The 70,481-nt window shown below is 38.5% G+C and overlaps 6 protein-coding genes across 10 annotated transcripts in view; 5 read left to right on the top strand and 1 right to left on the bottom strand.

The window, feature by feature from the left end:
- nbeal2 (neurobeachin-like 2) overlaps positions 1-13,375 on the top strand; it is a 53,168-nt gene extending 39,793 nt beyond the window's left edge. Inside the window, 22 exon segments of the mRNA XM_087812061.1 lie at positions 104-228; positions 1,263-1,380; positions 1,447-1,604; positions 1,676-1,809; positions 1,938-2,061; positions 2,064-2,212; positions 3,351-3,475; positions 4,435-4,575; positions 4,653-4,783; positions 4,845-4,954; positions 5,602-5,719; positions 6,396-6,493; positions 6,557-6,670; positions 6,729-6,815; positions 6,874-6,983; positions 8,222-8,394; positions 8,457-8,551; positions 10,129-10,245; positions 11,267-11,428; positions 11,493-11,641; positions 12,404-12,539; positions 12,610-13,375. Of these exon segments, the coding sequence (XP_087668187.1) occupies positions 104-228; positions 1,263-1,380; positions 1,447-1,604; positions 1,676-1,809; positions 1,938-2,061; positions 2,064-2,212; positions 3,351-3,475; positions 4,435-4,575; positions 4,653-4,783; positions 4,845-4,954; positions 5,602-5,719; positions 6,396-6,493; positions 6,557-6,670; positions 6,729-6,815; positions 6,874-6,983; positions 8,222-8,394; positions 8,457-8,551; positions 10,129-10,245; positions 11,267-11,428; positions 11,493-11,641; positions 12,404-12,539; positions 12,610-12,708 (2,773 nt within the window). The 3' untranslated portion in view covers positions 12,709-13,375.
- A 7,282-nt stretch (positions 13,376-20,657) lies between these two features.
- On the top strand, positions 20,658-32,525 carry nradd (neurotrophin receptor associated death domain). Its single transcript, XM_087812520.1, has 6 exons — positions 20,658-20,913; positions 28,234-28,366; positions 28,460-28,813; positions 30,566-30,773; positions 30,869-31,011; positions 32,077-32,525. Exons 1-6 carry the CDS (start codon positions 20,878-20,880, stop codon positions 32,388-32,390), a joined length of 1,188 nt encoding a protein of 395 aa, XP_087668646.1. The 5' UTR covers positions 20,658-20,877; the 3' UTR covers positions 32,391-32,525.
- A 3,676-nt stretch (positions 32,526-36,201) lies between these two features.
- Positions 36,202-49,439, bottom strand: setd2 (SET domain containing 2, histone lysine methyltransferase). The gene is made up of 22 exons (XM_087778813.1): positions 49,164-49,439; positions 47,959-48,079; positions 43,976-47,566; positions 43,771-43,902; positions 43,553-43,681; positions 43,245-43,368; positions 43,093-43,170; positions 42,912-43,009; positions 42,716-42,848; positions 42,511-42,645; positions 42,318-42,446; positions 41,222-42,256; positions 41,111-41,159; positions 40,717-41,050; positions 40,371-40,629; positions 39,931-40,278; positions 39,448-39,573; positions 38,958-39,094; positions 38,779-38,890; positions 37,509-37,583; positions 37,342-37,443; positions 36,202-37,275 (listed from the first exon to the last, which is right to left on the bottom strand). Exons 3-22 carry the CDS (start codon positions 47,506-47,508, stop codon positions 37,114-37,116), a joined length of 7,230 nt encoding a protein of 2,409 aa, XP_087634939.1. The 5' UTR covers positions 47,509-47,566; positions 47,959-48,079; positions 49,164-49,439; the 3' UTR covers positions 36,202-37,113.
- On the top strand, positions 37,324-57,823 carry gra (granulito). Of its 4 annotated transcripts, none has more exons than XM_087778820.1 (6): positions 37,324-37,407; positions 54,944-55,123; positions 56,046-56,094; positions 56,221-56,324; positions 56,408-56,467; positions 57,449-57,823. In XM_087778820.1, exons 2-5 carry the CDS (start codon positions 54,947-54,949, stop codon positions 56,432-56,434), a joined length of 357 nt encoding a protein of 118 aa, XP_087634946.1. In that variant the 5' UTR covers positions 37,324-37,407; positions 54,944-54,946; the 3' UTR covers positions 56,435-56,467; positions 57,449-57,823. The 4 variants fall into 4 exon arrangements, with proteins under 4 accessions (XP_087634946.1, XP_087634943.1, XP_087634945.1 ...); XM_087778817.1 differs by having other exon boundaries at positions 56,221-56,327; XM_087778819.1 differs by having other exon boundaries at positions 56,221-56,331.
- rbm12bb (RNA binding motif protein 12Bb) lies at positions 49,006-53,587 on the top strand. Of its 2 annotated transcripts, none has more exons than XM_087778815.1 (2): positions 49,006-49,155; positions 51,693-53,587. In XM_087778815.1, exon 2 carries the CDS (start codon positions 51,715-51,717, stop codon positions 53,560-53,562), a length of 1,848 nt encoding a protein of 615 aa, XP_087634941.1. In that variant the 5' UTR covers positions 49,006-49,155; positions 51,693-51,714; the 3' UTR covers positions 53,563-53,587. The 2 variants fall into 2 exon arrangements, with proteins under 2 accessions (XP_087634941.1, XP_087634940.1); XM_087778814.1 differs by lacking the exon at positions 49,006-49,155 and adding an exon at positions 49,936-50,357.
- A 5,799-nt stretch (positions 57,824-63,622) lies between the features above and the next one.
- upp1 (uridine phosphorylase 1) lies at positions 63,623-69,793 on the top strand. The gene is made up of 8 exons (XM_087778812.1): positions 63,623-63,680; positions 64,240-64,275; positions 66,350-66,458; positions 66,528-66,686; positions 66,754-66,868; positions 68,948-69,157; positions 69,223-69,369; positions 69,439-69,793. The coding sequence occupies exons 2-8, from the start codon at positions 64,244-64,246 to the stop codon at positions 69,579-69,581; spliced, it is 915 nt and encodes a 304-aa protein (XP_087634938.1). The 5' UTR covers positions 63,623-63,680; positions 64,240-64,243; the 3' UTR covers positions 69,582-69,793.
- The last annotated feature ends 688 nt before the right edge of the window (positions 69,794-70,481 follow it).

Raw genomic sequence — 70,481 nt, 5'->3', positions numbered from 1 at the left:
TTTGACCCAAAATAACTCATCGTTTGACTGATTCGTGGCACATTTTTTCTTCTGTCAGTACTAATCTAATTGATAAAAATGTGTTTCTTTTTTTCCCCAACAGAATCCAGCCCGTTGCAAAATGGACGCTCTCCAGCGCAGAAACATATTCAAAGATGCGACTCAAACTGGTGCCAAACTACCTCTACGACCCTCACACCGAGGCCAGCGCCCAGCGGGACAACATGGGTCTGTTGGCTTTATTAACACTTAAAAACAACAACACTTTTTCTATTAAAAAAGATTGAAGAAATGAAAAAAGGATAAACCCTGTAGACGCATAGAAAATAATTTGTGAAATCCCTAAAATCTGTCTAAAGCAAACTATATTTTTAAAATGAAAATTATTGAGAAAATGCCCCCAAAATGTCTTTCTAGAAATTGATAAAGAATTTAAAAGTATATTTTTTTAATTGTTGACTTTTAGATTCAATATAAAAAACATATAATAGTGCCGACATTATTTTTTGGTATTTATAATTCAACACATTTTCTAAATTCTCTATTTTTTAATTTGAAATTGTAATTGACAAAAAAAAATGCTGCAACACGACCGTTAACGTTAGACAAAGAAATGTGTGGAAATGCTTAAAACAAATAATGTAACATTAAAAAATCAAGATAAAAAGAAACCAATAAAAAAACTGTTTATAGAAATAGGTTAAAAAACTGGGTTGAAAAAAAACCCAAAGTTTAGTTTCAAATAAAAACTGTTTTTTCAATTAAAAAGACTGAAAAATAATACAATTTGAACATCTAGAAATGTATTTAAATTCAGTAAAACCAAAGTTCAGACAATGGCAACCAAAATAAACGTGTAAATGTTGATTATCTGATTTATTTATTTTTTAGAAATCTAGAAAATCTGGGGGGGGGGGGGTACAACATTTAAAAAATGCAGCAAAACCAAAGTCTTGACATGTGAAAACAAATAAATGTGCAGAAATTTAGACATTTTGGAAATCCCTAAAATCTGGATTTTTTTATTTTTTAATCAAAAAGATTTTAACGATCCTCCAAAATAACGCTTCTAGAAATTGATCAAATTGTCGAACCACAGTTGAATCTCGAGGGGAAGAATTGAAGACAAATACATGTGTAGAAATGTCAAAAATATTGGGGAGAAAAACTAAACCTTTTTAATTAAAATGATCGTCAGACCATCATCTCTGTTGTCGTCCGATCACAGATCGTCTGTTATTGACGGTACTGTTCTTTTGCAGGAGCCGACAGTCCACGCAGCTCGGACCCGACGCCCTTCGCCGTAGCCAAGGAGGCGAAAGTGAGCGACATGGAGGACGATCAGCTCGGTGAAGAGGATCTTGTCCACTTGGACAAGAAGTAAGTGGAGTCGTGAGAGCGACTAAGAGACGAACTCCACCGGCTAAACATCATCTTCCGCCTCAGGGTGGAAGGAGACGACGAGAACCAGAAGGAAAAGCTGGTTCTGTCCGAAGACTGCGAGCTCATCACCATCGTGGATGTGGTTCCCGGTCGTCTGGAGGTCACCACGCATCACCTCTACTTCTACGACGGCAGCAGCGAGAAGGAGGAAACAGAAGAAGGTATTTTTTACACATTTTTTTGTGTAGTTATATCAACAATTAGATGTTGAAAATTCATTTTGTTTTTGTAGGAATCGGGTTTGACTTCAAGAGGCCGTTGTCGCAGCTCAGAGAAGTCCACCTGAGACGCTACAACCTGCGAAGATCAGCCCTGGAGTTCTTCTTCATCGACCAGGCGCACTACTTTATCAACTTCAGGAAGAAGGTGAACTTTGATCTTCCTAATTAAAGAGAATATATAGTTATAAATAAAGATATAAAAGAGGATTTTAAGTAAAGAATAGGTCTGAAAGTTGTTATCGTTCCAATCGTGGTCTTCCTTGTCTTCTTCAGGTCCGAAACAAAGTCTACTCCAGGATCCTGGGTCTGCGACCTCCAAACCTTTTCTACTTCGGCTCGCGGTCGCCTCAAGAGCTGCTGAAGGCGTCCGGCCTCACACAGGTCTTTCACTCGTTCCGTCCTTTGAATCCACACATGATTGTGATTCTGATCCAGCCTCTCGTGCTCCTCAGAAATGGGTCTCCAGAGAAATCTCCAACTTTGAATATTTGATGCAACTGAACACCATCTCTGGACGAACTTACAACGACCTGTCGCAGTATCCAGTGGTGAGACGCCTTGTTTTTATTGGTTGGATTTGTTTTTATTGAATCATTTCTCTTTAGAAAGTTGATTTTTTTTTTAAATTATTGGATTCAACGTTTTTCATATTTCCAAAATGTTAAACATACATTTAATTCCAATAATTAAAAAAAAATGTTTTTTTGCCTTTAAAATTCAATATAAAAATGTATAATAGCTCCAACTTTCATTCTTTTTTGTAAAGCATAGTGTTTGATATTCATATTCCAATAATTCAAAAATACAAACACATCTAGATTCAATATTCTTTTAATTAAATGTAAAAATGTTGGTAATTAGATATGTAAAACTAAAATAATTGAAAAAGAATGATATGTTTAATTAAATTAATTTAAATTTAACCAAATTCAACCTTTCAAGCTACAAATTACTGAATTTACTTATTAAATAAAAAACAAATTCAACTTTACAATAAGTACAATATTGAATTTTATTATTCACAAATAATTCATAGACTTGAATATTTTCAAAGCTTTTTTAACACAAAGAATGTGATGTTCTAATGTCAATAATTTAAAAAAAAAATGTTATAAATTTAATGTTTCTTAATTAGTAGACTTTTAATTTCAATACAAAAATGTTGGTAATTGGAATTAGTTTATCAGTCATTCATTCATTGACAACCGCTTTATCCCGGGGTCGGGGTTGCGGGGAGACTGGTGCCTATCCCAGAGTTGTAGGGCGAGAGGCAGGGGACACCCTGGACAGGACGCCAGTCTGTACACAAGTATATCAACTTTAAAAAAAAAATCTAATTGAATTAATAATAATTAAATCAAAACCAAATCCAAACTTTCAAAATATATTTTTATATACAAACTATTAAATTAAATTATTAACAAATAATTAAATGCTTAAAAAAAACATTTCGATAAAAAAAATCCTAATTTTCAACATTTAAAAAATGTTAGATTCAACTATTAAATAATTCTAATTTTACTAAAGCATTTCCATACATCATCGTTGATCACTACATTTTATTTATTGCTTGTGTAATCTCTGGGTCAAGGTGACCCAGTGGCCCGAAAACAAATGTTTGTGGTATCCCTTGTGTTGCTTCTGGGTCACGGGTTAACTAAAAAAATACATTTTGTTTCTCTCCAGTTTCCGTGGATCTTGTGCGACTACACGTCCTCTCATCTGGATCTGGAGGATCCCTTGGTTTTCAGGGACTTATCCAAACCTGTCAGTGTCGTGAACCCTCGACACGCTGAGACCGTCAAAGAGAAGTGAGTTTGAAACGAGGAGTTTAAAAGACTTTATCTTCTTAAGCATATTTTTTAACACTTAACCATGACCACAGCGGGTTTTTAAACTCCTTTAAAGAGGAACAATTTGACTGAACATGAACTAGAGGCCAGATCTGAACAGTAACATCAAGAGTTACTTCAAGTTCAAAGTGTGTAACAAACACTTTTTCTTAGATAACTTTGTCTTTACATAGAAACTAGCTTTGACTCTTAATAGCTTTACTTTGTGGTGTTTTCATTTGTCTGATAGGATCTTTATTATGGGGGCTAAGAGTCAAATAGATCCTGCTCAAGGGCCGCACATGTACATGGATGAATGACTGATTCTCTATTGATCCCACAGAGAAAAATGTACCTTAATATCGTCCATTTTTAGAGAGTATAGCAACGAGAAATACACATACCATTATGTCCAAGACCACAAGAAAATTTTCTTCAAATAAACTATATAAACTATATATACAAATAAAATAAAGCAAATATTAAGTAAAATAAGATAAACAATATTAACAGAAAAGCTACAATAAAGTAAAAGAGGAGGTACTAAAGGAAAGGAGAAAAACAAACAATAAACTTTCGGCCACTAGATGGCAGCAGTCATTACGTCCTCGTAGCTAAATGAAATCCTGCGAGATCCCGGTGATGACTAAGGACGAGAGGATACAGTGACTCCAGCAGCTTTTAAAGCTGATGTTTGGACATATTTTAGTTTGAAAACAAATGAAAGCAGTTACGACTTCATCAAGAGTCATGTGGTCTGTAAATACTAGAACACCAGAGTCAAGTACTCGACAATACTATATATTGTTACTGTAGTATCGCAATATATCTTATCCTTGCACCTGTATCGTGATTCGCCAGATTCTTGACAATACTTAGTTTCCACATCAAAACTTCTTTCTCTTACGAAAGGTCGAACTAAAACATTTCTTCTTCAGGTACGAAAGCTTCGAGGACCCGACAGGAACCATCGACAAGTTCCACCACGGCACACACTACTCTAACGCAGCAGGCGTCATGCACTACATGATCCGCATGGAGCCGTTCACCACGCTGCACATCCAGCTGCAGAGCGGCAGGTACGGGGAGGAATCCGGAACTTCTCTCCGCTTGTCCCGGGGAACCTTCTCAAAATGTTTACATCTCTCTCTTCCAGGTTCGACTGTGCAGACAGACAGTTCCACTCGGTGGCAGCAGCCTGGCAGGCTCGCATGGAGAGTCCAGCCGATGTCAAAGAGCTCATCCCCGAGTTCTTCTATTTCCCAGAATTCCTGCAGAACATGAACGGTACCGGCTCTGTTTGAAGCAGATGTTGTGATGGATCAGCTTCATGTGGCTCTCCCTGCAGGCTTTGATCTGGGGCGTCTTCAGATCTCTCAGGACTCGGTCGATGATGTCCTGTTGCCGAGGTGGGCCAAGTCCAGAGAAGACTTCATCAGACAACACAGGAAAGCTCTGGTGAGAAAAGTACACGGTTCTTTTGATAAATATTTAAATGAGAGGCTTTAATAATGTGTTTTTTTCATATGAGTTGAAATCAATACATGTCAAAACTTCAGTTCAATCAAAACATAGTTGATTCATTTGAAAGAATATTTTCCATTTTTAAAAAAAAGGAAAAGTCGCTTCAATCCCATAAAATAAGTGAATAAAAAAAAGTTTTTTTTCAATTTAAAAAAAAAAAATATATATATATATATATTTAAATAAAAACAAAACCTTTCTCTCAAATTCGATTGATTGAAGCAACTTTTTCAGGATTTAATCATAAGGCACAAACATTCTAACCACAATATTGACGAAAACACAAAAATGATGACTTAAAAATATTTGTTTTTATTATTTTTTATGGTGTTTTTTCATTATTGAACCAACCCTTTAGTTGTATCTTTTTTTATTTAAATTTTATTATTCTTAAATTAAAATACAAACTTTTATTAACTTGTACTAAAGCAAAATATATTTTTATTCAAAATACCTTTTTTTTGAATGACAATTTTTTTCCATATATATTTATTATTCAATCAAAAAAAAAAACTAACTAATTCACCTCCAAACATTTGCGCCTGAGTAAACCAGAGGTCAACGTACGACCTTCTCCACAGGAATGTGATCACGTGTCAAACCACCTGCACGAGTGGATCGACCTCATCTTCGGCTACAAGCAGAGAGGAGAGGAGGCGGTGAAGGCGCTCAACGTCTTCTACTACTGCACGTATGAGGGTGAGTGACTTCATGGTATTGAATTAACTTTTTATCAATTATTTTGTGATATATTTTTATATTTTTCATGCTATTATCAAAATAAAGATAGACTTTATTAATCCCTTTGGAGATCTAATTTGTGAAATTCGGTTTCCAGTTTACAGCAGACGATAGTTTCATATAAACAAAAACAGATTGCAAATAAAAGAACAAATAGCAATGGATGACAAAGAATATAAAGAAAAAGACAAATATAAAGAACATAGATCAAACGAAATACACAAAGAAAAGGTTACAAAGATTAACATAGATTCCGCTCCTGCCCCCAAATTCTTATAAAGTCTAAACGTATTATATTGTAAATTAAACAGTATATTTTAAAAGAAATTGTAAAAATAACGAACACTTCAGATGTTTTTTTCTTTTAAATTTATTTTTTCTTTTCTGTTTTCTATGCTTGCTTGAATATATGAGTCAGTTTTAATTTTTAATTTAATTTATATCTATATAAACTAGTATAAACACCACCATTATTGTTTTGATTGTTTCAGCGCTTTGTGACCCTGGTCTGGAAAAGCGTTATATAAATACAAATTACTTACTTACTAACAAACCTGTGCAAAATTGACCAAAAACGTGCTCCGATATTGATAATAAAAACTATATTTCTGCTCTGTGTTCAAACCTTCTTCAGGTGCTGTGGATCTGGACGCTGTGGCCGATGAGAACGAACGTAAAGCCCTTGAAGGCATCATCAGCAACTTTGGACAGACCCCGTGTCAGCTCCTGAAGGTTTGTCGGAGCAGAAACCTCGACACGAGACTGAAGATTTGACACTCGTGCTTCTGTGAACAGGAGCCTCATCCTCCTCGGATGTCGGCCGAGAGCGTCGCCCGCCGTCAGTCTCGCCTGGACAACCTGCCGGCCAACATCTTCGAGAGACTGGATCAGCTGCGACCGTTCGTGGAGGTAAGATCCGGACCCGAGCGAAGACCGGAGCGACACTGACGACGACACTTTTCGACAGGTGATCAGCGACGGTCATCCGCTGGTGCAGGCGGTCGTGCCCAAGAACCAGAACCACTCCTTCATCATCCAGGAGTCGGACTCTCTGGTACGAGCCGAGTTTGAAAGTCATTTGTTTGGAAAAACACTAACTCTGAGGTTCAAAGGTGAGCGTGAGCGCCAACGGTCTGATCGGCACTCACAGCTGGCTGCCCTACGACAAGAACATCGCCAACTACTTCACCTTCACCAAGGACCCCACCTTGAGTCACCCCAAGTGAGTCCGCATTCATTTCCTCGTTTACTTGATTTGTGGTAAATCTGGTGGGAAAATACTAACGATCAACTCTTAGTTTTCATTTATTTACAATTTAATTTTGTTCATTTATTACCTAATTTTAAATTGATATTTCTTATTTATTGACTTTCTCTTTATTTCTCTTTATTACATTTCTTACAATCATTTAATCATATATATATATATATATATATATATATATATATATATTTATATTCTTTCAATGTATTTCTTTAATTTAACTTAAAAATGATCGGTTCAAAATAATATATAGATGATTTCTTTTTATTATATTTTTTCTTTCCTTTAGTTTTTTTCAAATGCATGGCATTTATTTCATGTTATTTTGATAATTATTATAATATATTTTTTAATTATATTGACAAAAAGATACTGTTATGTTCTCTTAAACCTAACTTATAAACAAAATGTGTTGAATCTCTACGTCTGTTTAATTTGATTTAATATAATATTTCGGGTTAAATTTCCCAGAAAATGTGCAATTATTACCCCTTGATAAATTGATAAGATTGTTTTATTTAGTTTATCTTTAATAATATTTTTATGTCATCTGAACCTGACAAACCAAAAGATGTTTTTTTTCAATTTATTTCCATAATTTAACTCTAAAATAATGGGTTAAAAAGAATATATCTGATTTAATTTTATCTGTTGTCTATCAATGACATGTGTACTTTTATTTGTACTTATATTAAATGTATTGTATTGTAAAATATCTCTAGCCTATTATTTGAAATATTTTTTTTTTAATGAATATGACAGATTCTATTAGATTATATTCACTTTATTCAACTGAGCCTAAGACGTTGCAGTAAAAGTGTCTCTTGAGTTTATGTCGTTGGTTTGATAGTGTTTTGAGTCGAGTCCAGAGCTGCAAGTTAAAAAGAAATATGTCGACGTTTTATTTTGACTCGCGGATCATCAATCAGCGCTTCATATGGTCGGGGAAATGTTCTTCCTCCTTTCTTCTTTCTTCTTGCTTTTTATGGTGATGAGAGCTGATGTACAATCTGATGAGGACTTTTGTAGATCTTATTTCAAACTGAGTATGGATCTCATAAACCTCTGAGGGGCCGACACGGGCCTTTTGAACTCGGTAATTTGCAGATGTTGTGACAGTTTAACGTCGTGATTATAAATCTGCTTCACGGTCACGACCAGTAACTCGCCGCCTTTGATCTCACCCCCCCCTGTAGAACGCAGCGGTTCCTGAGCGGGCCGTTCTCCCCGGGCCTGGACATCAGCGCTCAGGTCCTGGTCGTGTCCAACGACGGACGGCTGCTGTTCAGCGGCGGACACTGGGACTCCAGTCTGCGCGTGACTCAGCTGAGCCGAGGGAAGCTGGTGGGACGGATCTGCAGACACATCGGTGAGGAGAACTTCTCGCGCGAACGAATCCACATCAACGTCTTAACGAAATGTTCCCTGAAGACGTCGTCACCTGCCTGGCGCTGGATTTGTGCGGAATCTACCTCATCTCTGGCTCTAGAGACACGTCCTGCATCGTGTGGCAGGTTTTACAGCAGGTAATATGGAGTATTTTTTCTTTATCTTTGTGTTGTATCAGGGTCAAAGTGACCCAGAGGCCTGAAAACAAATGTGTTTCTGGGTCAAGTTGAACGACCTCCACCACTGCATATGTATTTATGGAAGCCAGGGAGGTTTGACCCAGAGACAACACAAGGGATACCTCAAACACTTTTGTTTTCAGGCTCCAGGTCACTCTGACCCAGAGACAACACAAGGGATACCTCAAACACATTTGTTTTCAGGCTCCAGGTCACTCTGACCCAGAGACAACACAAGGGATACCTCAAACACATTTGTTTTCAGGCTCCTGGTCACTCTGACCCAGAGACAACACAAGGGATACCTCAAACACATTTGTTTTCAGGCTCCAGGTCACTCTGACCCAGAGACAACACAAGGGATACCTCAAACACATTTGTTTTCAGGCTCCAGGTCACTCTGACCCAGAGACAACACAAGGGATACCTCAAACACTTTTGTTTTCAGGCTCCAGGTCACTCTGACCCAGAGACAACACAAGGGATACCTCAAACACATTTGTTTTCAGGCTTCAGGTCACTCTGACCCAGAGACAACACAAGGGATACCTCAAACACATTTGTTTTCAGGCTTCAGGTCACTCTGACCCAGAGACAACACAAGGGATACCTCAAACACTTTTGTTTTCAGGCTCCAGGTCACTCTGACCCAGAGACAATACAAGGGATACCTCAAACACATTTGTTTTCAGGCTCCAGGTCACTCTGACCCAGAGACAACACAAGGGATACCTCAAACACATTTGTTTTCAGGCTCCAGGTCACTCTGACCCAGAGAGAACACAAGGGATACCTCAAACACATTTGTTTTCAGGCTCCAGGTCACTCTGACCCAGAGACAACACAAGGGATACCTCAAACACTTTTGTTTTCAGGCTCCAGGTCACTCTGACCCAGAGACAATACAAGGGATACCTCAAACACATTTGTTTTCAGGCTCCAGGTCACTCTGACCCAGAGACAATACAAGGGATACCTCAAACACATTTGTTTTCAGGCTCCAGGTCACTCTGACCCAGAGACAACACAAGGGATACCTCAAACACATTTGTTTTTGGGCCTTGGGTTCACCTTGACCCACAAACGACACAAGGGATACCACAAACACGTTTGTTTTAGGGCCTATTTTGAATATTTTCATGAAGATATTTTTACACATAGAGTTCGATATTGTATTTCCAGTAATTAAAATTAAAAATTAAAATTTCAAACACCTAGAAAAAAATATATTATTTTTGTATCTATAATAACCCTTGTGTTGCCTCTGGGTCAAAGTGACCCGAAAAACAAACGTATATGTGGAGGAAACCCAAGAGTAAAAATATAAATATTCAATCATTAGAAAAAAACATTTAAATACAAATTTCAATGATTTCAATGTTAAGTTCAACTGATATATATGCCTCCAACACACACACACACACACACACACACACACACACACACACACACACACACACACACACACACACACACACACACACACACACACACACTCTCTAGATCCACCGTCACTGACGCTCTTCTGCCACCAGGGCGGCTTCTCCAGCAACCTCTCCCCTCGACCGGTGCAGGTTCTGTGTGGACACGACCAGGAGGTCACGTGTGTCGCCATCAGCACCGAGCTGGACATGGCCGTCTCCGGGTCAAAGGTCAGACACGCCGAAATATGAACACAACTTTAGGATATAGGATGTAGAAAAGCACACAGATGGTCCCACAATGCACTGCTGCTTCACTTCATAATGTTTTAGGTTCTTATTGACTTTTAGTGTTTTTGACAAGAAACTTAAAATACAAAAGTATTTGTAAAAGTCTTATTATTATGATGTTTAATTAAAAAAACGATTTAATGGACCATAAAAAAATGTATGAAGCAAAAAATACGTTTAAAAAAATGTTATTTGTAATTTTTATTTGCTAGAAATATCGAGTTGACTTAATTTAACACACGGGGGCGCTGTTCAGTTTTATTTACTTAATTTTATAATTCATATATATGTTAAATATTTTTTATTTAAAGTACTTTTTGTTTAAGTTAAAGAGTAACAAACATGATTTAACACACATGTGACCTACTTTATTTTTAGGGTTCCATTTAATAATGAACTATTTAAAAAGGTTATTAATATTAATGTTTATTAAGATGTTTCATCGACTTCCTGTTTACATATAAACAAAGTGTCTGACTTCCTGTTTCCACATAAACAAAGTGTCTGACTTCCTGTTTCCACATAAACAAAGTGTCTGACTTCCTGTTTCCACATAAACAAAGTGTCTGACTTCCTGTTTACATATAAACAAAGTGTCTGACTTCCTGTTTCCACATAAACAAAGTGTCTGACTTCCTGTTTACATATAAACAAAGTGTCTGACTTCCTGTTTCCACATAAACAAAGTGTCTGACTTCCTGTTTACATATAAACAAAGTGTCTGACTTCCTGTTTCCACATAAACAAAGTGTCTGACTTCCTGTTCCCACATAAACAAAGTGTCTGACTTCCTGTTTACATATAAACAAAGTGTCTGACTTCCTGTTTCCACATAAACAAAGTGTCTGACTTCCTGTTTACATATAAACAAAGTGTCTGACTTCCTGTTTCCACATAAACAAAGTGTCTGACTTCCTGTTTCCACATAAACAAAGTGTCTGACTTCCTGTTTCCTCGTCAGGACGGCACCGTGATCGTCCACACGGTCCGACGAGGCTTGTTCCTGCGGACTCTGCGTCCGCCCTGCGAGGGCTGCGTCCCGGCTCAGATCTCGGCGCTGCAGGTCGGCCTCGAGGGCCACGTGGTGGTCCAGACCTCCCTGGAGGAAGCGACCCACGGACGGGTGCGTGTTTTTCACCGACAGACTCGACGAGACATACGTCCTCACTCTCCGCTCGTCCTCACAGGCCAGAGACTCCGTCCACGTTTACTCCGTCAACGGCTGCTTGTTGTCGTCCTTCTCCGGCGAGGACCAGGTCACGGCTCTGCACCTGGTCTCTCAGTACGTGCTGCTGGGCACCAGGCAGGGGAACCTTCACATCCTGCACCTGTGCAGGTGAACTAAACACTTCATATCTTCATTTCAATGATTCCTTTGAGAAATAATCTGAGAAAACACAAATGATCCAGTAATGATAATGTCGAAGCCATTTAAATGTACTTGATTTATAGAGAGATTTTACTTCTTTATTTCTAAATGTACATTTATTTATCATAAGTATACAATGTTTATACTAATATACATCATTATTCATCAAAGTTATCCCATAAAAAACTAGAATAAAGAAAAAAATATCTAAATTATATGACTTGATTTTAAATGTAAAATTGTGTGTGAAATGTATATTATTTATGTATATATTATTTATGTATGTATATTATTTATGTAAACATGAGTAAACAGGCAAAAAACCTTCAATTATTGTCTTTAATTCCTATACAGATTGTATTCAAAATGTAATGATAACTGAATTATATTCTTAATAAAACACCTAATTTAATTGTTGTTCATAACTATGTTAAAATATATATTAAACAATATTACCTGATACTTAACCATCACTGCATGATTACTTCATAAAGTAACTTTAGATGTGATTATTGTGAAATAGTTGAAGTTGGTACAATATATACGATTATACACTTTTATTTATCAAAGCTATACCATTTTAAAAATCCTAAAATGAAGAAACAAGATGAAAAGAATCAGATTTGTTGTTTATTATCAGGTTTTATTTACATATTCATCACAATATAAATCAATTTGATTTTAAACTTCTTTCAATTTTTTTAACGCTTGAATTTACGTCCGTCACAGTCTGGAGGCTGCAGTTCCCGCGCTGGCCCTGAAGGTGGCGGTGAGGAGCGTGTTCGTCACCAAAGAGCTGAGCCACGTCCTGGTGGGTCTGGAGGACGGGAAGCTGATCGTGATGGGCGCCGGGAAGCCCAAGGAGGTGAGAGAACCTCTCTCTCTGGCGACGATAATCCGACCCTCGATAACCACGCGTTCTGGTCCCGACCCAGGTGCAGACCGGACCGTTCTCCCGCCGCCTGTGGCGCTCCACGCGCCGCATCTCTCAGGTGTCGGCGGGAGAAACCGAATACGTTCCGACGCCGGACTGAAGGAACGCCGGATCCGACCATCTCTCCGAGAGAACAACACTGAGCACTTTCTTTAGATCCTGAGAGGATTCCCTTGTTGTCGTGCTTCTCCTCGTGCACTGTCCAGCATCAGCATCATTCCAAAGAGTGGCCTTTGACCCCCGACTGTGACTCCGCCTCCATCTTCTCTGGCTACCTTTTTTGTTTTTGGCACCTTTTCTTTTTTTTTTAAACTCCTGGAAACTTGAAAAAACTACAGATGTCGCCAGAGATTCTTTTTTTTTTTAACTGCAATACCAGAGAGTAACACGAGGGGGCGATGATTTTTTTCTGGGGCTGATTTTAACGCTGAAACATCTGGAAGGATTTGACTCAAACACTCCTTCACTGTAACTGTTACACTTAGAGCTTCAGCGCTTGAACGTTCAGCCCGAGGCTCGCAGGCTGTTTCAGCGCCTTTTGTAAATCATTCTCCGTGTTTTAATCAAGTGTTTGGAAGAAGTGCCTTGTGTGGAAGAAAAAGGTGTAAAAAAAACAAATGTGTTTATGTCGTTTTTTTATTTATATAAATGTATCATCTTTATAGTTCAGTGGTGAACGGATTTATTTCCATTTATATTGGATTAAATTATTTTAATATTTAGAAGGTTTTTTTGCTTTTTTTGATTATTTTTCTGTAAGAAATAAATATATCTATATCTATATAAAGTTTTTTTTTTAGAATAACTTCATTAGAAACTGTTCAAAACGGATGCATTTTCATACAGTTTGATATTATTATTAAAAATAAATAAATCAAATATTTTCTGTCATTTAATTTCAATGATGTCTATTTTATTACAGCAAACTGTTTTATATTGAATTAAAATGAACATTTCATTTATAATCATATTTTTTTAATTATAAAATAATTAGTCAAAATGAAAATGTAATATCTACGTGTACATATTTATTTATATTACTTTATTTACACTTTTAATATGCAAATTATTTAATTAAATGATACTATAAAAATACATTTAACTCGAAATAATAGAATCCAATTAAACGGAAAAAATAAATGTGAAATGTATTCATTAATTATAAAAAAAATGTAATACTAAAATAATTAGTCAAAATGAAAATGTAAGCTCTATGTGTACATATTTATTTATATTATTTGATTTAAACTTTTAATAAACTAATTATTTAATTAAATGATATGATCAAAATACATTTAACTCGAAATAATAGAATCCAATTAATTGGAAAAAATAAATGTGAAATGTATTCATTAATTATACATTTTTTTAATTATAAAATAATTTGTCAAAATGAAAATGTAAGCTCTATGTGTACATATTTATTTATATTATTTGATTTAAACTTTTAATATACTAATTATTTAATTAAATGATATGATAAAAATACATTTAACTCGAAATAATATAATCTAATTAATCGAAAAAAAATAAATGTGAAATGTATTCATTAATTATAATTTTTTTTAATACTAAAATAATTTGTCAAAATGAAAATGTAATCTCTACGTGTACATATTTATTTATATTACTTTATTTACACTTTTAATATGCAAATTATTTAATTAAATGATACTATAAAAATACATTTAACTCGAAATAATAGAATCGAATTAATCGCAAAAATAAATGTGAAATGTATTAATTAATTATTTAAATGTTTAAAAAAACATTAATTAAAAAAATTATAAAAATTCCACCATTTACACATCCAGACCCATTGAACAAAAATAAATAAACCGGAAAATATATAATATAAATAAATTAGCTGTGAGATTTTATGACCCTTTTTTAATCAGATATAAAAGCACTTCAATATAAAAGGTTAATAAATAATCTTAAATATCTAGAGACTAGTCATGAATAACAGAAATTAATCCAAAGTAGAGCAGTTTCTTCATGACCTTTGACCTCCTGAGGGCCACAAAAAAATGTAGTCAAAGGGCCACACATCAGTTCCAGTGGTGACTCAGTGTTATTGGACCCGGGTCAGTTCGGTACCAGACTGTTTATGTGGCGCTGCAAACATCTGAGGACGTGATGAGTGTGAAACACGCGAGTCTCTGCGAAGGAATTCACTTCCTGCCGGCTGCTGCTTCATGTGGTCGCGTCCCGGTCGCGGCTGCCTTGCAACGACCGGGACAAAGAGCCGCTTCTGAGGAGGATGTTTGGACCCGACGGACCAGAAACCAGATCCGAGTAAAACTTCTCCTTCGTGGAAACAAGAGTCTCACGAAAAAAAATGATTCGAATCACATGACGATGACGAGGCCGAGGTTCGAGTCCATGTTTCACGGACGTCGAGATGTGGATTTGGCTCGATGGGTTCGTCATTAAACAGATGATCTCATGAGGTTTGGATCAGAGAAGGAAGTGAAGGATCAGCAGAGGAGACGCATCACGTCCTGGCAGACCAGCCGTTATTACATGTTTATGTTTATTACTGTGTAACGACACGTAGTCAAATATTATGATGGTCAAGAAGCTCAAATAAAAATACTTTTATATCTTATAATGATTCAAATGAGTTCATATTTAGGAAAATAATTATAAATAATAATAAAATAAAATATATAATACAGAAATAAATCCATCAAAAACACTTGTGTTATTCAACTATTACATTTTCAAAATGTTATGTTTTCTTTTTTAAATACATTTTATGTGTTCTTTAAATTGTATTTTTGGTTACGAGGGTAGAAATTGTGTTGGTTATTATTATTTATATTTGAAATGTGTGTTAAATCTAGATGATTGATTACAGTAAAGTTGTCATTTCCTTACAGTTACGAGGGTCAAAATTTTGTTTTCTTTCAAATTTATTTTTGGTTACGAGGGTAGAAATCGTTTGGTTTCTTTTAATTTATTTTTAATTACGAGGGTCAACATTTTATGTGTTCTTTAAAATGTATTTTTGGTTACGAGAGTAGAAATGATGTGATTTTAATTTTTTATATAATTTTTTGGTTTTGTGTGTAGAAATATTGTATGTATAAAGGTTTTTGTAAGGTTGGAATTATTAGGTATTTAAAAAAAAATACATTTTTGGTTACGAAGGTAAAAAAAAAAGGAATCAAAGAAAATGGTTTATTTATCTTTAAGGTCAGAAAAAAAAAGAGTGAGAGTTTAAATGCAGAGAAGTGGATGAACTCAGTCGAGTCCTTATACGTCCAGGTCCAGTAATCCTGGGTCTCTGTGGTTCTGAAGCATGAGCTGTGAATCCTGAGTGAACCAGAGAAGAAAAACCTGATCCTGCTCCTGATCCTGCTCCTGATCCTGCTCCTGATCCTGGTCCTGATCCTGCTCCAGATCCTGATCCTGATCCTGCTCCAGCTCCTCCACTGTAATCCTGCGTCTGTGATGTTAACCCCAACACGGTTGAAAAGGTCAGGGGGGGCTTGAGCGGCGAGACTTTGATCTGCGGGTATAGACCCGACATCCTGTCGGCCTCATAAACACCTACAGGCTACAATTCACTCGTATAAAAGTGACCCCGGACCCCCCCCCGGACCCCCGGTCACACACAAGCCACTCAATGCTGAATAAGGGAAGTGTGTGTGTGTGGGGGGGTGGGGGGGTTATGATGTGGTTTCACTGACAATAGAGGGAGGGGTCGACACCTCACTCCCGTCTCACCCCCACCACTGCCGCGGACCCGAGGCCGGGCTCCTGGGCCGGACCTGGATTGTGATCAAGTTGTTCCTGGTCAAGAAGTCAACAAGCCTCAAACGAGACTGTGTCAACGAGCCCCCCCTATACCCCCTTCAGAGCCCCCCCCCCTTTTACTGCACTTCCTCTGGTGCATCGTTGACGTGTCAATCAAGATCCAGTCGTCATGTGATCTTGACGTGAACTTATTAACCCTTTAAATCCAGCGACATCATCAAAGTGCTATAGTGTCGTGTTCCTGCCGGATTACTTTCTACTGCTGCTTATTATTCAGAGACGTTTGACATGAAAACACTGAAAATATAAACGTTTTCTGTCAATCTTTGTGTCATTTATAAGTATTTGCTAAAACATGAATTATTAGTACAATTCTTGAGGTAAATACTATTCAGATAAAAATGTTTACATTAAATATTTAAAGTTATGATGGAAAAATGGTAAATACATTATTTATTTATTTTTTGTTGTTGTTGTTTTTTTTACTGGTGAAAACAAGTATGTGTTCTTTCAAATACAATTTTGGTAACAAGGTAGAAGTTTTGTTTAATGTTTTCTTAAATACATATTTGGTTGTGAGGGTAAGTAATGTGTGTTTTTTTGTGTATTTTTTACACATTTTAAGTAAAATTTATTTTTAACTGTTTGTTTTTGCAACTAGGGTAGAAATCTTGTGGAGTTTTTATCAAATACATTTTTGCTCAGGTGATATGTGATATTTTTTAAATACATTTTAGACAACGAGAAAATTAAAATTCGGTGCTAAATCTTTTAAATAATGTAGCGGAAAATATAGAAACATAATAACGTTGTTTTTTTTAATAAAATAAACAAATGCAAAGGAAAAAATACTTTTAAAGACTTAATTTAAACTTAAAAAATTGAAGAAATAACAAAAACATGGATAAAAATAGTTGTATATCTAGATAAAATAATACATTAATATCATGACAACATGATTCTCTGCTGACATTGACATGTGAGGGACACCCTGGACAGCTGGTCTCTTGTATTTAATATACTGAACAAGTTCTTGCACAGGATTCCAGTTCGTTTGCAGTTGTTGATCCTTCACTGACATGAATGGTTTCCACTCGTGGTTGTTTCGACGCAGATTAAACTACAATCGTCTCCATGATCCAAACACACTCTGTTCTTCTTCCACCTTCTCTTCAAATCAATCAGAGACTTTTCTTCCTGAACATGGAGACGATGGTGCAGTGATGGACGTCTGGGCGGCTTCCCTGAGACCGCTGCCTCCTTGACCCTCTTTCAAAATAAAAGCATGTGATTGAGAAATATTGAATATTATTGTGATTGAATTTAGAACGTTTTTAATTGATTTATTTAAGATTATTCTTCGCACATTTGGGAGGTTAAGGTTCACAGTTCACAGAAAAAGAAACATTTTATTAAGACATTTAATGCAAATGTATATAAATAATAATAACTAAAAGAATAATACATAAAAAAAATGATTAAAGAAAGCTATAGTTAATAATAATGATTATGATGAAAATAAGGTTAAACTTATAAATAAATTAATGATAGATAAATCAACAGCAATAAGCATCAGTGCACAAACTACAATGTATTTTTATTTTATTTTATTAAACAGCCTTCGAATCTTTACTACATTCATTTTGTGAAATATATATCATAAATGTAGTTATTCTCTTAATTTTTAAATACTTAAAATAAGCATTTAAATGAAACAGTTTAATAAGAATATTTTTTAAAATTGATGAATTAATTTATACCAAAAGTTTTTCTTTGTTATTCATTAAATTGTATTAAATATTATAACGTTTTTAGTAATAATTAATACATTAAATGTAATGTATGTAACAAGATAATGATTAAAAAGAGAAGATAAGAAAATCATGATTTTATTTATATATATATATATATATTTAATGATTAATAATACATGTAGTAATTAAAAGGATATTATCTGCTGGTATTTATTACACTGTAACTATCATGTCGGAGGACGTTTCCACAAGAGCCAGAGCGTCTGAGTCGAGTGTCTCTGCAGCTTTGAAGTGCGACGTCTATTGTCTCCACGAGATCTTCTCCATTTGTCTTCCTCTGATGTCGGCCCCCCCGTCCGGTCCCCCCACCGGACCCCCCGCCGAGGGATCCTCCAGAATTTACAAGCCGTGTCATTTAGCCTGCGTTGGTTTTCTAATCTTTTGAGTGGCGGAGATCAAACGTGAAGCGAGAGCTCCTTGTTTGATTCACGTCTTTCTTTTGTCTCTGATCAGAGCTGCAGCTACAAGGGCCCCCGCTGGGCCCCCGCTGGGCCCCGTCACTGAGAGCTTTGTCCACAGCTGCTGACGAGAAGAAGACGCCGTCGTTTAATCCAACCTGATCCACCTCATTCTTAGAATACACGATTATAATCTGTATATTAGGTAATAATGTGTAACATTCTGCTACATGTAGCTTCTTAGCTCAACATGACAGTGGAGCCCTGGATCCACTCGTTACGTCTGGCTCGTCCAGTTCTTCTTGACATGTCACATCAGCAGACATGTTTCCCTTTTTTTATATGCCACAAAATGATGAATTTCACAAACTATTAATGCTAATATTAGCATAAAGCTAAGTTAGCAGTAGCTACAGCTTTTTTTACGTTATGTATGAAAATGTGTTTTAGTTGTTTATATTTTACACGTATGTGTTTTCTTCTAAATAAGTAAACTAGCATGTTTTTTTTTACTATGGTAGAAATGAAACGTATTTGTTTTTTATTATTTTTTTGTTACGAAGGTAGAACTATTGTGTACTTTTTCGAATACATTTTCAAGATTTTTTTTAATTTTTTTTATAATTTTTTTAATATAAGGATAAAAATCTCACATGTTTTCATCTTATTAGTGTTTTGTTACTTTGGAAAATTATGGAAATATTATGATTTTTTAAATGTACTAAAATAAACACATGCAAATGGTAAACAATATATTTAAGACTTTTTTTAACTTGAAAAAATCAGTTTCAGAAAGTTCTATTGAGTTGTATGGTTTTAAAATATGATCATATTGCAGAAAAAAGTATGTATTATTATCGGAACTCGACTGAAACTAGGATAACTTATTGTAAAAAAAATCGTATATCTAGTCGAAGTTAGCTGTTGATGTGAGCGTCAGCGACAATTGTTGACAATGGGAGGAAACTCGAGTTCCCAAAGGAAACCTAAACAAGCACTGAACGAGTGAAGAGAAAACACTTAAAAGTTGCACCTGTGACTTGGTCTGGTCTTTGTGACAAAAAAACAACCCATTTATAGATTTTTTTTTTTGCTGCGATGCGCTGGCCACCTTTCCAGGGTGTCCCCCACCTCTCTTGCAATAAGTAATTCAAATGAATGTCTTAATGTTTAAAATATATATATATATATTATGTAAGTAAGTAAGTAAGTAAGTAATTTTTATTTATATAGCGCTTTTCCAGACCAGGGTCACAAAGCGCTTAAACAATCAAAACAATATTCAATAAAGTATATATTTTAAAGGTCAAGATAAAACTGATAACACAACAGGAGTTCCAGAAAATCAAGAAAACAACAACAAATAAAATGTCTTAAGACGTAAGTGTCACTCCTTAAACAGGTATGTAATAACGGTTCATTATTGAAGCTAATTATTAAAGCTAATGCTAACTGTAGCATTTAGCATCTCTGTGATTAGACATTGTATCGTTTTGGTTTTTGTCCTCCAGGCATTTTATTTATTTTTCTTGACTCTTATGGAAGTATATCAGTGCCATCAAAATACTAAATAGTTTAATTTATATTATAATTTAATATTTTACATCAACAATTGAAACTTTTCATTGAATTTTTCTTTCAAGAGTTGCATTTTTTGGAATAATTTAACTTTAGCAGTTGTTTAAAAAACATTTTTTTAAATATCATATATTTATAATTGTTTTTTGAATGATTCAATAAAAATGTTATACATGGAGATTTATATTGTAATTCCAATAATACAAAAATATTTTTCTACGTTCAATATTTCATTCGTAGCCTTTTAAATTCAATATAAAACAAATATATCCAAATGTATTTTTTATTTTTTTATTTTATAATGTATTTTAATATAAAAAGAAGTTACCTTTAACAATAACTACATGACTAATATAACATTTTAAAATAATAAATCGTTGAGCGATGACGTCGACGACGCAGCAGCCAATCAGGAGGCGCCTCGGCCGGCGCAGACGGAGGAGGAGACACGGGAGACTCTTGACTTCTTCTTCTGCGCCTCCGCTCGTCTCTGCTGCCGCACAACTTCACCGCATCCCGACGCAAACAGAAGCAACTTTGTGCCCAGGAAGCAGCAGGGGATGTGAGCAGAACCTCGGCCTGTCTTTCCACGATGACGGACGTTTTCTGCGCCTGACTTTTCCTGGACTTTTCCAAAAACTTTGGACTTTTTTTCAACTCCGGCTTTTCAAGACTTTTCGTCGAGACTTTTTTTTTTCTCTCTTAACCGAAGACATGAAGCTCATCATCGGGGCCCTTCTTTTACTCAAAGTAAGCTTTACTACTTTAACTTTCTTTTTGTGTTTATTCTATGTCGGTTTATTACACGTGACGTGACGCTTCTTGTTTCACACTTTATCTCGCGTGGAACCAAAAAAAAAAAACACCAAAAAAACTTCAAAACCAGTGGAAAAACTTGTAATAACACACCCACTACTGTGTGGAATCATTTTACAAAAATGTTGCTGGAACTTCAAAGCAACTTTGGATTCTCTCCACTCACATGACTCTTGTTTTTTCCATCAAAGACGTCTTTTATTTGACTTGTCATGTAAAGTGTGTGTCAGAAATTGTGTTTGTGGAGTTGTTATTTAAGATAAGACGTGAAAAGGTCGAGGGGGGAACTCTTATGTCTTCAGGGGCCACATTTATAAATGGTCAATTTTTGTAAGGGGCCATCAAGCAAAAAAAGAAAAACAATCAACTAAATGTAATTGGAAAACTAAAATGATAATAAAATAAAGTTAAAAATATAAATATATAACTTGTATTTCTTCACTTTTCACTTTTCTCCCCCCAAAATATTCTTAATCTTTTTGAGAGGAAATAAATGATCACAAAAACGCCAAAACTAAAACCCTCTAATCCTATTTAGAGTAAAATAAACTCATGAATAAAGTTGTTAGTTTCTACATGATTTTAACCTCATGGGGGCCACTTAAATATGGTGAAAGGGCCACACGTGGGCCCCTGGGAAGAAGAAAATAAAATCAGATTCAGCAAGAAAACTGTCTTTTCTTAATGGATTTTAGTTTAATCTAATGTAATAATGTGAATATATCTGTCCTATAAGAAACAGAAAGTATTCCTCTTTGTTATAAAGACATAGAATGAGTCAAAATCATGAAGCGATGATTCATGATAAATCAGTAGAAGAAGAAATCTCCTGCTTCCACAGTTGCAAGATTTCAATGTGACACCCATCATGGTGAGAAAAAAGCCCCCAGGGCTCCCCGTCCTGCCCCGACACGCCAGTCAAAGTCAAAACACTTTAGCTACCAAAACTCCTCTACAGATCTCTCTTTTATGAGGGTATAATCATGGTGTTTATTTATCCAACCCAACGTTTTTCTCATGTGTGTTCACTCCGCCGCCAACAGATGATCATCTTATCTTTTATAGAATTAGTCGTTTTTATTTTCTCTGAAATGAATGAGACGCGACGCCATCTTTTCGTGGTGAAGTTTTGCGAGGCTCGGCGTCGCTGGGGTCTGGGTATATATCCGGGGCAATTATCATTATTTCCCCCCAGTTTGCGGTGAAGTTGTGTGTTTTTTACTGTGTCAGGGGGTGGTGGTGTGTGGTGGTGGGGGGTGGGGGGGTGTAGTTGTTACCACAGTTTTTCCATTCAGCATTTAGGAATTCTCCTGAGGGTCTTATTTCTTTAACTTCCTGGATCATTTAACCAATTTTCTTCCCCAGATTACAGATTAGCTCCTTCTTCTTTTTCCTAGCTTTGTGTTCTTAATCTGGCGACGCCAGTTCTACAGGTTGACTTTTACCCTTTTAGGTTGTGTCCTTCTTATGTGTGTGATTGTGTCGTCGAGGAAGGGGGTTGTGTTCTTTTGTGTTTATTTTCACACAGATTAGATTAACTGTGGAAACTTCATCTTGTGTGCTTTAAAAGTGGTGCGACTTCAAAGAGCCAAAAAAAGAAAAAATGTTCTGAGGTGAACGAGTGTGTGTTTGTGTGTGTGTGTGTGTGTGTGTTTGTGTGTGTCTGAGAGCCACGATGACTGAGTGACTCCGCCAGCCGTGGAGTTGAGAGCCTCTTTGAAAGGCAGAGCTCCTCGGTGGTCCGTCTGTTCTCACTGGGGATTCCCTTCAGATTGCAGCTTCTTACCAAAATGAAAAAGCAACTGCAAGCAAACCCCCCCCCCTTTATCTGCACTTTTCTCCCCCAGATTCTCTGACCAGAAGGCACCGGCTATGATTTTAAACTACTTAATCTTTACCGAAGTTACTTCCTGACACCAAATTAACGTCACTTTCAATGTAATTATTCACTTTATTTGTATCTCATGTTCAGCAATGAATGTATCTTCTGTTCTCTTTATGTGACTTATCTCGTCACAAGATCCCTCTTTTAATGACTTATTATATCTATATATAAATATTTTTATTTTAAATTAAGTTAAGTTCAGACTTTAAATAGCAAATATTAAGATTAGATTAGATTTAAATAGGCATTATTAATCCATCTGGAGATCTCCTTCGGGAAATTAAAATTTCCAGTTCACAGCAGACGATAGAAGGTCAGAAAGAACAAAGTGCAAATAAAAAGAGTAAAGTGCAAATAAAAAGAGTGAAGTGCAAATAAAAAGAAGAAAGTGCAAAGAGAAAGAGCATAGCTCAAAGGCAAATGCGGAAAAGTTATTTATTTAAAGAAAAGAGGGGTAAGAAAGTGATTTAACAATATTTTATCGCTATTTTTATCTTTTATTTTGTCTATTACTTAAATTAAATATCAATATTTTATTGCCAGAGGATTTTCTTTTTTTACGGTGGTGAAAGTACAGCATGAAATCAATATCAATAAAATAAAACCAGATGAATGAAAATAAGAGACATTAGATTTAATTGGCATATAAAATAAACAAAATAAAGTACAGGACGGTTGGAACAAGTTTATGAACCGGAATGTTCCGGTTCTGAATTGATTTCATGGATTCATCTGTAGAAAATATACGACGCTGATAAAAATTGACAAAAGGATTAAAATTCTACATAAATAATAGTATTTTTTTTTTCTTCTATGTCTGACATATTTTTAAACATTTCGTTGAGTTAAATATATTGTTTGACAAAAACACACTGATGTAAATAACCACAACTTTAAAGAAAATGACATGCGTGGATGTTTGACTGACACATTTGTTATTCTCAGTTGTCCGGCCTCTAGAAAAACTGTCTCACGCTCCATTAATACACGTCTTTGTAGTTTTATCACCACCTCTGCTCACGCCGGGCCTGCAGCCAAGCGAACGGGCACTCGGGAGACATTTCCTTAAATCATCCACCGAACCGAGGAGGTGAATCTAAATAGATCCACCGTCTCCAAATATTTATCAAAGCCTGGATTTACTACCAAAAAGCGAGCGGGAGAGCAACATATGTCACGACGCCAGACGGTGTCCAAACATGCCTACATTCTTATCGATGCACCAGAAATATCTGTACAACTGCTTGAGATGTTTTGAGCTCGATTTAATATCCTCGGAATATCGTATTGTGTCGAACAAAACGCTATTGTCCGTCTTTATTTGGCAGGGTCTCCTCGGGGGAATCATATGGGGTTTAAAAAAAAGATTTGGCAGAAACTGAAGTGAAGTCTGGTAACAATGTAAACGTGGCTAACGTTACTTTGATTTCTGGTTGTATAATACACAAGGCTGACTGTGTAAGCAAATAAAATGAAGTTTACAGTGGAGAGAAGCAGTCATGGTCAGTTGTTAACTGCTCTGTTGACAACACAACTATAAACATGGTTTGCCCTGCTGTCAATCAAACGGCTACATTTATAGCAACACTGAACCGTAACTACAAACTACTATTATACCGACATCTACTATGGAAATACTACGAACATTTGCGTGACAACATGGCTCTACTGCTATTGCTACTTCTTATCCTGTTAACAAGACATTGGAATTAAACTTGACCACCATTTTTTTTTACTAACACTAGGGTTTAGGAAAAAATCGATACACTTAAATATTTCAATATTATATACAGTTAACGTGTTAATATTCACAGTGTTTGTGTAGCAATTTAACTTGTAGTTGTAGTCGTCCTCTCCTGCTAAGTGAACAAGGAAATAATGTGAGATCCTGGTGATGACTGAGGACGAGAGGATACAGTCGACTCCAATGATGCTTGGACATATTTTGATTTCAAAACCCATTGAAATTGTGAAACCCCAGAGTCAAGTACTCGGACAATACTACAAAGTTACTACACTACAGTACTTATCGTAACGCCAGGTTCTTCCCAATACACTACCTTATGCTAATGATACTTCTTATACAGCTTCAAGACATGGGAATTAAACTTGACCTCCATTTTTTTACCAACAAAAAGGTTTAGGTAAATATCGATACACCTAAATATCGCAACATTGTTTTCTGTATTGATATATTATTATTATTTAATTTTGATTAACATAAATATTCACAGCGTTTGTGTCGCAATTCAACTTAGTTATAAAGTCTTATCTTGCTGAACGAACAAGATAATCACGTGAGATCCTGGGAATGACTGAGGACGAGAGGATACAGTCGACTCCAGGCGCTTTTAAAGCTGATGTTTGGACATATTTTGGTTTCAAAACAAATAGAATTCTGAAACGCCAGAGTCAAGTACTGGGACAATACTACAAATACATCCTTGTTACTACACTAGCAACATATCATATCGTGATACATTTCATAACACCAGGTTCTTCCCAATACACTCCCTTATGCTAATGCTAACTTGTCCTCCATTTTTTACTAACAAAAAGGTTTAGGAAAATATCGATACACCTAAATATCCTTGTTACTACACTCGCCACACATCGTATCGTGATACATTTCATAACGCCAGGTTCTTCCCAATACACTCCCTTATGCTAATGCTAACTTGACCTCCATTTTTTACTAACAAAAAGGTTTAGGAAAATATAAATACACCTAAATATCCTTGTTACTACACTCGCGACACATCGTATCGTACCAGCGGATTCGTGCCGATACACTCAACGCTAATGCTACTTCTTCTACGATAAAGGCCTTTGAATCCTTAAACCAAGACATGAAAACAACCAACGTTACTAACAAAATACCCACAAAAAGGTACTTAAAGTTCTTCAATTCGCACTCACTCTAAAACATGTTTAGCGCTGACACGTTCATCTAGTTCGGCGGAGAAGAAGAAGAAGAAGAAGAAGCATCTCGAAGGGTTGACGGCTTGGAGCTAAATCACTTTCAACCGTCTCAAGCGAGTCAAAGTGTGTCTCTGACAGGAACAGGTCGACACTCGTCGCTCTGTGGTCTCTTCAAAGCGAGAGAGACATCACTTGTTACTTTTCCTCTTTCTCTCCCGGGTTAGTTGTTAGACATCTGTTTGCTCTTGTCGCCCACCCACCCACCCCCGGGCGGAGACTGACTCTCCCTCTCCTTAAAGTGTGTGCAAATGTTTAAGATGCCGTCGTTGATCCTGCAGAAAAAAGAGGGGGGAGTGGAGACAATCCTGACCTTCATGCAACACACCTGCAGGGCTCAGGCCTCTTCAAAGGACTCGCTCTCACCCGAACAGACACTCGCACGCTGGGCAGCCGCAGAGACCCGACACCCTGGCCCGAGGCTGCAACGCTCTCCTTTTATAATCCCCCTCCTCCTCCTCCAGACCTCCGCCTCCTCCTCCTCTTCTGATGCGGAGTAATACACACATTGTCATTCACACCGATGTGAAAGAGAAGGGAGGGCTTCGCTCCTTCCTTCCTCCTTCTCTTTCTTTTTTTCCAAAGCCACCTGATTAATGTCAGGCCCTCCTGTCAGGCACCGACCTCGCTGCACAATCGCTCCGGAATGTCTTGACGATCCCTTCGTGTCATAACTCAAACCCGGGCCCTCCATTACCCACTTGGAGATAAGGACCAGGAGCACTTTCTGGGTGAAAACCAAGTCAGATCCGAAAGGATAAGGAGGACATTTTTTTCTGTCTTTTTAACTGCCAGACCGATCGTTGACTTAACCAAACAACCGATTTGTTTATTTGTCGTTTTCTTAACCCTCGGGTTATCGCAGGGTTGAGGTGACCCAAAGGTCGGGTAAATGTGTTTGTGGTATCCCTTGTTTTGTGGCTGGGTCGAGCTAAACGACCTCCACCACTGATTTTCTGGAACTCCTGTTGTGTTATCAGTTTTATCGTGACATTTAAAGTATATACTTTATTAAATATTGTTTTGTTTAAGCGCTTTGTGACCCTGGTCTAGAAAAGCGCTATATAAATAAAAATGACTTACTTACTTACTTACTTACTTATATGTATTTATGAAAGCCTCCAGGTCACCTAGACCCAAAGATAACACGGGGTTGGGAAGTTTTAACAATTTATCATTTTGTTGTACAAACACAAGTACAAATAAACATCACTATGTCCTTCAATCTCATTGGTCACCGGAGATGGATACCATTCTAGGGCCGTGTGTTGCCAAGAATCTGCTGATGCGATACCAGGGGTAACGATACCATGTATTTCGATACTGAAGAAACAACAATATATGGAGTTTCTTAACGATAAACTGTCAGTATTGGAAACAATGTCCAACAGGGTGATCTGTGTTTGTACTTTACATGAGAAGAGTTACGACCGAAACAAACTGAATAATTGCATTGTTAGTTAAAAAAAAAAATCAATACAGTGCTGATGACGTTTTCTTAAACCACTATGCGATACTGTTGCATATTTTCCGACGCAATTGGTAGCGCTACAGATTTAGTTTCTTCAGTTTCGAATTAAAATCCACATTTTTCGGGGAAATATAGACGTTATTCAACATATATTTTAGTGTCATTTTAGAAGCAGTGATTGGCAGAGCCCACACTCCAATCCAAGACTAGACGAATGATGGTAGAGCACAAGTCTTACCGTGGAAACATGTTTAAAACACAATTGCTCTTGTAATTTAAGAAGGATTTCATTATTCAAATCCAAGGAGCGTTTCAAAAGGAACCGGTCCAACCAATGGTATCGCATAAAAGGCATAAAAAGCGAATACAATACCCATCTCTGTTGGTCGTCTACACTTTTCTTCTTTTTTTTTTTGTTTCCGTGATTTTCCAATGTGTAAACAATCTTGCATCCCAAACTTAGTCCAGCTAATCCATCCTAATCAGAACCGGTCCGTGAGGCATTTGTTACTGCGCCTCAACGACAGAAGTATTTAATTTATTTTCTATGATAATCACGGTCTGAAATGTCTTTTGTTTTCAAAGAAAGATGGGATTTTCTCTGAAGTAGAATTAGTCTGTGACTCTAGACACGACAAAACACTTGTTTCTGTCAAGTTAACTCAAAAGATAAACTTATTTACGAGTGAAAATGAGTCAAAACACAAACGTATAAATTATGATTTAGTTTCTGAAGTCTGTCCAGCAATATAACCAGTCCATGTATCAGAATACTGCATTAAAACAGATGTTACCACAAGTGTGTAGAAGTTTAACGTGAAGGTCCTGGATGTGCTTTCAGGTGTTTATGGAAGAACAGGATTCCGGTTGTCAAGGGTGACGACTCCCCGTTTTAATTGCGGATCTTTCTTTGCTCCAGGTGGCGTTCGGAGACTCCTGTGCGAGCGAGAAGTTCACCGACTCAGGAACTTGCTGCAGTCTGTGTCCTGCAGGCTTCCAGGTGGAGGTGGAGTGTGGGAAAGAGGACACCCAGTGCTCACCGTGTCCACAAGGTACGGGATTATCATCTGAAGTTACAGACTCTCGTCGTCGTACTTGTTGATCTCCACGTCGACGATCTATAATATCCAACTTGTTTCCCCCAGGAACCTTCTCGTCGTCCGAAGACCTCGCTCCCTGCACCCCGTGCAGCAAGTGTACGACCAGCGCCCCCATGGCGGCAGAGTGCACGGCCGTAGACGACACGCAGTGCAAGTGTAGATCCGGATTCTTCTTCCTGCCAAAGTACTGGATGTGCGCGCCCTGCTCTAAATGTAGCCGCGGCCATGGAGCCGAGCGTCAGTGCGGCCTCAAGGGGGACGTCAAGTGTCGGCCCTGTGGTCCGGGCGCCTTCATGGAGGAGCACCGGCACAACAAGCCCTGCGAGAACTGCACCCAGTGTTCCGACAGCGAGGTGGAGATCCGCTCCTGTATGCCCAACTCGGACACTCTCTGCATGGGTACGTCTTCATCTTATTTCCTCAGTATTGGCAAGAATCCGGGAATATGATACGTATCACGATACACAGGCAACAATACGATATGTAGCTATACTGTAGTAACAAGGATATATTCGTAGTATTTTCGAGTACTTGACTTTGGCGTGTCATGACTTTGGACGAAGTTGTAACTGCAAAGAAAGCTATTCGAATCGACTGTATCCTCTCGTCCTTAGTCATGAGTTTGCTTCTTTGGCTCCCGGGATCTCGCGGGATCTATTGTGAAACTGTAGTAACAAGGATATATGTGTAGTATTGTCGAGTACTTGACTTTGGTGTGTCATGACTTTTGACGAAGTTGTAACTGCAAAGAAAGCTACTCGAATCGACTGTATCCTCTCGTCCTTAGTCATGAGTTTGCTTCTTTGGCTCCCGGGATCTCGCGGGATCTATTGTGAAACTGTAGTAACAAGGATATATGTGTAGTATTGTCGAGTACTTGACTTTGGTGTGTCATGACTTTTGACGAAGTTGTAACTGCAAAGAAAGCTACTCGAATCGACTGTATCCTCTTGTCCTTAGTCATGAGTTTGCTTCTTTGGCTCCCGGGATCTCGCGGGATCTATTGTGATACTGTAGTAACAAGGATATATGTGTAGTATTGTCGAGTACTTGACTCTGGTGTTGCAGAATTTACAGACCACATGACTCTTGACGAAGTCGTAACTGCTTTCATTTGTTTTCAAACCAAAAATATGACCAAACAAATCAGCTTTAAAAGCTGCTGGAGTCCACTGTATCCTCTTGTCCTCAGTCACCACCGGGATCTTGCAGGGTTTGATTGTTCCTTTAGCTGCGGAGGAAGAAATCACTGCTGCCATCTAGCGGTCGGATAAGTTAATTACAACACAAAAGTGAACAAACGCTGTGAATATTTACATTTTAAGTGTAAATAACAACATTATTTTATTCTATACACACGTTATTGAAGTATAAACCATTAAAAAAAAGTCTATAATAAAAATTAAATTTAAAAAATGAATAGTGCTGTTGAATTTCGATACAGTATCGAGGGATAAATATTGTGATATTTAAGTACACCAATCATTTTTACACCCCTAATTTCAAATGCCAAAAAACACATAATGGAAATATAATGAAAATGAGCTGCTTGGCGGACGTCTGCACTATTGGATTGCATCAAATTAATCGGGGAATTTGACCTTGTGCTAGAAAGGTTCCGATCAGGGGGAAGCATGTGGCCCACAGGCTGTTGCTTGACCAGAACCAAATGCAAAGTTAGTCTCTCGTTTCATCATCTCCTCAGCTGAGAGCCATCGCTGTGTTTTTAATGAAACGCTCACACGCTGGACGAGAAGTTCCATATGGTCAACACCTGCAGCGTCACCTCGTCCACCCCCCCAAACACACCCCTCAAACACCCTTTAAGATCTGGAGAAACACGAGAAGTTCGTAAAGTGCTCCAGATTATCGGCTCCAGCCCGACCCTCACACTTCCAAAAAGGTACTTCTGCTCTCCAGCCGTGAGGTCGTCTGAACACACGCTGGGTCCACATGTCAGGACCTTCTGACCCTGCGGAGGTCAACGCGGTTACTTGTAGCTTTTGATCCTAAAATAAAAGTCAAACCACATGAGGCATCGGGGGGGGGGCAGGAATGGTTTCTGAACCACAGGGGATCTCGAGCGTCCGTAAATCACAGTTTATTCCGGGATAGGTTTGGAAAAGCCTCTTAAAACTAAATTCTTTGCAGATAAGAAGCTGCACATCATGTCTCGCCCGGCCGAGGCCGACGCCTCCTCCCGCTGGCCGCTCACGGAGGAGTCCACCGAGAACCCCGAGACGGGAACGCCGAAGTTCACCCCTCAAGACGAGGGCAACAGCAGCAACAACATCCTGGTGTACGTGTCGGTGCTGGCGGCCGTGGTCCTGGGTCTGCTCGTCTACGTGGCTTATAAATGGTAAAATATCTTTTTTTTTTTTCTCCTTAAATGGAAGAATGAGAGGATGAAAGTGTTTTTTATTTAGTGAAGATTTTTTGTTTTTTCCGTCCCAGCTGGAGGTCGTGTAAACAGAAGAAGGCTCTGTCCAAAGCTCGCGCCGCAGAACTGGGAGCTTCTCCAGAGGGAGAGAAGCTCCAGAGCGACAGCGGAGTTTTCCTGGACTCGCACAGCATCCAGGACAATCAGCTCAACAAAGGTGGGTCTCACAGGGACCCCTTTTTTGGGGGGGGGGGGTTGGGAAAATATCGTCTTTTTGTCGGGGCCAAAGGAAAACATTTAGTGAAATTTCTTCTTCCACATTTCCTTCAAATTAAAATTTTTAAAAACAAATGATAAAATCCTTAAATAAACATATTTAAACTGAAAAGTATGGCAGCAAAAAAAAAGTAAGTACTGCCAAACAAAATGTATATTTCCAAATTATGTCCAGGCGGCTACTGTATCCTCTAGTCCTCAGTCATCACCAGGATCTCTCGCAGGATTTCATTGCTCTTTTAGTTCTGGGGGTTGTAATGACTGCCACCTAGCGGCCGGAGGTTTAATTGCAACACAAAAATGGTGACAGTAAACCAAAGGAGTGGATAGTAAATAAAAATGGATTCATTGGATTATTTTATTCGATACACACTTTGTTGAAATGTAAACCCTGAAAGAAAAACGATATGAATCAAATGTGATTTGAAAGGAAAAAAACAAAATCGATCCAGTGCTTTTGAATATTTATTACCGATATTTATTAAAATACTGCAATGTGCAAGTGTATACATATTTTCTTACACCCCTAGTTGTTACCCTAGTGGACCCTCTCCAATTAAAATGGCACCAATAAAGAATTGTAATTCTAGTTGCAGTGCATTATGGGACAAATTTCTTTACGGATTTAATTTGCGGTTAAGAAATGTTTCCTCCACTTAATGTTTATTTATATATTTTCTCCCTACATCATTAACATAGTATTATAGTTGTACATTTTAGCACCATAACTATGTAGGATGATTGCGACCTGCCAGCGGATCTTCTCCTGTACTTAAAAAAAAACAGGCCTATAATTCCACTAAACCCCCACAAATTCTCCGTAAAGATCCGGTCCTACACCTTCTCTCAATCTGGACACATGTGGACCAGATGCTGACTCTCCGCAGGCCTCCTCTGTGATAGCTAAGAGTCGCTCTATTGTCCTGTTGTTCTTCTTGGATTCCAAAAAAAAAAAAATTGGCTTTGATCTACGAGGGTCTCATCTTGTGGGGTTCTGTCTCGTCAGGCACCAAGAGGGACAGCAAGCTGGACAACCGCCTCTACGTCAACCTCCCTCTGCCCAGGCAACAGGAAGTGGAAGCCCTCCTGCAGGAAGACGCCGGCCGAGGGTGGAGGCAGCTGGGATCGGCGTTTGGCTACGAGCCCGAGCAGCTGGATCTGTTTGGGCGCGGGGAGGCGCCAGCTCACACCCTCCTCTCCAACTGGGCCCAGAAGGAGGGCTCCACGCTGGGACTGCTGTGCTCGGCCCTGGCCCGCATCGAGAGGTCCGACGTGGTCACGGTCCTGTACAGCCCGACGCAGGGAGTCTCCGTGGTCTGAGGAAACCTTTGAAGGCGATCCGGACACCGAATCCTCATTCAATCCTGTAGTGCCTTTAATGACCACACGGCGGATGTTGACTTTGAGACGTCCAATCTCCCACAATCCCAAAGAAAAAAACCAGAGTAAAGGCAAAGATGTCTTCGGTTTGACTGAAAAAACTCGGTACCAGTTGACGTTCCTATGAAACTCTTTTCGTTCCCAAAATGGCTTCAGTGTCATGGTGCTCTCAAAATGTCTCCTGGCATGAAAATACTTTACGGTATCAAACCTTTAAAATGTATTTTCTTTTCGCTTGTTTGACACAACCAATTCTTTTCTCAGAACAAAAAAAACAAAACACGTTTGTATTGCCAAAAAAAGGACCGAATCATGAGGGCAAAAAAACAAGAACCAAAAGCATTTCTAATTGTTTATGAGCTACTTTCTTTATAAGAACTATAAGCTATTCAAGGTTTAACTCTGTGAGTAGCAAGTTGTGTCTGTCGATTTGTCACATCACACGACTCGTGGACATTCACAAAAATAAAAGCCTTTTTTTTTTTATTATAATTACAATTGTTCACCTGTAACCTTTTTCTACTATTTTAACTATTCTTCATTTCCCTGCCACATTATCCACCTCTGCAGTTTATATCAGTTCCCAGCACTAGTTACCAAGTTAACGTCTGTTCACATGCTAGCTTCACATGCTAATGCTTGCCTTTTTTTTCCTCGCTTGTTGTATTTATTTTATCACCGTTTCAGGCGTCTGGGCCGATCCAGTTCAAAACCGGTTACGAACGGTCTTGTGTATATATTTTCTACTTGTTGTGTCACAAATATTTTTTGTGTAGAACTTTATACTGTTGAATAAACATGTTGCAACAGAAAGTCTCGACGAGCTTTAAATCTACTAACTTGTAAAGCTAGCTAGCCTGTGCTGCTATTCATCGTAATAGGCCAGAAACAGAATTCAGCTAGCAATGCTACGTTGCTAATAAAGTTTGTACGATTAAAATCCTTTTTTTTTCATGCTAGCCAATCTGATCGGGATTAATAATGGTTAGCTATCTAGCCTACATAGCTCAAAAAGATTGAATGAGTTAAACGAAATTCAGCTAAATTTTGAGAGAACTTGAGTTTAGCTAACTAGCTTTTGTAGCTAATGATGGTAACGGTAAGACACATTTTAGATTATAAATGTTGCAAATAAAGAATATATGAATTCATGAACCTTACAATTAGATTACGCTGACTAGCTTTAGCTGTCATGATAATACAAGTGAAAAGAAGTGTTGTGCTGTAGCCAATGTTGCTAATAATGGTAATACTAACTTACTTATATAGCGCTTTGTTTGCTTGGTCATCACTATGAGCGCAACCTCGCAGTCGCAATATTTGTTTAATAGTTAAAATACTTGCTGCTAACCAACTAGCCAATGTTGCTAATAATGAATACAGAGTGAAACTAGCTAACAATTGTATGTTGATAATTAGAATGTGAACGCAACAAATTAAGCTAACTCGTTCATGTTGCAAGTAATGACTTGAGTTTAACTATTTTTGGTTGAAAAAACAAATTTTGCTAAAAAATACTACAGAGAAAATAGCGCACAAACTTATGTTGGTAATTACTTTGAATGCAAAAAATGTAGCTAACTAATGTTGCCAATGATGCTTAAATCTTGTGTTGATAATGACAATATTATATAATAATCAATATAAATAAAAAATGGATCAAGCTCCAAGATCGGACCTGAGCTGGATAGTGATTCCTCAAAACTAGCGGTGTACTGCCGACTTATAATTAAATAAGCTAACTATTGTTGTCAATAACGTTTTAAAGTTAAACAAAAGTGTGCTACAAAGCTAATGTTGCTATTAATGGTTACAGAGGACTACTAGCCAACAGTCTTTTCTTTTAATGACAATATATGAACGCATCAAATTAAGCTAACTTATATAGCAAATAACGGTTTGGGGTAAAACATTAAATTAGTTAAAACAGCTAACGTAGATATTAATGATAACGTTGTACTACTAGCTATCAGTCTTGTTTGATAATGACAATACGCACAAACAAATCAAGCTCAAAACAAACATTTTGTTAGGAAGCTAATGTTGCTAATAATAAATACAGTGCTAACAATGGTATGTTTATAATGACAATATAAATGCAACAAACTAGCTAACTCATTCATGTTGAAGATAATAATTTGGTGTGACACCAAATTTTGTTGAAAAACTAATGTTGCTAATAATAACAAAGTTAAACTAGCTAACAATCTTTTGTTGGTAATAACTTTGAATGCAACAAATTAAGCCAATAATGTCGCCAATGATGTTTTGGGGTTTAACAAGATTTTGTTGCTAATAATGATTAGAGTGAAAATCTTAGGCGATAATGACAATATGAAAGCTACACATAAAGCTAACAATTGAAGAAGATAAGAGTTGAACACATTTTTGTTGAATGACTTATGTTGCTATCAACGATTACAGAGTAACCTAACAATGGTATGTTGATAATGACTTTTAATGCAACACACAAATTAAACGTAATAGAATGTTGCTAATAATGACCGTCCACTTAAAGTAACTTTAACAAACTAGCATGTGGTGCTATCTGGGAAACTGAGGTGGAAACAGAAGCAGCACAGTGTCAGCAGTTTTTTTTTACTTTTTAATTTTGGCGAGTTTAAAAATCCCTCCGATGGATAAACAAAGATTTGGCTCTTCTTGAAACGAGGGGCCCATATTGGAAGATTAACTGTATCGTAACACTTCCGATCGCAAACATTCTGAGATAAATGGGTGTTAAATGATTTTGGAGGGAGAAATAAAAACTGTAATCCCTCTTGAAAATATTGTGGTAGATGTGTCCTCTGTGACTCCGGGGGCCCCTATAGCTGCGGCTCTCAACTCAAATCTGCTAATGATCTCGGTCTTAAGTGGGAGCAGCGTGGCCCCGGGCTGCGTTCACATGCCGTCACACACTCCAGACGTCTCCGCTTAACTGCGGTCTGGAGGCTCACAGACATGGAGTTGGGGAATGTGCGCGCAGAGGGTGAGGAGAAAGAGAGAGAGAAAGAGGGGGAGAAAAAAAAGAGGAGGGCGAGGAAGAAGCGGTTTCCACTTGACCGACCAACATGTTCAATGAACGCAGCAGATCATATCAGATTTAGTTTAACAAGGTCCAGACATTACGATTTTTTATTGTGTTTGATAGTCGATGTTATTAAATACCTCGTTTGATCGACTGTTCAACTTTAAAACATTTTAATGCCAGAAAACACTTTTTTTTTATTCTAACGTTTTTATTTACGCGAGTCCTTGAACGCAACAGTTTGTAGACTAAAAACCTGTAAATAAAATACAAATATATCGTTCAAATGCTGGAGATAATAGTTCGCAAAAATACAAACAACTTTGGCAAGAGACAAAGCTACTTGAAAAGGTCAGAAACTCATATTTTGGTAAATATTGTCAATTAATGATTATATTGACGTATTAAACTCGCGCGAAATAGCCGGTTTCGCTAATAAATTGCTAAGCTAACTTGGTTTTATTGCTAGTAATGGTAACGTAAGTAAAATAAAATGTAGCCAACTAGTATTAGTGTATAATATAATATATTTCTAGCAATATTTTCAGTTAATTTTCTTTGATAATAATGTCAGTAAAATCTTATTGAATCTATAATGTTACATATTATAGCTAGTTAGCTTATGTTGCTAATGTAATGTAGCCGCCTTGCTAACATCTTTTATTTTTCCATAAATGTAATTTAAAAAATGAAGGCGCTTAAGAGTAGACATGAAAATTTGATTGTACAAAAACAATTTATTATTTTTAAAACGTTTGTACACTCAGTATGACAATGTGCTTACACAATACTTACAGTAGAACTGGAGGTGGTGTGTTTGGGGGGGAAGAGGAGGGTCTGTATTTATACATTAAAAAAAAATTAAAATAAAAAAGAACCCCTTTTTGCTGAAATGTTGAATGCAGTAGGAGGTCTGTTGAGCCGACTCTCCTCTACACGGTATTATTACATATTTACAGACTTCACTGGGACACGGTCGTCTATTAAAGAAATGTGTCCCAAAAATCTATGTGTGGATGATATCTGTTAAAATGCTACAATCCCTCATCTCCGTTGGTCAAACAGGATGTGGAGGATTCAACAAACACATCAAACATTTTATTCAAACCCTGCTGCCATTAATGTTTTATCAATAAAACTGTCATTAGTGAAAAGAAAAAAAAAAAGAAAAGAAGTGGCAGGGAACTGCGAGAAGGGAGTTTCCAAACGCCGACATCCGCCAAAAATCATGCTTAAAACAGTCTCGTGATTAAGAGGCGGAGTCGGAGGAGCCGGTTTAAAAGCAGCACCAGGAGCGGAGTCGGTGACAGGAGGACGAGCATGCACGTTGAACGGACTCTTCCGTCACTGATCAGTCTAAAAAGTAACAAAACTCTTCCATAAATAATCTTCACGCGCGTCTGTTAAAATGGAATTGATGTGACCAAAGTATGAACACTTAAGAGCCTTAGACTGACGGGGGTGGGGGGTAAAAACAAAGGTGGAAACAGTCTCTCAGTGTCGTCGTTGAGTTCATGGAGTCTTCAGTCTGACACTCCCTGAGGATCCGCTGGTCTCTGTAGGACCCGGAGAGCTCGTTGAGCAGCAGTGCAGTTCAGTATCCACCACTGGAGTGAAAAAAAAGGCAAATCTGTGCTAGTAGACCTCTGTGTCGTCCTTGGGTTTGTACACCGTCCCGAAACGCTGCATGTACTTCTTGATGTACTCCTTGGTCTTGTGCTTGACGTTCTCGTTGCACTCCAGGTCCTCCGGGTTGGTGCAGGCCTTCAGCTCCTTGTTCATGACGCCGTGCGTGAGCTGGCGGGACAGAGAGGCGGAGATGTTTGGAGCCGTTCCAGGTCCAAGAGTACACCTTTAACTCACCTTTCTAGCCAGGTGTTTGAAGTCTTCAGTGTTGCTGATTCGACCCAGTTTGCAGTCCGGCTTCCGGTAAGGATTCAAACAGTGAACGATGAACTGTGACATCTGAGGGACACACATACACGCCGTTAGCTTATTATGATGACAACAAGGTGCTAATGGTGACTCACGTCTTTTCGAAACGTCTCTTTGCTCTTCTTGGCCAGTTCGCTGGAGGTGTCTGCCTCGGCCGTCTTGGTAGAAAACTGTATATGGAGAAGATGAAGCAGCTTTTGTCAAGGCCAGTGATAATTTTTAAAACAGCAGCACAAATGATTTAAGAACGAAACAGAAGTATAATTATGGAAGAATTTTAGTGCACACTTTTAAATTGTTTTTTTTAACATATTTTATTTCAATTATTCCTATTTTGATCGGCTCGGTCATTTGTATATTTATTATTTTTATAATCAAGTTAATCAATTTATATATTTTCAAAATGAATGATTAAAATGTGTCTAAATGTGAATTTAATATTCTTATTCCAATCAAAAAATAGTGAATTTAGAAAATAAAAATGTCAATTATTTGTAGCCTTTTGAGTTCAATATTAAACCGTATCGAGCTACTCGTTTAAACTTTTCAACCAATGATGCATCGAGCAGATGATGTCAAATGATTGTCTGTGCATAGATGTGTAAAATATTTAATTTATTATTATTATTATTGAAAATACCTAATACATTCAATTATCTAAAAAAACAACTAATAAATTAGTAAAATTAATTAAAATGTATCCAATCATAATTCACTGCTTAAATAAACAAACTTTCACTCAAAAAGGAAAATCAAAATTACAAATGTTAATTTCAACCATTAACGACAGTCATATACTTGCATAGGTTAATGGAAACTAAACCGTGAAAACAAAAAGGACTGGGAATGCAGAGACGGTTTACAAGTGGACAACATGTGCCATGACTGCTGGTATCCATCTTAACACGTGCTGATGTCCGTGAAGCTGTTCTTGGCCAGAACAGATTTTCCTGTCCCATCGCTGAGGGAGACAAAAGACACGCTCGCATAGTTCACAAACCGCACATAAATGGCCTCGTACTTCTTCCAGATGTTCCCCATTGTGCTCACAGTCGGCATGGAGATGAAGGGAGAGAACAGATGAAGCGAACGAGAGGGGATGAGCACGAACTTTATGGCCTTGAGGCTAAGTGACAGACAGCTGAGCGAGGGTGGAGGTCTTGATGAAGCCATTCTGCTGCGAGGAGCTATTAAAGCCAAAAGACCTGAACATGATGAGATCACTCTCAGATGTTTCCGTGGAATGAGAACCAAGTGCCGAATCCTCGGCTAACTCGCGAGCCCTAAAGTCATGTTTTTAATTTAAACGTTTCTGGGTAAGGGAGAAAAACCAAAGATCCTGAACATCTTCACTCGATTACTCACCTTGGAGGGGTTCTCGTCGTAGGTGGGTGTTCCAAGGTCCATCTCAGACTCATGGTCCACGCTGGTGTTGTCGCCGCTAGTTTCCCAGGTCGGAGGGTCCCACTGTGTTTGCCTGAGGCACCAGAAAAACAACGTGAGTGTCAGGGTTCTTGAAGGAACTGCTGAACATCTGTACACACCTTGTGACAATGTGGTAGTAGTAAATCTTTCCTTCAGGGTCCCGCGCCACTTTCCAGTTGGGAGGTAGGACGATGGTTTTGGGTTTAGGGGGTGAGGGAGGCGGGAGGTCGATGACGTTGTTGGCAACTATCATTTCCTGTTGGACGAAAGCATCTCTCGTAAATGCCATTGAATTCAGTCCGTTAACTCAGGTCAATGTGAGACATGCATATACAGTATATGAGTCCATTTGGAAAACAGCGCCCTCTCGTGACTAAAATAATATCGCGTCAAAATGTTTCCCGGAGTGTAGGAGGACAGCTGAAAAATGACCTACATTCCTGTGGATTTGGACTCTAGTGGGCAATTCAGGGACGGAGCCAAACTGTCCACACTCTTATTTTTAAACTCTTATTTTAAGTCCACAGGAAACTTGAAACATTTAAATATCGAAACTTGCTTTTCTTTATTTATATAACAAGTTTTATGAGTATAAAAAAGATGCATCACCTGCTGGACAGTTTGTGACGTAACAATGGTGGTGACCGTGCCTCCTTGTTGGACCACCACGCCCTGCTGATGACCAGGATATACTGGCTGGCTGTGTAGATAGTTGGCTGTTGGTTCCGTGTATGCCTTTTGAAGACGTCATCAAAAACATATGTCAATGAAGAGCGGTCTCACTGTTTCACACAGTACTAGGTGAATAATTTATAGTAGCAAGCTGCAGTCAGGAGCGGTAAACCTTTCTACACACGGCTCTATTTAGTGACGGCCGATTGGTCACTACAATATTGTATTTAAATTCTATGTCTGTAGCTATGTCAAAGTGAACAAAAGTTGTGACTGGTTAGCTGGGCTGCAAAGCATAATGGAAGCTGTTTAGGTCACCGTTACTGAGAGGGTTTTCAGTAAATATGGGGGGGAGGGGTTTCAGAGCGTAACCTAAGCAATAAACAAGGAACCACTGTTGCGATTTTAAAAACAGTCTACCTGGATTACGGGAGCAGCGGGTTGGGCGTAGGGAGTAGGGAGGCTGTAGATGGTTTGGCACGGCTGGCCTTGGTAATAGATGGCCGTCTGCGGTGGTGGTTGTGGAGGAGGGGCAGCGTACTGCTGCGCCGCCTGCGTCTGCACCGTCACCGCCTGCTGAGTCGCCGGGTCCCATATAGTGGTGTAGCTCTGCTGGCTTTGTACCTGAGGTGTGGCCTGGGCGGGCACCGAGAGGACGGCCACCCCCGGGTCCTGAGCTGCGACTGTCGGCTGGGCAAACTGCTGAGTGGCCGCAGTACTGTGGCTGGTCGTGGTGATGTGTGGAGTGATATCAGAAACCGGGGCTGCCTGGAGAGCAAAAGATGGGCAGTCAGAGATTTAAAAGTTGTTGGGTTTGTTCACAGGTTAATGTTGGCTCAACAAGGTGTGGGTAGTAGTACCTTTCCTGCGTTGGGGTTGGAAGGATCCACAAATGTCTGGATTGGGTAGCTGGGTGGATAGTTGATGAAGCCGGGGCTGGCTGTGTAGGCCAGTGCTGGGTCATACACCATAGTTTGGAGCTGCTGCTGCTGGAGCTGTTGCTGTTTCTGAGCCTCTCGCTGCGCCACCTCTTGTTCAAACAGCTTTCTGCGCTCCTCTGTGGATAGCTTGTTGCGCTCCTTGGAACCAACTCCTCTCGGTGTCTTGGACGGGTCGAACCTAAAGACAAAAAAAAAAAAAAAGATGGACATGTTTCTCATGAATCGATAAGCAATTAATTACAATTTAATTTTGTGGTCTCATTACCTTTCCTCTGTCCTCCTACTACTTCGTTCATAGGATGACGGCGGAGAAGAGGAACGTCTCCTTCGCCTCTCAGAGCTGCGTGGAGTTTTGTCAGACACTCGCTCGCGTTCACGGTCACGGTCACGCTCTCTATCTCTATCTCGATCTCTATCTCGATCCCTGTCCCGATCACGATCTCTGTCCCGATCACGATCTCGATCTCGATCTCTGTCCCAGTCACGGTCACGGTCGTATTCTCTGTCCCGGTCACGCTCCCGCTCTTTGTCACGCTCCCGTTCCCGGCTGCCGGAAGTCGTTCGAGGCGTCAGAGATGCGTCGCGGTCGCGGCTGCGATCTAGGAAGAAAAACTTGGATAAGTACAAAGAAAACACAAAGGAGAATAAAGTTTTATTACCATTAGCTTCCTTTTCAATCTGAATTTTCTTTGGTATTCGGTACACTTCCTGGAGGGACAAGTATATTTGTGAGCAAGATTTAAACAGAAAGAAACTTTCATCAAACTCACCTTTAAATCCTTCCAGATGTCCAGAAGCTTGGATGCCATGCCACTAATATCTAAAGAATTGATTTGTGGTTCCTGACTTCTCTCGCTCTCCACATCCGAGACGCCTTCCTCCTCATCCTGAGAGGGAGTTCCTATCACTGGCTGCTCCAACAAGACAGCTGGCACTTCAGCAGGCGCGCTGCTTACTACACCCTCAGATATCACAACAGCTGATTCACTGGAGGGAGGCTCATTGACATCAATGACAGAAGGTACCTCACTGTCCTCCGCTTGTACCCCTTGACCGTTTTCTGAAGTCTGATCGGGAAAGACTTCGGCAGCTTCCTCTCCGAGGGACACGTTTACCGGTTGCGCGCTCTCGGATGGTGGCTGCTCAATGACCACTTCTTCCGTCGCTGGCGTCGCTGGTTTATCCACCGGCTCTTCAGTGGGTAAACTTTCACTCACTGGCACTTGTGGCTCGTCGACTTTCACTTCATCAATTGTGTCCTCATTTATCTCAGAGTCGGTTTTCTCCACGTCTGTTTTTATATTCACCTCATCAGGCGTTTGTTCTGGACATATCGATATCATCTCCGTCTCCTTTGGAGCGTCCTCTTTTGGTGACTCTTCCGTTTCTACTGCAACCTCCATCGCTACATCCTCTTTTAACGGTTTACCATCAGACAGTCCACCATTGGACGACTCATCTCCATCCTCATCATCTGCTTCCTCGTCATCGTCTTTCCCGTCAGAGGCCTTGCTTGCATCGGAGAGCGCGCTGTCCAGGCTGTTCTCGCTGATTATTTTAAGGCGCCGGTACACCGCTGGTTTTGTGGAATCACTATCCAGCTCCGGTCCGATCTTGGAGCTGGACCCATCAGGGGTGTTGAGAGGTGTCTGAGCTCTGGAGGTGTTCTCACTGGAATATCCGTCCATCTCGACAACCTGAGGTAGAGTCTTAGTCTGGGCCCATCGCTGGATGAAAGTCAGAACTCGACTTTCTTCCAACATGTTCTTGGTAGATATGGGCAGCACCTGCAGTGTCTTCATAATCTTCAAAGAGAATGAGTGATTATTAGAACCTGTGAATGACATGAAAATGAACATGCCTTACTTCTAACTGAAGCTTGATGTTATTGGAACTGTTGCCCTTGGCTTCTGAAATCTCCACCATGAAGATCCACAGCAACGACAAGCCGTGATGGTCCAGAAACTGCTTCAGACATGACGGGTGCCGTGTATCCTGGGGGTGGAAGGCCTCGTTTTCAAATCTTCATGTTGAAATCTTTTCGACTTTAGTGAAATACCTGAATCAGCTTCAGACAAATGAGCTTCTGTTCCATGGTCTCCACCCGCACCATGAGTCTGCAGAGAGACACCACCTGCTTCTCATCGTACAAGCCTTCTCCATTCTCCAGCAAAGCTTCCAGTTCCTCGTCCACCTGGCGGAGAGAATCGTGTCAGGTGTCCCGACAACCAAATCAAGATTTCAGTGGCCATGGTTCTACTTACTGTAGTGAGAGCACTTTTTCTACTGCGATCCTTCTTCATCTTCCCTCCAGCTGCTCTAACACTGACTCTGTTCTCCCCTCCCAGGAATCCTCTGCAGCTTGGGGCGCCACAGAAGCATTTCTGAGCCTCTTTGCTGGAGGATACACAAGATTTGTCAAGTATGGTTATGAAAGAATCATCAAAAATACACTCTTACCCATATCTCTGAAACTGGTAATCAAACGTTAGTTCGGTTCCAGCGGTGACTGCCTTGGTCGTGAAGAACCCGACCCTAACTTGACCGTTCACTGTCCACTGCAAAGAAAAATGTTGTGAACACCAGGAGCCATATCCTGAATTGTATGTTGAACCTGTGCAGTTTTTTTTGCTGGCTGTACCTTTTGGGTTTCACAGTTTGGCTCGCAGCTGTGGTTCATGAAGCGAGAACAGTTGCCCTTAAGCGTTGCATCAATGATCTAGATAGACATTATGGAAATGATTACTTACATGTACAACACCAGTCATTTGTAAGTAACATGAAGTGCCGTACCTCATTATTTTTCAGGGCCATGAAGTAGTAGTGAATGTTCTTGTTACGAGCGTATTCCTTCACTCTGGCCTTGAACTCTTTGTGGTCCAACACTTCACCACAGTATTCTAGTACAAATGTGTTTCTGCAAAAGTACACTTTGTTAGAGCTGCCTTATATCTCAGTGGAATCTTGGTCTGAATACTTTGATTAAAATTTAGGCAGAGACATATTTAATTCACATAGAAAAACTCATAAATGACATGTACTCACTGACTAGAAGTTAATTCTACCACTAGTAATCCACAAGGATTAGACAAGATGCTTACGATATCAAATCTTTAGCTGCCCGAAGACCCCAGCCTTTGTCTTCAGTGAGGATAACCTCAAAGTCTGCACGCTGCTTCATTTGGAAGCGTCGATTAGAGCAGTAAGCTCCATTTAAGCACCGAGAGGAGCTGCAAAAATAAAAAGAAATGTTGAGAAGTTTCTTACAAATACACATTTTTTTTCAAAAACGCAAAAAGAGTTTCTCTTGGTAACTTACCATTCAATCATCAGAAGTCGATTCAAACAGTCTTCACCACAGGCTAAAACCCCTTTTGACCGCTCTTCTCTTGACAAAACTGAGCACTCACATTGCATTCTCTTGATATCACGATGAGATTTACTCTTCTTTCTACAATAAAGAATAACAAAAATGTTAAGAAAATGTTGGCTCGGTTTGAGATACAAGCCAAGAATGAACTTACCTTTCAGTTAGGTAGAGATTCTCTTCAATCAAGTCAAAATATGGGGGCATCTTTTTGGACTTGGCCATATCCTTCCATTTGCCGGAGTCTTGAAAGTCAAGCATGTTCAGTGTTGGCCACCGCACCTCTGATTTCGCTAGCAGCTCCTTAGCATCAGTACTTTGGCCCAGACGCTCACGTTTTCCTGCAGGACCAGCTTCGGCTTCATTGTCAGAATCGGATCCGATTTCTGGTCGCCTTTTCTTGGGAGGCCCCCTGCTTCTGTGTGACCTAAAGTTGTCTTCTCTAGGAGGGTCTGGGATGGAAGAACCTCTACTATTGCTGCTTATTTCATGCCCTTGAACGAAGCATGACGGTTCTGAGCTATGAGCCACACTGTACTCAACAGCTGCTTTGGCCAGATCTGACGATTTGTAGTCCTCATGGTCGTTCGTTAAAGAATCAGGATGGATTTCACAGCCAGGTTCTGGATAACTTTCTTGGCCATGAGAGTAGGATTTAACACAAGTCGGCACACAAAGCATTTCTTGGGTCCAGGAGACATTGTGGTTTTCATTTCCGTTAAATGAAGTTTCTAACGGTTTAAAACTCTGTATTTGTAGACTATGACTACTATCGGGCTGTTGGCAAGTACTACTTGGGAGCTCCAGATGAGACAGATTAGGAACCACAGCTGATCCATTACGACCTGATAGATTGTCTCCAGTGGGCATTGTGTGGTAATATGAGTAAGTTCTTGATTCTGCGTCGACCAATTGATCTTGATTGTGGGCACGGTTATCGACAGGGAGGGCAGGCTCTGTGGGGGCCATATTGCAGCTGGACGGACCAGCCAAGTAAGATTTTATCTCCACAGAACTGATGCTTTCTGTGTGACTCGTGCTGTCAATCATGTTGCTTTGGGACTGACAAAGTACACTGGCTTTGTAGGAATCGATCTCTTGTTGATTTTGGAACTCCCCGGCTCTTACAGCACCAGCCAGCGGAAGGCACGGTGGAGCGTCCTGTGAACCCGTTAGAGACGAATTCTTGGGAATAACAACCACTGAATGCAATCGTTTGATTTCCTCGCCGCAGTCCGAGTCATACTCGGAGTTGTCGCTGTCGCTAGCTTCGCTCCGTGTTGCCAAAGAATCCTGGCTTAACGACATTCTTGTTTGACTTTCTAAAGAATCATATTCGTGTGTCTCTTTATGATGCAATCCTTCTCTATGCATAAGGTCATACATGTTTGTAGTTTGAGGCAAACCCTGTAATGCATCACAGTGGTCAGCAGTGGTAGGTTCTCCAAATAGTTCCTTTTGGTTTTTGCTGCCCTCGTAAGCAGAAAATGTCTCACTTGATTCGACAGTTTTGGAATGTATCGTTCCTGGAGACTCACCGACCGGTTTGCTTTCAAAGGCGAACTTCTCTTCTTGCTTTAAAACATTTTCTTCACCAGGTATCTCCCCTGGATAATTATGCTGTTGCCCTATAATGTCCCATCGAGTCTTTTTTGAAAAACCCACAATTGCTTTGATACCTTCTGCGTCGTGCATTTCACCGGTTGGCTGTAACTCACTGCATGGTAAATCCACTCCAGGTAAACTGCTTCTAACATGGTTAAAAACAGTTGAGGATTCCTCTGCTTCATCCACGTTTCGCTCGTTCATTCTATCGTAAATGTTTGCGACAGCAGCAGCAGCATCATGAAATAGTCCAGAAGAACATTGAACTTCATTTTTATCCTGCTTCTGCAAGTCTGTTTCTTTAATACTACAATGTTCTCTTTTGTTGGTCCGCTCTTCGTTGGTGAATAATTTTGTGTCTTCATGTGACATAGCTTTAACACAATTAATGCTGACAATATCGGAAACCGATTCTATTGATCTAATCTGTTGTATTGAATAGGGGTCATGCAGTGTTGTCACTGAGCATGGTTTATTCTCCAAGCCTCCTTGACAACCAGGCTTATCACTTTGACTTGTTTGGAAGTCTGATTCGGCGCCTAAACTATGCAAGGTTTTCCTTGGTGGTTTTACAGAACTTGTATTCAAGTCATTTGGTTGTCTGTCCTGTGTGGCGTTTCTTAAAGTAGCACCGGAGGGACTCACTTGAGTTGATTCTTTAGCAGTTCTTTGTTCCGTATTTGTCAAGAGCTCAGCTGAGCTAGAACCTTTTTCCGTCGGTTGGGATGATTTTTTGTGATTTGTGTCAGAGTCTGTTGAGCTGCTCTTTTGCCGTTTGTCGCTCGTGTGAGAATAAGTGTGATGACTAGAAGAGGTTCTGCTGTTAGTCTCCGACTTGTGATGGCTGTTTGGTTTCTGATATGTTGAGTCTCGATGTGGTGATGACCTTTGCTTAGAATCCGAGTCTGAAAGCCGCTTTCCTGTCCTTTCCGACTTCGAAGAATAAGCCCTTCTGTCAGACCCGGAAGAATAAGGGGAATCTACTGTTTTGGAGGGTTTCTCAGATTTTGAATATGATGAGGACTTTGACTCTTTATGTGAACTTGAATAGGTGGATGACCTGTTTGAGTCATTGGTCCTTGTCCTCGTCTTTCTGTGGTCCTCCTCAGAGTCAGAGCTATCTCGATTTCTGTCATTTCGTGAGCGAGAACGCCTTCTGTCCCGGCGTGGAGGACTTCTGTAAGATCTCCGTTCAGAGTCATGATAGTACGATCTGTCGGAGCGCGACCCTCTTTCAACTCTGCTTCGCTCTGACCTGGAGTGTGATGAACTGGTTCTAGACCCTCTGGATCTAGACCTCGACCTTGATCTAGTCCGCCTCCGGTCCTTTTCTGATCTTGAAGACCGTGAGGCCGTGTGCCTGGAATCACGGTCCGATTTGGAGTGGCTGGAGGAGCCTTCATAATTGTCGGCTCGCTTTGTGGAGCTTCTTTCCTTTTCATCTGCATATGATCCAGAGGAAGACTTTTTCACTGCCCTGCCACTGACGTCCAGGCTCGTTTTGCTCTTAGAATCCACCGTTTTTCGGGAGGAAGGGGGTTGAATTGGGTCATTATCAGATTCTGAGCAGAGTAGTACATGATCAGGTTGGGATTTTTTGCACTGATTTTCCTGCTCCTTAGGCGATATCTCTGAATCTTTTCCTGAGGATGGAGTAGGAGTCTTGGGGCTAGTAGCTTCTACTGTCTCAGATAACTCAGCTGGACAATTTTCAGAGGAATTAACAGACGCAGTCGTCTTAGAATTTAAGACTGCGACTCCAGAGTCACTCGTTGACTCCTCTGAGACAGGCAGATCAATATTGGAATGAAGTTTAGCTAGGTTCGTTTTAAGTGGCGAGGCTGATGATACTGTGGGAGGGAGCTTTAACTCGGACGTGATTTCTTCAATTTCCTGTTCCCTGTCTGACGTTGTCACAGCTGATGGAGGTTCTGTTGGAGATTTCTCAGGGTTGGTGGGGACGATGAAGACACTCTGAAGTGGCTTCTTTGTCTGTGCGAAGCTAAAGGACACTTTCTGACGACTCTGGTCCTCCAAGTTGACTTTCATCTTGGTCCCTTTAGATAAAGGATGGTTGGACAGCATTACTCAGGAAGATGGACTTCTGACTAGCGCTGGCTTGGAAATGCATTCGATCTCCCCCCTAAGACATATTAAAAGGAGAAGCTATATTTAACCAATTAAATAAATAAACAATACGTATATTATTTAATCACCGTCTAGCATTAATATAGACCTTTAAGATGCTTGTGGAAAAATTAAGCTAAATTAAAAACGAAGAGAGATGGATGTAGATTTAATCTCTAAATATTTCTAAATATTAATCAACAAAAACAGCAATAACAATTCTATTAAATAATATTATGTAACAATAGTTTCATTCATAATATTGGGTTTTGACAGTTAGGTAATTGAAAAAAATAACAACAACAACAGTTTTAACAAAGCTGCAGATCATCTTGCAAACTACTAGAATGTTCAGGTGATAAAAAAGATACAGTGCAAGTTGTTTAAAAACACTTCACAATAAAATACCTTATTTCAAATCAAGCAGGTCTTCTTTTTAGCGACTGGTCTCTCTTTAAAAGACCATAGGTGGCTCCTGGTCGGGAATAATCCAAATCAAAGAAATGGGGTTTCCAAAATGATTCCACACCTGTCGAGAAGGGAAATAATCAAATAGAGTTTTTTGCAAAAGAGAGGCGTCGAGGTCAGCCGTTAAAAAAGGAACAGTTTCCACTGAAACTTTTCCTGTTGCCGTTATCTGTTAATACAATAACACTTTGTGTGTGTGTGTCCACCAAGATAACTAATGAATGACATTTTGTCGCTGCATGTTCAAGGCTTAAAACTTGCAACAACAATTTAACGACATCATTCCTTTATAATTAAATTAATTTATAATGTACACAAGACAATGTGTGGGTTTACAAAAAGCTGCATGAACTAGTACATTACATGGAACACAACAACAAGACGATCAATGGAGGCAAGAGTGGTGAGAAAGGCGTTAGAAATCCTACATAACGGGTCGTGGTTGTGAGGAAAGAGCAGTGTGTAGACACAGCATGGCCTGTGCGGAAAGACTGAACGCTGCCAAAACATGGCCTTTAAAAGACAGGAACAACCAACTGTCCTTTAGCCCTGAAAGGGTTTCTCCATATTTGATAAGGGTACACTCAATAGTATGGTATATAGAACGATACCTGCCATTATTATCTTCCATAACATAACGATTATGAAACACTGCTGTCCTTGAGGATAACAGATCAAACATGATCAGTCCAGGCTAAGCTAACATGCTAGCCCCCACTAACCTCCATTTCTCGTTTTCCATGATTAAAAGGAATAAACCCAGTTTATTTAGTAACTAATTATTCTTGTTTTAATGGCTGGTTTCATGGCACGGGTTCGTTGAATATTCGACAAGCGCAGTTCGTGTAATATCGGCCATGGTTCTGCTGCTAACACCGTTAGCATCGCAACTAGGCTGCTAGCTTACGTTAAAGACCCGGAATTGGTCAAATGAGCAATTCTGTGACGCGCCATTGTTCACTAGCGAACGGGTCGAATCGTTCTGGTTCTTCAACGCTCGGGTTTCGAACCCAACACAGCCGTCGCGGACACTCGGGGTGCAGCCGGCTTCGGGGGAAACCATGCTATCAAGGGGATGTTTTGTCCTGGACTAGTGTTGAGCCTGCGACCCACGAAAACATCGACCATAAACGAGAGGTACTTACTCTGACAAGTGATCCGCGTCCAGGGTCTCCCCCATCTTACCGAGGCCGGTCAGAATGCCATAGAGAAACCCGTGAACCGACTGCTCGTCCGCGCGGTGCCGTGGGGAGTCTCTCCGGGTCTGTGACTCCACTGCCGCCGCTGCGCCCCTGGTGCTATCCGGCTAGCATGAACCTGAACCCGCAGCTCAGAAGGGTCTGCTTTAGCTCCACCGCTTTTGTCCTTATCGTTTAAAAAACCGCACACTTTAAATCATTTTAAACATATGTGTTACACTTTTTTTTTCTTATTATTATTATTATTACACACGCGACTGCGCAGACGACACTACACACTTCTGGCAGGTCAACATCACATGACGTTGAATGCAGCTGGCGCCAAATGTTTTCGCTATAAAATTAAACCTTTTTTTTTTTTTTAATTCTGCAGTTTATCTTTTGGTCGTTGGGATTTTGTCTTAAAAAAATAAGATATTGGGAAACGAGTTAAATTCCCATATCAAGAATATATTTATTTATTTATTTTTCTTTAAAAATCCAAAATGAATTATCAAAAATAATAATGTGTCGACTTTTAATTCGTACAATGTACAACAAAATTGAAATGACCGAAAAAGATACAAACGGAAAAGGCATCAGTGTTCTAGTTCCTTGGGCCGGATGTGGATTTTCAAAATGAGAGCGCCTCAGACAGTTAGACGCGCTAAACTACTGTTGGCATTAGAAGCTATTTCTGCTCATAAACTTGCATCAAAATCGTATTCTTGCAAGGTTTTAAAGTCATACTTTCGCCTTTGCTTTACAAATCCTAAATCTGGCCGCAATCGGCGATATTTTATTTTGAAACTCCTTACATCCGTTTCAAGGAAATAAGAAAACGGTTGGACTTTCTCTTACAGTGTCTCAGTAATTGTCAGTTTGTTGTTAATTCTAAAAATTCATTTTGAAATGTTAAACAAAACGCGCAAAAAAACACGAATATCTGGTCTTAAAGTTAAAATCCAATATGACACAAACACGTTCATATTACCTCAGCATGGGATTGTGCCGGTGGTCCGTCCATCCAGCAGGGGGCGTCGTGTGAGGTTAAGCAACAAATAAGTTCTACCAAACGAAGAAGCCGTCGTCGAAAGACAAACACGCACCCGATCACATCCTGTTTACGTTTACATATCTTTAAATCGGCCTGTCCTTCGTGTAAGTTTTGCATTTGGTTGGCGGTTGACCTGCGTTTTTTTGGGGATTGTTTTTGTTTGGTCGTCGACGGAGATCGATGAGAAGAAAGACCATGCTTCCTTCCTTGCTAACGTAGCGTTAGCCGTTGTCGACATTTGGACCAAAATAGTTAATTTTTCAATCGTCTACCCATATATAAGTCGAACTAGGTCGACGCTTTGGAGTCCAGGAAGTGTTTGCATGTGTACTTTTACGTTGTCGACCATGGAGAGCTATCTGGCCTGCAATATTAGCATTAGCATCGCAGTGCTACGCAATGTGGAGGTTAACATAGAATTCAGTTGATAATGTGGATGGATTTCGAAATTAGTAGCATCAATTGAAACATTTTATAGTGGCTATACTTCTTTTTATTGGGTCCAATTGTGTGACCCGGTCTGGTTCTCGAATAATCTATTAATTAAATATTTATCTTAATCGTCCATGGGGGTTCTGCTGCTTTACGAAAATACTTAACACATTGTGACTTTTCTTCACCGTAAGTTGGAATGGATTTTTCTGGCTCATGTGATGGCCCTCTTGTGTTCAATGCGAATAATGGGTGAAAATGAAAAGTGGAGTATTTAAGGGTGTAAGACTGACTAAAAGGAAGGACTGACACTCGATGGGAGATTTGGAGGTTGCCCTTATCAGTGCCCGAGAAGGATTTCTGCAAGTTGATCCGTCAACAAATATGGATGTGAATCATGTTGATTATTCTGCATTTATACTCAATTTTAATAGCAGCTATTGTATTGTCTGATTGTAATACCTACCTTTGTATTTGAAAGTTGAAACTTGGGGCAGTTGGTTGAATTCTCTCAATTTATCTTGTACTACGAGGTCATCTTAAAACTGAACCTATCATCCACTTTCCTGTGCTTATCCATAGTGATGGCATTAACTGATTGTTCCATGGTCTTAGTGTATGCGATGCTGGTTCTGCTCCTTGACTTGCCAAAGGATTGTCGTTGAACTTGAATGGCATCATTTATAAAAGGGGTTTCAAAACTAGTATGTGATCTTCGAGCAGATTCAGTAATGGAAATTATTTAGGGTTTAGGAAAGCAAGCTGGTGTTGTTATGCTGTGAACCTGTATAGATTAAAATATAGTTTTCTTTGTAGTCCAGGTGGCTTCAAATGACATATCCTGTTGTTTGGTTGCAGGTATTTTTTTTACTGTTTAATTTGATTGGATCAGCATAGATTTCTTTTTGAAGATTCAGTGGCTTAAGGTTGAACAAATGAGGACTTTACCAATGCTTCTCGAGAAGCTCTATCAGATGTAATACTACTCTATACCCCTCTGTCTACAGGTGCTGTTGACTGTGCGTCAGCATGGCAGTCGTCATCCGTTTACAGGGATTGAGTGCCGCAGCAGGTTCTCAGGATATCCGCAAATTCTTCACAGGCCTGACTATTCCCGATGGAGGAGTTCACATAATAGGTGGGGAGCGAGACGAAGCGTTCATTATTTTCGCCTCGGATGAAGACGCAAGAAGGGCGATGACCAGGTCGGGTGGCATAATCCAGGGGTCAAATGTCATGCTGCTTCTGAGCAGTAAAACCGAGATGCAGAATGTGCTGGAAATGAGCTCCAGGAACGCGGAAATGGAAAAAAAGCGGCAACTTCAGGACAATGCCCAAAGAAGGTCACTGGAAATTGAGGCAAATGGAGGTCTTGCCGGCATTACAAGTCAGAGTAGTCACTTGAGGGACCGGAGGGAGCAAAATGACCACTTGTATCTGTTTCTTAAAGGCCTGCCGTTCTCTGTGACTGAGCGGGAAATTTTTGAATTCTTCAACGGTTTGGTTGTTGACGACATTGTTCTAATGACGAAGCCAAATGGGATGAAAAATGGACAGGCTCTGGTTAAATTCGCAACAGGCGACGACAGAGCGGAAGGCCTGAAGCGAAATAAGGCGTACATAGGCTCGCGGTACGTGGAGATTTCACCAACCACTGAAAAGGATTGGCTGTGGAATCTGGGGAAACGGTTCGGGAAGGCAAAACCCAACATGGAGATGGAAGGACATGACGCTGGCTTTGAGAACCTCAGAGATTCACAGTATCGCGACCGGTCACCGCAGAGAAGCTTCTCACATTCCAGCAAGGAATACTGCGTTATCATTGAGAATCTCTCGAACGCCGTGGAGAAAAGTGACTTAAAAAGGCTGTTTTGGAACGCAAATGTACAAGATGACCAGGTCTTATTCTTGGTTGGTGATAACGGTCGGCGTTCGAGAGCTGCATGCGTGCTTTTCCAATCGCATCAAGACTCCCAGGAGGCCTTGACTAAGGACGGCATCATGTTTCTGGGTCACTGGATTTCTGTGCAGCCACTGTCAAGGGAGAAAATGATGCACCTCCTGGAGGCTCCGGACCCTACCGCTCGATCTGCCGTGGAGCCCAGAAGGTTTCAAGAAAGTGATTTCCCCGCAGGACAGTACGAATCGGAGAAGGTTTGGCTGCTTGTGATGAATCTGCCTTTTGACGTGCGCAAGGTTGAGATAATGGACTTCTTTCTGGAGTTTAATATCAGAGAGAACGACGTGTTCTTGCTGCAGGATCACAGAGGTACAGGTACCGGAAAAGCGTTGGTTCTTTTTCAGTCCGAGACGGACACGAGGAGGGCTTTCGCTCTGGAAGGGCAAAGGTTTCTGGGCTCAGAGATCATGCTTAAATGCATATCCCGTTCCGAAATGAGGGAGTTTGGTGTGGATCCTGCCGTGTTGGACGGGCCTCTGAGGGAGAAACGGTTGGACCGAGGAAGCGGCGTGGCAGCCTTTGATGAGCCAGTGTACCCTGATCCCCATAGACCCCATAGTAGACCAGCAGCATCACCGCCTCACTCATCTAGAGGCTTCGATCACGGGCCTCATCCTCGGCAAGAGAGGGACTCCGGCTCCGGTCGTAGACAGTACCCGTCCGGGCCACGGTACGACGGCCCGACGTGCGTAAGGCTCGTGAATTTGCCGCTCCAGATCAGAAACGAAGAAATCTACGATTTCTGCTACGGCTACAACCTCATCCCCGGATCTGCATCCTTGCAGTACGACCCGGATGGACAGCCGCAAGGATCCGCGACCGTCGTCTTCGAGAGCCGCCAGGAGGCGCAGACGGCCATCGACGAACTCAGCGGTAGAGCGATCGGTCCGAGAAGAATACAGCTTATGTTTGTGTGATTACGTTGATTAAAAAAAAGAAAAAGTCTGCGGCATGAAGAAAAGAACGACATAAATCATGTAAATATATTTTTTTAATATGAAATCTTGTTTGATTAGATATTGGTGATTATTTGGTTTTCTGTACATTGTATTCATTTTCAATGTTCATATGTTCTATCCACCTGCATACTGTTCAGAGTATTGTTTTATTAAAAATGTGATCTGAAACCACTGTCTCATTATTTAATAACTGCCACATGTTCTCATGAAAATACTTTTAGTTTTTCTATTAGGGGTTATGTTCTAGGTTTCCAAACCTACTATGGATTTAAACATACACAAAAAAAGTATTGGCTCTTCCAATAAAAGTTCGATTGTAAAATATTAGTCTAAAATGTTTTTCGAATTTATTTCCATGTTCTAACTTCTATAGTAAGAATAAAAAACAAACTTTTTATTTATTCTCATATCGGCCTTTTTTTTTTTCAACCGGAAGTTAAGTTTGTGACATGCTTAGTTGTGACCCGAGCCGACACGAGTAGTGCCGAGCGCCTCCGCTTTAAATCCAACAGGTCTTTCGTGAGTACTTCTGAGTTCTTTTCTTTTAATACAACTCTTAAAAACATTTTCTATAAAATACCTCGCTGTCCGATGAAACTATAACTTATCCCCGACACTTCAAAGTTCTAAAAGGGGCAGAATTGTGTCCAAAAAAAAACTTTAATTCGGTACCAAGTTGTCAACTCGTTTTTAAATGCGTTACTTAATCGTTGTTTTTGTTTTTTTTGGCGAATGTTTTCACCACAATAAGTTGCTAAAATCCCTTCCCATCATTTCACCTGCTGTCATTTTGTGGGTGGGGTTGTCACGCAAATGTATAACGTTATCTTCAACGTTGTGCGTCCAAATAAAAACACGTTGTGTGACGTTTAATATCAACACAGATTGTTGGTCTCTCGCTTCAAGTCAACGTGTTTGATTTATCGTCGTAGCTTGTTGACAACTTTCGCTAACGTTGCTAAGCTAACTGCATCAGTTGAAACACGCTGACATGTCCTCGGTGACTTCATAGTATTGTTGTTAATCCTGCTGGAATACTCCATGAAGTAGTTTGCAAATGTAGTCTGTACTTTTAAGCTTAGCTTAACCTCACCTGCTACTATGAAGTGGATCCCAAAATAGATATTAAAACACTTTTTTTTAAAAAAGGAAAGCTTTATTAAAAAGTGTTTTTTTTTCTTGAGTATAAGGCGCATCAAATCCTATTTTAAAATACTTTTCTCTGCATCTTCACAACCAAAAATGTTACTTTCAACACTTCTGCTGGTGATTGTTGTAAAATAAAAATGAATTAATTAAAAAAAGGTATCTTCATCCTGCCTGCTCTCTGACCCCGAAGAGGATGGAAGTTCCACGAAAAAGGCTCCTCCAGAAGCACCTGGAGCCCGCCAGGCCCCTGCACCGCTGCACACAGGTCTCTCAGGCCATGAACAAGTGCTCCGATGAGATGTTGAAGAACGAAGGGATGATGAGGTTCAACGACGCAGCTCAGCCGGTCACAGAGTCGCTGGATTATAAGGTGAGATGGACACGAGCGAATGATAACTAAAAAAGGCATCGACACAAATAGACTGAACAGTGATTTCGTTTGAAACCAAAATATGTCCAAACATCAGCTTTTTAGTCGACTGTATCCTCTCGTCCTCAGTCTCGCAGGATTTTATTCTCCCTTTAGCTACGGAGGATGCAATGACTGAAGTTTAACTGCAACATAAAAAAGTGAACAAACAGTGTGAATGTTTGCATGTTTAATTGTAAAAAAAATATCAAATTGTTTTATTTCCAAAACATTTTATTGAATCGTAAATCTAGAATTAACTTATGTTCAATAAAGATAGATACAGTGAAGTCGAGTATTGATACGGTATCGTATCAGAAGTTGGACTCTATTGTATCATCAGTGTGTGTTTGTACAAAACTCTCTTTTCATTGAAATATTGACATTTAGGGGTTTTAAGCCCTGCCCACTTAAAAAAACACTTTTTTTCTGGAGATGAAATCTTGTTCACCATAAACACACCCCCTCTACTGTGATTGGTTAAACGTTAAGGTTTTTCACCGCTTGTCATCCATCCTAGAAGTCTCTACCTCCAAGGGACTCGTTGTATAAACAAATCGGGGAGTGATTACAGCTGGCTGGAGGAAGAGTGAAGCCATTATTACATCATAACTGGACTCTTGTAACCTCTTGTTCGTTGTGATTTCAGACTGGGGAGAACTTTAAAAAGTAATAATTAGGAAAGTTGGGTTTTGACATCAGGGACCCACTAATTGAGAAATAAGAAGGGAAATTAAGAATAAAATAAAAAAAAGCTTACAAACAAACATTTATATTTACCTGAAGATACAAGTATTTACGCTTTATTTTTACACCAATATCTTCCTGAAGTTCATCCAAGATGATTCAAAGTGTCTTCTTATGTTTTGTCCGTTGTCTTAAGATCACACTTGAACAATTCTTCAAGATTATGAACCTGAACAAGCCTAAAGGTAAGAACCCCCCCCCCCCCCACACACACACACTCACACACACACACACACACACACACACACACACACACACACACACACACACACACACACACACTAGCCCACGTCTTGTCTTTTCGGTCGTAGAACGGATTTCCTACAGCAGAGACTTCTTAATCAGTCTGGCCAGTTGTCAGGAGGCGAAAAAGAAGCCCGACAGTTTGCCCGAACATCCCATCGTGCTGACGGAGGTTGTAAGTGCGTCTGTGTCTTTAATACTTAACAAATAAATAATTAAGTGGATTCTTATGACGTAAAACATCTTTTGTCACAGAGAGGGGGGTCCGGGGCTGAATGGTGAAATCGTGTGTCAAAGGTCAAACCAGAACTTCAGGTGAGTAGTTGCTGCCATCGTGTATATTTTAATACTTGCATGAGAAACACTTGAGAGTCTGATTTGCCTTCATTGATTTTAAAAACTCTCTTTTTAACCTGCAAATAATCATGTGTTGAGTCATTGATTCAAGTCAAGCTAAACTTTCATTTTTCATCATCATCATCTTCACCATCATCTTCCCCATCTTCTTCACCATCATCATCATCTTCACCATCATCTTCACCATCTTCATCATCTTCATCTTCACCATCATCTTCACCATCATCATCATCTTCACCATCATCATCATCATCATCTTCACCATCATCATCATCATCATCATCATCATCATCTTCACCATCATCTTCACCATCTTCTTCATCTTCATCATCATCATCATCATCTTCACCATCATCTTCACCATCTTCTTCATCTTCACCATCATCATCATCATCATCTTCACCATCATCATCATCATCATCTTCACCATCATCATCATCTTCACCATCATCATCATCATCATCTTCACCATCATCTTCACCATCTTCTTCATCTTCATCTTCACCATCATCTTCATCATCATCTTCACCATCATCTTCACCATCATCTTCATCTTCATCTTCACCATCATCTTCATCATCATCATCATCATCATCATCTTCACCATCATCATCATCTTCACCATCTTCTTCATCTTCATCTTCACCATCATCTTCACCATCATCATCATCATCTTCACCATCATCTTAACCATCTTCTTCATCTTCATCTTCACCATCATCTTCATCATCATCATCATCTTCACCATCATCTTCACCATCATCATCATCATCTTCACCATCATCATCATCATCATCATCATCTTCACCATCATCATCATCATCATCATCCTCATCATCATCATCATCTTCACCATCATCATCATCATCATCATCCTCATCATCATCATCATCATCATCATGATTTCATGTATTTCAGATGTTGTTGTGTGTGTTTCAGGATGTGGTCTGAAGATGCTGAATAATAACACCAACCGTTCTCTTCAGTTACATTTGAATTTGAGTTAAATATTGTTTGATGGATGTTTATTTATGAATTAAATATTTAGATAGATATTTTTTTTTTAATGTAAATATGGAAAATATAGAAAAAACATTTTGCTGTTGTCTTCAGAAACTAAGCGTTTGATAAATAAACGCAGTTATTTGAGTTAATAAATTGTTATCCAGTTGAAAGTCAAAAGTGACTAAACTAATCTGGATATTTGGTAAAAACAAGCAGCAAAACACACTTTAAAGACGTCCTCATACTGTTTGTTTGTGTTACGTTTGTGCATGTTTGCAATTAAAAGTTTTGTTTCATACATTTGGTTGTTTTTCTTCGCTTGCAATAAAAAAATGAGGAAAAGTAAAGGAAAGAAGTCAATCTCTGAATTAAAAAGTGATTAAACACCAGTCATGTTTGTCATATTTGCTATATTTTACACTTAAGATACCATTAACTGTTGCAGTACATTATGGGAAGGGAGTAAATGTATTGGGTGAATGAAAAATATGCAGCTGCCAACACAAATGTACTCTGTAATCAAGGTTATTTGGAGGATATGTACTTCATTTACAACGTATTCTTCACTGCATTTTAAGGAAAAATAATGTAGTTTTTATGAAGTATTGGAATGATTTCAAGTGAAGTCAAAACAAATTTATTTTCTGTATTGTTTGAATTTCCCCCCAATTTGTTTTTCTTCAAAACAAGTACTCGTATGGTGACCTTTTAAGTTTATATTTTATTGGGTATTGTTTTGATTGTTTAAGTGCTTTGTGAACGACCGTCACATCAGCCCACATTAAAAAAACCTTGCGCGTCTATTGCTAAACTTACGGTAAAGACGCAGAAAGCAACTGATACGTGAGAACGCTTGAAAATTGCAATAAAGTAACAGTAATAATGTTTTATGTTGTTTTTATTCAACCTGATGCAATCCTGTTCTACTGTCTGGGGAGTAAATGATTATTACATTTATTTATATTTATAATGGTATGTATTTATTTATTTTAACCAACAACAATTGTGTTAATACGGATATAGCGGAAAATGTATCTAAACTCTGTTTTTTGACGTAGATTTGAAAGTCATATCATTATATAATATGTGAAAAAAAACTACACATTTATTTTAAATATCATAGAATTATACTCTTAAAAGATTAGTGAAAAATTCCACTGGATTATGATTCATGATGACCTTGACTACTATCCTGGTAAATCTGGAGAGATTTTACTGTAGAAATTTGAAAGAAATGATCATTAAATACAGTCATTAATGACGACATTTTAAAAATTAAATAAAAAAAAAATCCTTAAAATCTTAGTAAGAAATTCCACTGGATTATTCACTAACTTTTAAGTGTTTCATTCTATGATATTTAAAATAAATGTGTAGTTATTGACAGATTATAATGATATACATTTTGAATTTACCCCATTAAAGTTTAAGATACATTTCCGCTATAGCGCTATTAACACAATTTAAATGAGTTAATTCGTATTGTTGGTTAAAATGAATAAATGGAAACATAATAAATATAAATACATGATAAAAAATCATTTAGTCTAAAGAAAATAGAAAAGGATTGCATCAGGTTGAATAAATACAACATAAAACATATACTTACTAGTCGAAGATGACGTTAACTTTCAAACTTAAAACGTCAAAGCTTTTAATATAAACTTCACAGGCAAGTGTGAGACCTTTAATCCCACTTAATTTAACCTGTTCATCATAAACGACGCTTTTTAAGCGGGTCACGTGACGAGCGGCTGTGACGTCACCTAGTTGCGAGCGCATAAAGAGTGTCCATCAGAGGTGCGTCGAAAATAAGAGAATAAAGCGGAACCGTTCACCGAATATTCAACCCCATTCAACTCGTTCAGACACGTAAAATAAACTCTTTAATCCTCAGTATTTCAACGAGAAATCACTCATCTAGTTATTTGATTTTTTTTATATATATACATAAATAAACAACTAAATATAACATTTGTATTTTTCTCTCCATTTAAAGAAAGAATAATGTCGTTTTCATGACATTTTAATGAGTATTTGAATGCTTTCAAGTGAAGTAAATATAAATGTATTTTCTATATTGTTTGAATATTTAAATTATAAAAGTAGACTTTTCTAAAATATAGATATGAAATCGATTTAATGACATTTTAACAAATCTGTGAATGTTCTTTCCAACAACATGTAAGTAATGAAATACAAACTAGCTCATAGTTAAAACTAGTTCCTCATAAGGCAACAAAAATAAGTAAATAGACTAAACTCGGACTAAGCAGAAGTTATTTATTTAGAATTAGATTTTCCTTTATTTCACAAGAGCATTTTTTTAATCATTGTGTAAAAAAAAACAAAAAAACACTCTAAAGGTTTGTAAATATTTAACATGACTATATTTGTGTGGTATTGGTTTGAGATTTTCTTTTATTTTTTCAGGATCATGACGATGAAAACTTCAACATCTCCTGGCAGGTGGTTGGTTCTTCTTATCTAATGTTCTTGTCTGATCCTATCTATCTGTTCTAAAGGACAATAAAGTTTGTCTCTTCGAGCTGCGATTTTGGAATCATCACTTTCACTTTATTTGTTTTATTGTGATTTTATTGTTGGAAATGAGGCTGTGAAAGGACAAAGTAGAGTTTTTTAGTATTATTTGAAATGAGTAAAGCAGATGCAGTGTCATGTAAGACTTTCCACTGGATTATGATTCATGATGACCTTGACTGCTATTCTGGTAAATCTGTAGAGATTTTACTGTAGAAATTCGAAATAAATGATCATTAAATACGGTCATTAATGACGACATTTAAAAAATTAAATTAAAAAAAAAAATCCTTAAAAGTTTAGTGATAAATGACACTGGATTATGATTCATGATGACCTTGACTATTATCCCGAAAAATTTGGAGAGATTTTACTGTAGAAATTTGAAATAAATGATCCTTAAATATAGTCATTATATGTTTATGACAGCATTTAAAAAATTTAATTAAAAAAAATCCTTAAAAGCTTAGTGATAAATGACACTGGATTATGATTCATGATGACCTTCACTACTATTCTGGTAAATCTGGAGAGATTTTACTGTAAATAAATAAATAAATAAATAATAAATAAATGATCATTAAATACATAAATAATGATTCAAGAGTATTTTCACTACTTTCCTGGTGAATCATAATCCAGTGGAATTTCTCACTAAACTTTTATGGATTTTTTCAATTTATTTTTTAAACATATAATGACTATATTTAATGATCATTTATTTCAAATTTCTACAGTAAAATCTCTCCAAATGTACCAGGATAGTAGTCAAGGTCATGAAGCAAAATCCAGTGAAATTCTTCACTAAGATTTTAAGGTTGTTTTTTTTTTTTTTAAATTTAATTTTTAATCATCATTCATTTTAAATTTCAACAGTAAAATCTCTCCAAATCTTTCGGGATAATAGTCAAGGTCATCACGAATCATAATCCATTTGTCACTAACTTTTAAGAGCTTCATTCTATGATATTTAAAATAAATGTGTAGTTATTGACAGATTATAATGATATACATTCTGAATTTACCCCATAAAAGTTTAAGATACATTTCCGCTATAGCGCTATTAACACAATTTAAATGAGTTAATTCGTATTGTTGGTTAAAATGAATAAATGGAAACATAATAAATATAAATACATGATAAAAAATCATTTAGTCTAAAGAAAATAGAAAAGGATTGCATCAGGTTGAATAAATACAACATAAAACATATACTTACTAGTCGAAGATGACGTTAACTTTCAAACTTAAAACGTCAAAGCTTTTAATATAAACTTCACAGGCAAGTGTGAGACCTTTAATCCCACTTAATTTAACCTGTTCATCATAAACGACGCTTTTTAAGCGGGTCACGTGACGAGCGGCTGTGACGTCACCTAGTTGCGAGCGCATAAAGAGTGTCCATCAGAGGTGCGTCGAAAATAAGAGAATAAAGCGGAACCGTTCACCGAATATTCAACCCCATTCAACTCGTTCAGACACGTAAAATAAACTCTTTAATCCTCAGTATTTCAACGAGAAATCACTCATCTAGTTATTTGATTTTTTTTTATATATATACATAAATAAACAACTAAATATAACATTTGTATTTTTCTCTCCATTTAAAGAAAGAATAATGTCGTTTTCATGACATTTTAATGAGTATTTGAATGCTTTCAAGTGAAGTAAATATAAATGTATTTTCTATATTGTTTGAATATTTAAATTATAAAAGTAGACTTTTCTAAAATATAGATATGAAATCGATTTAATGACATTTTAACAAATCTGTGAATGCTCTTTCCAACAACATGTAAGTAATGAAATACAAACTAGCTCATAGTTAAAACGAGTTCCTCATAAGGCAACAAAAATAAGTAAATAGACTAAACTCGGACTAAGCAGAAGTTATTTATTTAGAATTAGATTTTCCTTTTTTTCACAAGAGCATTTTTTTAATCATTGTGTAAAAAAAAACAAAAAAACACTCTAAAGGTTTGTAAATATTTAACATGACTATATTTGTGTGGTATTGGTTTGAGATTTTCTTTTCTTTTTTCAGGATCATGACGATGAAAACTTCAACATCTCCTGGCAGGTGGTTGGTTCTTCTTATCTAATGTTCTTGTCTGATCCTATCTATCTGTTCTAAAGGACAATAAAGTTTGTCTCTTCGAGCTGCGATTTTGGAATCATCACTTTCACTTTAGTTGTTTTATTGTGATTTTATTGTTGGAAATGAGGCTGTGAAAGGACAAAGTAGAGTTTTTTAGTATTATTTGAAATGAGTAAAGCAGATGCAGTGTCATGTAAGACTTTCCACTGGATTATGATTCATGATGACCTTGACTGCTATTCTGGTAAATCTGTAGAGATTTTACTGTAGAAATTCGAAATTAATGATCATTAAATACGGTCATTAATGACGACATTAAAAAAATTAAATTAAAAAAAAAATCCTTAAAAGTGTAGTGATAAATGACACTGGATTATGATTCATGATGACCTTGACTATTATCCCGAAAAAATTTGAGAGATTTTACTGTAGAAATTTGAAATAAATGATCCTTAAATATAGTCATTATATGTTTATGACAGCATTTAAAAAATGTAATTAAAAAAAATCCTTAAAAGTTTAGTGATAAATGACACTGGATTATGATTCATGATGACCTTCACTACTATTCTGGTAAATCTGGAGAGATTTTACTGTAGAAATTTGAAATAAATGATCATTAAATACATAAATAATGATTCAATATTTTCACTACTTTCCTGGTGAATCATAATCCAGGAATTTCTCACTAAACTTTTATGGATTTTTTCAATTTATTTTTTAAAATGTCGTCATTAACATATAATGACTGTATTTAATGATCATTTATTTCAAATTTCTACAGTAAAATCTCTCCAAATGTACCAGGATAGTAGTCAAGGTCATGAAGCAAAATCCAGTGAAATTCTTCACTAAGATTTTAAGGTTGTTGTTTTTTTTTTAATTTAATTTTTAATCATCATTAATTTTAAATTTCAACAGTAAAATCTCTCCAAATCTTTCGGGATAATAGTCAAGGTCATCACGAATCATAATCCATTTGTCACTAACTTTTAAGAGCTTCATTCTATGATATTTAAAATAAATGTGTAGTTATTGACAGATTATAATGATATACATTTTGAATTTACCCCATTAAAGTTTAAGATACATTTCCGCTATAGCGCTATTAACACAATTTAAATGAGTTAATTCGTATTGTTGGTTAAAATGAATAAATGGAAACATAATAAATATAAATACATGATAAAAAATCATTTAGTCTAAAGAAAATAGAAAAGGATTGCATCAGGTTGAATAAATACAACATAAAACATATACTTACTAGTCGAAGATGACGTTAACTTTCAAACTTAAAACGTCAAAGCTTTTAATATAAACTTCACAGGCAAGTGTGAGACCTTTAATCCCACTTAATTTAACCTGTTCATCATAAACGACGCGTTTTAAGCGGGTCACGTGACGAGCGGCTGTGACGTCACCTAGTTGCGAGCGCATAAAGAGTGTCCATCAGAGGTGCGTCGAAAATAAGAGAATAAAGCGGAACCGTTCACCGAATATTCAACCCCATTCAACTCGTTCAGACAGGTAAAATAAACTCTTTAATCCTCAGTATTTCAACGAGAAATCACTCATCTAGTTATTTGATTTTTTTTATATATACATAAATAAACAACTAAATATAAAATATGTATTTTTCTCTCCATTTAAAGAAAGAATAATGTCGTTTTCATGACATTTTAATGAGTATTTGAATGCTTTCAAGTGAAGTAAATATAAATTTATTTTCTATATTGTTTGAATATTTAAATTATAAAAGTAGACTTTTCTAAAATATAGATATGAAATCGATTTAATGACATTTTAACAAATCTGTGAATGCTCTTTCCAACAACATGTAAGTAATGAAATACAAACTAGCTCATAGTTAAAACTAGTTCCTCATAAGGCAACAAAAATAAGTAAATAGACTAAACTCGGACTAAGCAGAAGTTATTTATTTAGAATTAGATTTTCCTTTTTTTCACAAGAGCATTTTTTTAATCATTGTGTAAAAAAAAACAAAAAAACACTCTAAAGGTTTGTAAATATTTAACATGACTATATTTGTGTGGTATTGGTTTGAGATTTTCTTTTCTTTTTTCAGGATCATGACGATGAAAACTTCAACATCTCCTGGCAGGTGGTTGGTTCTTCTTATCTAATGTTCTTGTCTGATCCTATCTATCTGTTCTAAAGGACAATATAAATTTGTCTCTTCGAGCTGCGATTTTGGAATCATCAGTTTCACTTTAGTTGTTTTATTATGATTTTATTGTTGGAAATGAGGCTGTGAAAGGGCAAAGTAGAGTTTTTTTTAGTATAATTTGAAAAGAGTAAAGCAGATGCAGTGTCATGTAAGACTTACATTGACCTCCTGCCAAAAGAAAATAATTGACAGATCGTTTCTGTAGTTTTCTTAATGAGTAAAAGATTCCCGTTTTTTATTACAGTTATGACATCTGTTTCCAGCTCTTCTTGTTTCGGTATGAGTAGAACTATTAAAACGTGTTTTAAGCGAATTGGTTTCCGAAATGTTAAAACGGAAAATGCAAAGAATTAAAAGCAGAAGTCCAAGTTGACTTTTGAGTTTTCTTTTTGGAGAGTCAATAATTACAGCCAAGAATTCCTGACAGGAGTCAATAAGTAAGAAAGCCAATGTCAAGCTGGAAACCCAGACTCATCCTGTGCACATTCAACAGGTTTTAGTATTTATTACATTTTTTTTTAAAGTTTCTTGAAATAAGTACGTGCAAGATTATGAAACATTTGTATGTTTCAATGTAAGTAATTAAAGTAATGGTTATTTGTAAAGCGCATTTTGAGACCAAGGTCACAAAATGCTTAAACAATCAAAAACAATATATAAAACAATGGGAGGTCTGACCATGAATTGCTTTTTAAAGCAGCAATATGTAAGATTGAAACTATTGTTTTTTTTGCTTCCTCACAGTGTCAAGACAGTGGAACCTCTTCTGCCCCAAAAAGAGATACAGCAGAAAAATATTAATGATTATAATAAGTGTACAAAATAATATAAATTCAAAATGTTACATAGCATAACTGAAGCTAATGTTATTGTAGCAGGTGAAGCTACAGCTTCTCCGCTACCTAGACTGAAGAAACATCCAACAGGGAATAGATTTTAGTGGGTTTTTTAAAGCTTCACGTTTAAATAGAGCAGCTTGACTATCTATTCATGCAAAAACAAAGGTGTCTTGACCACTAAGCTTGCGAGAAAAGCTAAGAAATAAAGCTCAGGCTAGCTTGTCTTTCACATGCTAACCCACTTAACACGCCTGGACGAACCACAGATTCAAGCTCCTCCATGTAGTTTTTTTTTTTTTCTTATCTTTCCTTCCTTGGATTCAATCCAGTTCTAAATGCTACTTTCAAAAATGACAACATGAGTGGAACCACAGAAGAAGAAGGAAATGACCAGAAGGTGATATTGATGTACCATAGTTACTATGAGGCCTGAACTGTTGATTATACCTTCAGTTAAAACAACAACAAGCTCCTCTAACCCTCACTCTAAACGAGCACCTACTGGTAAATGTAAAAACCCATGAATAAAGGAACAATAGTTCTCTGTCGAACCGAGTCGTGAACCTTCACGGGGTCAACAGTTGAACACAACAAAGCGGAAACAACAAAGAAAATGCTCTGATAATAGGACGACGAATCTAAACTTAGGGAAATGATGTCACAACACGATTAAGAGCTCGTAATCCAAGCGTTTGTGTCTTCTTGTTAAGACTATTGTAGCAGTTTATTTTGGTGCCTGAACCACCTTCACTTAATAAAAAGCTCTGCAGCGAGAATTCTGACCCGCTCTAGTAGAAGAACTCACATTTCTCCGGTCCTTAAAACTCTTCACTGGCTGCCAGTTTCTTTCAGGATCAACTTTAGAAATTCTGGTTCTTACTTTCAGATCTATTCATGGTCAGGCTCCTCCTTACATCACTGATCTCATCCAGCCTTACACCCCAGCTCGGGCTCTGAGGTCTGTGGATCAGAATCTACTGATGGTTCCTGAACACGCTTCTGGACCAGAGGAGAGAAATCCTTCCGGACTGTTGCTCCTAAGCTTTTTTGCGCTTTACTTACTTACAAAACTGGAACTTAAGTGTAAAAAAAAATCATGTTTGTCTTGAAACCGGAATATCTAATATCTACTAGAATAGTAACTTATTATTTATCTTTTCATGGAGCAGTGTTTGCCCTCAAAACCCTCACCTGGAAACCCTGGAAGAAGACATTCTCTACCACCTCAGCCTCGGGTCCAAAACTCACAACCTGCCGGAGATGTTTGGTGACGTCAAAGTAAAAAGATTTCACCCATTTTTATATACTATAGAATACATTTAAATAAAAGTGTTTTTTCTTCATCAGTTCGTGTGTGTCGGGGGAAGTGCTCTGAGAATGGAGTCGTTCAACAAGTACGTGGCCGGCGAGCTCGGCGTCGCGGATCCCGACTCGGACCACCCCAACATCTGCGCCGGGACCGACCGTTACGTCATGTACAAGGCCGGCCCGGTGCTCTCCGCCAGCGTGAGTTCCGATCGGCTTTCTGCTTTGTCAGTCGTGGCCAGTGTGTGAACCGTCGTGACTGTTGCAGCACGGCATGGGAGTCCCGTCCATATCCATCCTGCTGCACGAGCTCATCAAGCTCCTCCATTACGCCGGCTGCACCGACGTCACCATCGTACGCCTCGGCACGTCCGGAGGTTTAGGTAAACTCTTGTCATTCTTCTGTGACTCTTTTTCTCACTGTTCTTTGTAAGTCAAGTGACAGTTTATTTGAAATATCCTGCGGTACGATATATTGTGATACTGTAGTAACAAGTATATATTTGTAGTATTGACGAGTACTTGACTGGTGTCGCAGAATTTACAGACCACATGACTCTTGACAAAGTCGTAACTACTTTTATTTGTTTTGAAACCAAAATATGTCCAAACATCAGCTTTAAAAGCTGCGACTGTATCCTCTCGTCCTCAGTCATCTTGGGGATCTTTGTAGTTTTGTCGAGTACTTGACTCTGGCGTTGCAGATTTTACTCATGATGAAGTCGTAACTACTTTTATTTGTTTTCAAACCAAAATATGTCCAAATATCAGCTTTAAAAGCTGCGACTGTATCCTCTCGTCCTCAGTCATCTTGGGGATCTTTGTAGTATTGTCGAGTACTTGACTCTGGTGTTGCAGATTTTACTCATGATGAAGTCGTAACTGCTTTTATTTGTTTTCAAACCAAAATATGTCCAAACATCAGCTTAAAAAGCTGCGACTGTATCCTCTCGTCCTCAGTCATCTTGGGGATCTTTGTAGTATTGTCGAGTACTTGACTCTGGTGTTGCAGATTTTACTCATGATGAAGTCGTAACTACTTTTATTTGTTTTGAAACCAAAATATGTCCAAACATCAGCTTTAAAAGCTGCGACTGTATCCTCTCGTCCTCAGTCATCTTGGGGATCTTTGTAGTATTGTCGAGTACTTGACTCTGGTGTTGCAGATTTTACTCATGATGAAGTCGTAACTGCTTTTATTTGTTTTCAAACCAAAATATGTCCAAACATCAGCTTAAAAAGCTGCGACTGTATCCTCTCGTCCTCAGTCATCTTGGGGATCTTTGTAGTATTGTCGAGTACTTGACTCTGGTGTTGCAGATTTTACTCATGATGAAGTCGTAACTACTTTTATTTGTTTTGAAACCAAAATATGTCCAAACATCAGCTTTAAAAGCTGCGACTGTATCCTCTCGTCCTCAGTCATCTTGGGGATCTTTGTAGTATTGTCGAGTACTTGACTCTGGTGTTGCAGATTTTACTCATGATGAAGTCGTAACTGCTTTTATTTGTTTTCAAACCAAAATATGTCCAAATATCAGCTTTAAAAGCTGCGACTGTATCCTCTTGTCCTCAGTCATCTTGGGGATCTTTGTAGTATTGTCGAGTACTTGACTCTGGTGTTGCAGATTTTACTCATGATGAAGTCGTAACTGCTTTTATTTGTTTTCAAACCAAAATATGTCCAAACATCAGCTTTAAAAGCTGCGACTGTATCCTCTCGTCCTCAGTCATCTCGTGGGATTTCATTGTTCCTTTATCTGCAGAGGACATTATGACTGCTGCCATCTATTATTAATTGCAAAACAATTAACTCATCTTAATTGTAAATTAAAATAAATATACTTTCATTTTTCACTCACATTATTGAAGTATAAACCGTAAAAGTACCATGGCAACACATCAAATATTATTTGCAAGGCAAATATTTTGAAGAAAAAAAAAAGTATATATTTCGGAAATAAAGTCGATACAGTGTTGTTGAATATCGATATAGTATAGTGGAAAAGAATGTCACAATATTTTGACATATCAATATTTTCAAACCCCCCCACGTATTTTTTTTACTAACTATTGGTACATATTATTTTACTGAATAATTGAATGCAATACTATGTATATCATTCATTTCATTTACTAGCAACAGTTTTTTTTGGTACTTTTTCTGAGTATTTATTTTTCACCTTTATTTTGAATTAAATTGAAGAAATAATTTAGAAAAACATCCCTTGTGTCTAATTTAAAATAAATAAAATCGTAGCTTCTATAACATTATATTATAAAATATCATTGCACATTGACATTTTTACTTTTTATTTTAAAGGTTTTGTATCTTCTTTCTTTTGGCCCCTTTCAGCAGTCCCACTATATAATGTGGCCCCTGAATTAAGCCAGTAGTATTTGTGTTTTATTTATTTGTTTAACGTTTTAATTCAACGTTTGATACCATTTTTCACCACCAGGGCTGGAGCCTGGAACCGTTGTCGTGACCAAGCACGCCGTGGACCCCACCTTCGAGCCCCAGTACCGGCAGGTGGTCCTGGGAAAGACGGTGTCCCACGACTCCTCCCTGGACCTGGACCTGGCCGAGGAGCTCCTGCGGTGCAGCGGCGAGCTGGACCGGTTCCCCACGGTGCTGGGCAACACCATGTGCACCGACGACTTCTATGAAGGTGCGGTAAAAAAAAAACTGTGATCCGTGTGGTCCGCCGATGTTGAACGAAGGTCACCCCTCAAGGTCAAGGGCGTCTGGACGGCGCCTTCTGCTCGTTCACCGACAAGGACAAGCAGGAGTACCTGCAGAGGGCCAGGGAGTCGGGCGTCTGCAACATCGAGATGGAGGCCACGGTGTTCGCCGCCATGTGTCGCCGCAGTGGCCTCAGAGGTGAGTTTGAACGTGTCCTCGGGGGGGAAGGTCTGGTCTCACCCCGATCCTCTCTCTCGCTTTTCCAAGCCGCCGTGCTCTGCGTCACCCTGCTGGACCGCCTGAAGGGCGACCAGGTCAGCAGCTCTCATGAAGTCCTGGAGGGATTCCAGCAGCGTCCTCAGCAGCTCGTGTGTCACTACATCAAGAAGCAGCTCCGCCTTAGATGTTGAAGAATCAAAATCTCTATTTTTTTTAATCCAGAAAAAAAAATACTTTTACCGTCGGCTCGTGCCCCGTGTAGCTGGGATGAATTACAGTTATCTATTATCAGAATAATGAACATGAATTAATAAATTCAAAATGTCAAAAAACGTATTGTTTCTTTATGTAGCCATTAGTATTGAAGTCGTCATTAGCTAGAATAGAAAAAAAACAACATGGATTGTGTAATTTCCCAAACACACATTTCAAACACACAAACATTCTTACATTTTGAAAAGGAACTGCTTGTCAAGTCCCTTTTCCAGGGGCTTTTATTTTGTAAGTAAGTAAGTAAGTAATTTTTATTTGTATAGCGCTTTTCCAGACCAGGGTCACAAAGCGCTTAAACAATCAAAACAATATTCAATAAAGTATATACTTTAAAGGTCAAGATAAAACTGATAACACAACAGGAGTTCCAGAAAATCAAGGAAAATCCTGAACAAATAGAAACGTCTTAAGATGTTTCTTAAAGGAGTCAGTAGATCCATCAAGCGCAAAGAGAGAGGAAGATCGTTCCAAAGCTTAGGAGAAACAGCCTGAAAAGATTTCTCTCCTCTGGTCCTGAACCGTGTGCGAGGAACCATCAGTAGATTCTGATCCACAGACCTCAGAGCCCAAGCTGGGGTGTAAGTCTGGATCAGACCAGTGATGTAAGGAGGAGCCTGACCATGAATAGATCTGAAAGTAAGAACCAGAATTTTAAAGTTGAAACTGGAAGCCAGTGAAGAGTTTTAAGGATCGGAGAAATGTGAGTTCTTCTACCAGAACTATGTGTATTATGGTTTCCTGCTCCTGCCTGCTCTCTCTTGCTGTGTCCCAAATCGCATACTTGCGTACTCAAAGTCAGTATTTTTAGTGCGTAAGTG

Source organism: Callionymus lyra, chromosome 17 (assembly GCF_982586985.1).
Source record: "Callionymus lyra chromosome 17, fCalLyr1.hap1.1, whole genome shotgun sequence".
NCBI lineage: Eukaryota > Metazoa > Chordata > Actinopteri > Syngnathiformes > Callionymidae > Callionymus > Callionymus lyra.
The sequence above is the reverse complement of the archived record's forward strand: the minus strand, read 5'-3'. Positions and strand labels throughout refer to the sequence as shown.

What these genes read in the sequence shown, in the direction of transcription:
- nradd (XM_087812520.1), top strand. Translation starts at nt 20,878, where the DNA reads ATGAAGCTCATCATCGGGGCCCTTCTTTTACTCAAA. An exon ending in GTGCTCACCGTGTCCACAAG is followed by an intron (nt 28,367 to 28,459) that starts GTACGGGATTAT and finishes TGTTTCCCCCAG; the next exon opens with GAACCTTCTCGTCGTCCGAA. An exon ending in CTCGGACACTCTCTGCATGG is followed by an intron (nt 28,814 to 30,565) that starts GTACGTCTTCAT and finishes AATTCTTTGCAG; the next exon opens with ATAAGAAGCTGCACATCATG.
- setd2 (XM_087778813.1), bottom strand. Translation starts at nt 47,508, where the DNA reads ATGCTGTCCAACCATCCTTTATCTAAAGGGACCAAGATGAAAGTCAAC. An exon ending in GCAGCTAAAGATTTGATATC is followed by an intron (nt 43,369 to 43,552) that starts GTAAGCATCTTG and finishes GTACTTTTGCAG; the next exon opens with AAACACATTTGTACTAGAAT. An exon ending in CCGCTGCTCCCGTAATCCAG is followed by an intron (nt 39,574 to 39,930) that starts GTAGACTGTTTT and finishes CGTCTTCAAAAG; the next exon opens with GCATACACGGAACCAACAGC.
- rbm12bb (XM_087778815.1), top strand. Translation starts at nt 51,715, where the DNA reads ATGGCAGTCGTCATCCGTTTACAGGGATTGAGTGCCGCAGCAGGTTCT.
- gra (XM_087778817.1), top strand. Translation starts at nt 54,947, where the DNA reads ATGGAAGTTCCACGAAAAAGGCTCCTCCAGAAGCACCTGGAGCCCGCC. An exon ending in GAACCTGAACAAGCCTAAAG is followed by an intron (nt 56,095 to 56,220) that starts GTAAGAACCCCC and finishes TTTCGGTCGTAG; the next exon opens with AACGGATTTCCTACAGCAGA. An exon ending in CCATCGTGCTGACGGAGGTT is followed by an intron (nt 56,328 to 56,407) that starts GTAAGTGCGTCT and finishes CTTTTGTCACAG; the next exon opens with AGAGGGGGGTCCGGGGCTGA.
- upp1 (XM_087778812.1), top strand. Translation starts at nt 64,244, where the DNA reads ATGACGATGAAAACTTCAACATCTCCTGGCAG. An exon ending in AGATGTTTGGTGACGTCAAA is followed by an intron (nt 66,459 to 66,527) that starts GTAAAAAGATTT and finishes TTTCTTCATCAG; the next exon opens with TTCGTGTGTGTCGGGGGAAG. An exon ending in CACCGACGACTTCTATGAAG is followed by an intron (nt 69,158 to 69,222) that starts GTGCGGTAAAAA and finishes TCACCCCTCAAG; the next exon opens with GTCAAGGGCGTCTGGACGGC.